General features: G+C 41.6%; 1 protein-coding gene across 7 annotated transcripts; it reads left to right on the top strand.

The window, feature by feature from the left end:
- LOC110396486 (opsin-5-like) lies at nucleotides 645-46,773 on the top strand. Of its 7 annotated transcripts, none has more exons than XM_021392128.1 (9): nucleotides 645-3,109; nucleotides 6,729-10,442; nucleotides 11,070-11,209; nucleotides 13,229-16,701; nucleotides 24,108-24,313; nucleotides 36,313-36,412; nucleotides 37,562-37,666; nucleotides 40,331-40,554; nucleotides 41,192-46,772. In XM_021392128.1, the coding sequence occupies exons 4-9, from the start codon at nucleotides 16,581-16,583 to the stop codon at nucleotides 41,627-41,629; spliced, it is 1,194 nt and encodes a 397-aa protein (XP_021247803.1). In that variant the 5' UTR covers nucleotides 645-3,109; nucleotides 6,729-10,442; nucleotides 11,070-11,209; nucleotides 13,229-16,580; the 3' UTR covers nucleotides 41,630-46,772. The 7 variants fall into 7 exon arrangements, with proteins under 7 accessions (XP_021247803.1, XP_021247802.1, XP_021247801.1 ...); XM_021392130.1 differs by lacking the exon at nucleotides 645-3,109 and having other exon boundaries at nucleotides 4,310-10,442; nucleotides 13,229-13,491; nucleotides 14,065-16,701; XM_021392127.1 differs by lacking the exons at nucleotides 6,729-10,442; nucleotides 11,070-11,209 and having other exon boundaries at nucleotides 645-2,027; nucleotides 2,989-3,109; nucleotides 16,593-16,701; nucleotides 41,192-46,773.

Below are 60,948 nucleotides of genomic sequence, written 5' to 3'. Positions count from 1 at the left end.
TTACCACTGGATATGAAGTCACTACAGAAACCATAAAAACTCTCATCAAGTAGAAATGAAATTTCAGTACAAAATGGATAACGTGGGTCTTGAATCACGTCAGGTGAATTTTGTTTCCTGCCTGTCTTGAGGGCACAGTGTTGTTTATTTTAAGCCAAATGAGAAAGTGTCATAAAGGAAATCTACCTATTGAAATACTAAGATACCGCGATTTATTTTTAAGATGTCTTCTGCAGATAGCAGTGACTTTTAGTAAGGTTACATAGGACGCATCTAGTGATGGAGAACTGTTAGATACTCTCAGAACGAGTTCAGAGGAGGGCCACCAAGATGATCAGAGGGCTGGAGCACCTCTCCTATGAGGAAAGGTTAAGGGAACTGGGCTTGTTTAGCTTGGAGAAGAGAAGGCTCCGGGGAGACCTCATTGTGGCCTTCCAATACTTGAAGGGAGCGTATAAACTGGAGGGGGAATGATTGTTTACGAGGGTGGATAGTGATAGAACAAGGGGGAATGGTTTTGAACTGAGACAGTGGAGATTTAGGTTAGATATTAGGAGGAAGTTTTTCACTCAGAGGGTGGTGATGCACTGGAACAGGTTGCCCAGGGGGGTTGTGGATGCCCTGTCCCTGGAGGCATTCCAGGCCAGGCTGGATGTGGCTCTGGGCAGCCTGGTCTAGTGGTCGGCGACCCTGCACTCAGCAGGGGGCTTGAAACTCAATGATCTTTGAGGTCCTTTTCAACCCAGGCCATTCTGTGGTTCTATGATACTTTCCTTGTGGACGGTTTCTTATCACTGAAGAATGAAAAGGAATTACTTTGTTCTGTTTTGTGGGTTTTTATGTTTGTTTGTTTGTTTTCAGTGCTCTGTCTTTGCTGATGAAATGAAGTGTAGAGAGTTACTTTGCTCATATTCCTTTGACCGGGATCTAACTCAGAACTTATTTTTGTTTTTATGTATTGATCAGTGATGATTCCCTGTTACCTGATCACTGTGCACCCCTAACAAGAGTTAGTGAAGAAGCTTTATGAACTGCAAGAACTAATTATTGAATTTTGTTACTGTTTTTTTCTCCCCCCTTTAATCTCTTCAGATGTTGAATACAATCCTCTCTTTGCTCTGAATGCTAATTCAAGCAGAGCTCATAGTTATTTCATTGTTAATTTTTAAACCAGTCTGGGGTTTATGTTAACTTTATAGAATAAAAAATTAATTCTGATTTTTCTCTAGTGTTGTATGCACATGTTTCTTGGAAACAGTATGCCATAGCTGACCGCAATAGGGTGAAAAGCTCTGCGAAGAAGATGAAATGTTTAGGTTTCCTTGACAAGAAAAACGTCTGGGAAATGCCCACGTATTTTCAAAAATAGGGAAAGTTATGATCCTATATACATTTCTCTTTATTAGTCATATATGCACAAGTGTATGGCTTGATAATGTTCAGAGCACTAACCAAGTCAAAAAAAAAAAAAACCCTAGATTTTCCTGGTGACTGCCTTTTTGGCCTTCAGAAATAGTCCATCGCACAGATCAAGCAGGAACAGTACAGGAAATCTTTTGGGTGGAACGATACTGTTATTAAAATATTTGCTCTTTTTTTTTCTTCCATAGACAAATCATTGACTGCTCTCAGGAGTGTTTCTCCTTCCGTTTATATTACAGTTGTAATATATTATAAATTTGTTGTGCAAAGTTAGCCCCACATACATTGTGCTGCTTGTCTGTTTATTTCAGAAACTGGGGTTGGAAGATTCCCAGATTATTATGGAATTCCTTCAGAACACCTTACAGCTGTCATCATTACAAAACATCTCCACAGCATTGCCTACATTCACTCCTTTATAACCCGAGGAATAAAAAATTGTTTGAGATAAATTTGAGGAATAAATAAATGCAGATACTGCCGCTTTCTGTTTCAGATGTTGGTATTGTCTGCCAGCAATGGCATGAAAACCATCGAGTACAGAGCTGCTTCCTTGTACGTGCATTGGTTGCTGCCATGGATGTGTGAAGTTCCACGAGACTGATGTAAGACTCGCTGTCACTAGAAGGTCCTAAAACTGCACAGTTGCTTCCTCTAATTTGCGTGTCTGAGACTGTAAAAGGTCTTGTACTAGTGAGGCTTCACTTTGTGTGTGGCACAGTGAGTGATTTTTTTTTCCCTGTGAAAATTCTGGGTATTGAAGCCCAAAGGAGCACGGCAGTTGCCTGTTGCGCATAATAGCTCAAGAGTCCTGCTGCACCAGCACTTGGTGTTGAAGGAGGCTCTTGCAGAACCACTGCACTCTTCAGTGTTGACAACTTTAGTAGTACAGGGCCCTTACCATGACGATTTCTATAGGGCATTTCAGCCATGAAGGATGGACAGGGTTTTTCCTGTTTCTGCAGTCATTGCTGTTCTGATGTCTGTTAAGTTTTTACGTTGCTCTGAACTGGCTTAAGAAGTTGAGGTTAAGTAAGAATTTACTGGCTTAGAACAGTAAGTGTCAAAATTTGGGGTAAAAAAATGAGTAAAATCCTATAGTGTCCGGTGTAATTGTAAAAGACCCATTACCTAAACCTGCATGCCTGGGTTAGCAAACTGTTAATGGTCATTCTTCGTCATGCACACATTGACACCAAAAAAAGTTATTGATAGTGACATTTTCTTTTGAAGTGTTGATCAAAAGCTCTGTTGGCTGCCCACAGACAGTTCTGCATTCTCTTAGAAATGGCTCCCAGAACAGTTTGCCTACCTGGACAGATTTGGGTGTTTTTTGGGTTTGTTTTCTTCAAAGGAATGCTCAGGTTTGAAAAACCTATTTGAAAACCATGTGCTTCAAGAACACAGGATGGATTTCAATGCACTTTCCATTAGTATTCTTCCTAAACAATTCACAACTGTAGTTCAATAGTAAGAGCAGTATCTAGAACATCAGATAAGAACACACCATGCTGGAATGGGCTCTCATTCTTTTGTAAAAGCTTGATTCTCTGCAATGCAAAACAGCCCCCTTCTCACAGATGTGAGTCTGGACATCACAGCACGTCAGAAGATGGTTGTTCTCTGCTGCTATGAAAGTGCTCAGTTGCGACCATGTGGAGTTCAACTGTGGCTGGATGAAAGAAAGGTAAGACTGGATCCTCAGTGCTACCCTCAGCAGTGACTTACTGTTTCAGCAGATGAAGTGGCAGCACCAATAAAAAGGTAATCATCTTTTTTTGTCTTGGCCTTGTACCTCTTTTCAGCTCCTGTTCCCTGGGCAGGGCCAAGCCCCACAGTAGTGCATGTTCACTGTTTCACTAATCTTCCCTTGCTACTCCAGACCAATGGCTTTTCTTTCCCCCTTTCCCTACCTGGATGGCTTTTCAAGCTGTAAGCCCCTTCTCCCTTTTAAATATCCCATAGAGTGTAAGTAGCTAAGATTCATGTCTTCAGAGGGAAATGTACAAGGGAGCTGGGTAAATTGTGTCTGAATAAGCAAGAGCTGTGGAGACTGATAGAGTATGTGTTGGGGTTGTTCCTGCTTAGAGCAAAGCAGGCCAGGGTGGGCTGCTAACACAGAGAAGCACTGGCAGAGCTGCAGGTGGGTGAGAGGCTGATGGGAAGAAGTGCAGCCTGCCTGGCTGCTGCAAGCTGTCACATACTGAGCACAGAAGGGAAGGGTCTGCTGAGAGAGATCTGTGTTAGAGAGGAGGTTGTGCGTGATTCAGAGAGTGCTGAGGGACTGAAATTCCCATTTGTCTGTGTTGGAGCAAGCTCGTTTGTTTGTGGAGGCTGTTATCTAGTTCTCAGCAGGGTATAGAGGGTCTCAGGTGTTTTTTTGCTTCTCTGTCATCATGTGCTAAGAGGAAAATAAGTCTGGGCTGCATTTATATCTGTGGGCACAGTCCTGCTGTGCATGGTGTACAGAATGGCTTCTCATCTTTTTTGCACAGACTTCACACTTCAGAGATGATGGAGGTTGTACTGACCTTCCTAGTGTTCACCTCTCCTATATGTTTAATGATCTGGCTGAATGACTCCTCCACTGCGGTTGTGGGCAGCACAGGTGAAGTTAGCAGCAGGTGATATTTACTCTGCTGTGAATTGGCACTTGGATTCCTACAGAGCCTGTTATCTTCGAGATACTTCTGTACAAGTCCTACCTTTGATGCCAGAGTTGGAATCACAGAATCACAGGATGACTTGTGTTGGAAGGGACCTCAAAGATCATCTAGTTTCAGCCCCACTTCCACAGACAGGGTTGCCATCTGCTAGATCAAGCACTAGATCAGGCTGCCCAGGGCCCCATCCAACCTGGCTTTAAATGCCTCCAGGGATGGGGCATCCACAGCCTCTCTGGGCAACCTGTTCCAGCACCTCACCAACCTCTCAGTGAAAAACTTACCCCTGACATATAATCTAAATCTTCCCTCCTTTAGTTTAAGACCATTCCCTCTTGTCCTATTGCTATCAGACCATGTAAAAAGTTAGTCTCTCTCCTGATCATAAGCTTCTTTTAAGTATCAGAAGGAGAAGGTTGCAGTGAGGTCTCCCTAGAGCCTTCTCCTCCAGACTAAACAAGCACAGCTGCCTCAGCCTGTCTTCACAGGAGAGGTGCTTCAGCCCTCTGACCATCTTTATGGCCCTCCTCTGGACCTGCTTCAAGATTTCCATGTCCTCTTCATGCCAGGGGCCCCAGGCCTGGACACAGTACTCCAGATGGGACCTCACGAGGGCAGAGTAGAGGGAAACAATCACCTCCATCACCCTGCCGGCCACCACTCTTGATGCAGCCCAGGATACTGTTGGCATTCTGGGCCACAAGCACCTACTGGCCCATGTCCACCTTTTTGTCCACCAGGACTCCCAAGTCCTTCTCACCAGGGCTTCTCTCCAGGAGCTCTCTCTGTCTGTACACATCTAGGACTGTCCCAACCCAGGTGCAACACCTTGCACCTGGCTTTGTTGAACCTCATTAATTTCATGTGGGCTCACTTCTCAAGGTTGTCCAAGTCTTGTTGAATGGTATCCCTTCCTATCACATTGTGTTTGGATTCAGCTGTCTGTTGGCTTTCCATCAGTAACAGGGGCCTGATTTTATTTATTATTATTTGATTTTATTTCCTATTTATTCTGGAGTTGGCAGTCTGATGTGGATAGGATTAGCATAGTGTTAACGTCCTTTCTGGAATTTAGACTACTGAATGCTGCAGTGCCTCTCAGTTTAAAAAAGCGACATGAGCTCCACGTTATCTGTTCTTTATTTTCTGCCTGGGAGGGTCAGTTCTGCTAAAATCACTGTAATCACAGAATTGTAGGGGTTAGAAGGAACCTCTGGAGATCATCAAGTCCAACTCCCTGCTAAGGCAGGTTCTCTGTAGCAGATTGCACAGGAAAGTGCCCAGATGGGATTTGAATATCTGTGGAGAATGAGACTTCACAATCCCTCTGGGTGATGGCTCGTGGCTTTCTAAGGTTTGAAAACTGCAACTAACAGATAACTGTCATTCTTTCTATGGCATTTAAAAGCATGAGTTGATACCAGATCTCTGTAAAACCACCGTCTCTAAAGCAGTGTTTTCCCTCTGCTATCGAACTGAAATACAAATACCTGCCACAGGATGGCAGCAATCGGCCAGGTTTGAAGCATCTTCTCACGGTTCTGGGATTGCATTTCAAGGGGAAAGATAAACTATTCAAGCTAGATCATTTGGTCGATGATATGACGAATACAGGCGAGGCTTTGCACGTTTTTATCCATTATTAATGCAAGCCATGCTTTACAAAATTTATTACAATATAATAACTTGCTTAGCTCCAAGAGCTTGCCCAGGGGTGAACTCTGAGTATCGTGTAGTTGTCCGTATGGGAGTTCATTTTGGGAGGGGTTAAATAGAGAGAGAGAGCTGCATAATCTCTTCTTAATGAGTACCTGTTTCATACTACCTTTAGACTTCAGTTTCCAGTGCCATAGGGTCATCTAAATCATCCTGTCACTGCAATGTGATGCCCTGCTGTGATACACTTTAATTTTCCTGGAATTCAGTGTCTATAACTGCCAGTCATTAGCTTATTATAAAATGTCTTTAAATTTTCTTAGAGCTAATTTGCTGTCGCCTCATCTGTAATAATGCTTGAAATTAATTTTTTACAACCAGAGTTCTTTTAAGTTGCTCATGCTGGTCCCTTGTTGGTTCTGCCATCAATGTAACCAACTAGCTGTGACCAAAGCAACTGCCCCAGCACAGAGTGGTAAAAGCACTGCATTCAATAAGACTATGTGGAAGCTGAAGGGGATTTACAGCCTTATTATACTTGTTATAGATTTCAGTAAAACAAAATTATTTCATGGAAGTTCTACTCTATGGAGGTTCAGCCTTTTTTATTGGAAAATACAACTTTAAAAATGAATTTAAAAAAAAAAAAAAGTGCAGAGATGTGATGATATCTAACTAACAAGCTCTCTGCCCTGCCCCAGGCAACATTTCCTGCTGGGATCTCCACCACCTCAGCTGCGTGCCTCACCTGTGCAGTGCAGTCTCTCTCTTCAGGCCTTTCAAGATTCACATGTGCAAGCTGTTCTTATCCGGACAGCCCTGCTGCAGGCACTGCACTTGGGTGGCTTGCAGAGCCACTGGTGAAAGGGTCAGAGTTCCATCCCTCTCTCCTGCTGCCAGCTAACGGCACTGGGAGGAACAGGTTCTTGGCCTCTTCTGTCTTTTGGTGGGTGTGTCTTTGTAAGTCTCTCTTTTTTTTTTCTTTAGCTTGGAATAATTGGCAGGTCTGTCCTGTAAATCCCTTCACGAATGGTCAGAAAGGCAGGAACCAGCACAGTGGGACAGAGTGCTCAGCAGCACATACAGTACCACTTGGATGAGCGAGCCACAGCTGGGAACCACAAAGTGTCCTCTGAAGCAAGGGAGGCAAACCAGGTACCTAGGGAGCACCAGAAGTGCTACCAGCAGAGCACAAAGACAGGGGTGAGTAAATGTGAATGGTGGCTGGTGTGAAAGGGGGGTGTGCATATGAAGGTCAAGACCCCTACAGCGATGGTGATGATGCACTGCTAAATTCAATCTTCTGCCCCCACTGGAAGAACCAATCTGGGACATCTATGAAACTGACCCGGGGCAGCTCCTTGTGGAGAACCTGACTGCCCAGCCCTGGTTAAGACCAGCTGTGGGAGGCAGAAGAGCCTCCTGCAGGAGCTGGGGTGCCAAGCTGGGGGACCAAGGAGAGCTGCGCACTGTCAGCAAGGAGGAACAGAAACGTCCAACCAAAGTGGCATCCTCTGTGCAGGGTTGCAAAGCCATTTCCTGGATGAAAACAAAACTAGCTTTGAATTGATGTTGAAAGTGAACTGGAGCTTACTCTTCCTTATGTGTCATACCTGGATATGTAGCTGACACATGGGGCCTTTTACCACATCCACAACTGGCCAAGATGGAGGAATACATACTGGTTTTCTGTGAGGCTGAGAATTTCTTCTATTTTTAGTTTTGAAGAGTGGAGTCACAGACCGGCATTTCATATCCTAGAAACCTTGCCAATGTTCTGATGCCTTAGTCAGGAGATGAAATGGGGGCTCTTAGCACTACTGCTGTTTCTCACTCTGTTTTTACAAGTACAGAACTGATAAGGCTTTTAGCTTCCCTTTGTTTCAGGACATTAGTGATAGTATTTTCCTTCAATTTCAACCTCAGAAGAAGCTCAGCTCCACTCGGCACAGTGAAGTACATAGACAGGGATGTAATCTGATTGGCTTGGCCTGTGTTTTTGCTCTATTACTTAGTGTCAATGCCCCAGACACTTTCTGTACCCAGCTTGCAAAAGACAGATTATACATACATGTCTGCATTCTCAAGCAGATAAAACAGCTGGGATTTCCGAGGTGAGATGGAACAGAGGTTTGACTGCGAAGTTCAGAGGTTTGGTGTTACTGTGTTCCCTGGACATCGCCTGTGAACTCTGTCAGAGGCAGTTTGCAACCAGATGGATTTCTGACTTGAACCTTTAGCAGCAACGATTCCCACAGCATTGCCTTTGATATCTTAGTGTCAGTACTGTTAGCTAGCTCCAGTGACCCTCTGTTCCTTGTCCATCAGAGTGTATAAATTTATATTCCCCAGCATTCTGCTCAGCTGCAGTTAGCAATGGTAGCACAGCACAATGAATGAGCCCATGGAAGATGCTCTGATTGGAACATGAAGGGTGAGGACAGAGCTGGGCCAAGAGTAATATAAAATCACCACTAAGGCAGCAAGCAGAAATGAATTTAGAGCAATAAAAAAAAGTAGAAGGGAAACAAGTTCAAACTCAGAAACTGAAGACTAGTATATGTTGACACTGGGAGCTAATCTGAAATGCAGTTATTCACTAGGAGAGTAACATGAAGGAAAACCTCAGCATCACAATGAGCAAAGAAGTGTGTTACAAATTTCAAGTACTTTGCTCATATAACCAGCCACTACAACTCAGTATGGCAGAGCCCAGCACCAGGCAAGGCACGAGGCTCTCAAAGCTGTTAACAGCTCTCCAACAGGAAGACTTCCCTGGCTTCCTCCACCAGCCCATATAACAATGTATTAATTGTTGTTCTGGAGCTACGGAAGGAGAGGGAACAACTGAACCACTGACATGGTCTGCATGGTCTTGTGTGGGACAGAAATTCAGGTGTCTACGGATGCCTACAGATCTATAGACTGAGGGGAATAACTCTGAATCAGACTTGTTTGATGACAGTTCTCCACTCCTCAGTCCCACTGTGCCCATGCAGACTCCGGAGCAGCCAGCTGCACTGTGGGGATCGGGTCATGAAAGCTCTGAAAGATGCCTCCCATCTGCTGTTCAGAGCACCAGAAGATCTTCATTCTTGACTGACAGTGTGGCTGTGGTCTTAGCATTCATACATGCTCAGTCTTCTGCTGGAAGTTATTTTTCTTCCTGGAAATCCCAAATAGAGTGAAAAATACAGTGTTTCTACAGAGAGTCATCTCAGCTGCTGTTATGAATGACATGAATGACTGTTTTGCTGTAGGGAGAGAAAGAAACAGAGAAAGGAACAACCTTCCATCTATGACAAATTGCTCTCTCTTTTTTTTTTACGTTTCTGTCATTTGGAATAACCTCAGCATCTTTCAGTGTGGCTCTGTCTTGCTCTAAGTGGAAGTGAATGTTGCTTTCTCAACAGTGTTTTCAAATCAAGAATTCTGCTTTGAGGAAAAGCATTTGGCCAACTCTTCTAAGGATTTCATGTGTTGGTGCATTTTCTTTTTATAACTCATCCAGCTAAAACCCAGGACATGCTCATGAGCAGCTGTAGTGGGGTGGCAAGAATGAAAGGCAAATCTTTGTATTGTATTTATGGGGAGGGAAGGCAAATTTGAGTATGAAATAAATTCCTCGGTCCTATCCTACAGATAGGTAGGATTTTGCCAGCATGAGACAGCTCTTATAGCCTTGAGTATCACCTTGGCCCCTCAAATTCAGGTGGGCTTTGAGGAGGTGTGGTGGCAGGACATAAGATGGAGAGGGGTGCATGCCTTGTATTTAAGGAATGAAAGCTTTCAGTTAGTGTTTGGGAGAAGAAAAGAAGTAGCACTGCCATGGTATGGATAGTATAACGGATTCCTCTTTCCTGCCAGGCTGTTAAAGGGTCATCTTTTTGGTAGGCATTTAGAGAAAACCCTCACCAGCCCTGAGCCTTACAGTTCTCTTTCTCAAATAACAGAATATGTTGGAAAACATTACGATGGAGCCAACGCGTTTGATCTCAGACCTGGTATGAGAAAGGATCTCTCAAGCTCACCGCAGGTGCAGAGGAGGCTCGGATCACTTCAGTGAGATGTGACCAGGCCATGAGCTTGGCAAGGGTCTGTTGGATTTGCCTGGGCAAACAAAACACCCTTTGTGGAACACCTTGACACCCTAATGGTGAAAAGTGCTGTTCAAATCTTAGGCTTTATTTTTCCAGTTTGCACCAGTGAAGTGACCTGAGGACTGGCTGACAGCATTTTGAAAGCTCATTTCTGTGTGTCTAAGAACAGTGATGGTCTCTGTTTTCCCCTCAGCAGACGCAGCCCCAGCTGACCTCTCCAGGATTATGAATGGGAGTGGCAGTGCGGTGCAGCGCCTGACTCCTCAGCTGCGTGTCAGCCGTGTAGCTCTGATGTCAGTAACTCCTCACCTCCTCTGACCCCGCTTGGCAGCGCGTGCTCTTGCCCAAATAAGCAGCTCGTTTGCTTACACGCCAAGCAAACAGCCCTGAAAAGCCGATACTGCTTCTTTTGAAGTACTGAAGAACTTTGCTGTTCATTTGCAAGACCAGAGAGGCTGTGTTTTTCAGGCAAGCCACTCTGAAATTCCTGTTGGAGCTGTTTACTCCTGTTTCTTCTCTGAGAAGCCAGTTGCTTCCATTTTTTTCCCTACAGTGCCCAAGCAGCACTGCAAACAGCATCGGTGTTCTAAAACTTCCCAGGGTAAGATGAGAGAATATTTTCTGCAGGGCTTGTCTTATCCTTCTAGTAATGCTAACTTCACTCAGACAGGACATCACATGGAAGAACTGTTTGTAACCCCTTTCAATATCTAAAGGGGAGCTACAAGAACGAAGGGACAGGCTTTTTGCAGGGTCTGCCATGTTAGGACGAGGGGACATCATTTCAAACAAAAGGAAGGGAGATTTAGATTGGATATAAGGAAGAAGTTTTTTTTTACAACAAGGGGAGTGAGGCACTGGCACAGGTTGCCCAGAGAAGTGGTGGATGCCTGGTCCCTGGAGACTCTCAAGGTCAGGCTGGACAGGGCTCTGAGTACCTGATGTAGCTGTAGGTGTCCCTGTTCATCACAGGGAAGTTGGACCAGATGGCCTTTAGGTTCCCTTCCAGCTCAAGTGATTCTGTAGTTCTTCAGCAGAAGCTGCTGAAACGTATTACTTATCTTACACAAAATCCTCGAAAAGCACTATGAGAAATTCTCAGGTAGCATCATAGTCATTCTTTTGGAGTTGCTGTGCAAGTATCATTTGGTTAAGTAGATCAACACAGAAATGTAAAATTCTTGAAAGTTAAAAAAAAAAAAAAAAAGACAAATGTTTTTCTCTTTAGATATGCCTTGCATCAGCATTTACCATGAGAAAGGCAGCATCTCCAGCTGTTCTGTGTACAGCAATGACACCTGGAAGACCACTGAGATGATGGCATCTGTCTTCCACTGATACCAGCATTATGAGGAAGGGCACAGCCAGGTACAGTTAGAGCCCTCCCTGTATGTATTGTTAATGAAAGAATAAAGAAGTTAAGAAAACATGTTAGTAACACTTGTTTATCACTATTAAATGCTGAGAAAGCTTCTTCTACAAAGCTGGGGGAAAAAATGACTTATTTTTAATGCTGACCTTTGGAATTGATAAATAATATCTTAATTTTTATCAGATTTTAATGAGTTATGACAGGAGTTATTACAAATTCCCAGTGATACTCTCATGTGTGCACTTGCAGCTCGGAAGGCCAAGAGTATCCTGGAATGCATCAAGAGGGGTGGTGTGATTGTCCCCCTCTTCTCTGCCCTTCTGAGACCCCATCTGGAGTATTATCTCCATGCCTGGGGCCCCCTGTACAGGAGGGATGTGGAGCTCTTGAAGTAGATTGAGAGGAGGGCCACAAAGGTGCTCAGAGGTCTGAAACATCTCTCCTATGAAGAAAGGTTGAGGGAGTTGAGCTTGTTCAGCTTGGAGAAGAGAAGGCTTGGGGGAGACCTCATTGTGGCCCTTCAGGGCCAGGTTGGATGGGGCCCTGGGCAGCCTGAGCTGGTGGTGGGGCAGCACTGTCCATGGCAGGGGTTGGAGTTGGACGATCTTTAAGGTCCCCTCCAACCTAAGCCATTCCATGATTCTGTGATAAAAAAAGTATTTTTTCAGTTTAATGTCTTCATATGAATTAAAAAAACTATTTTAAGAAAAAAAATGCATACTTGGCTGTGGCATTTTGTTAAACCTCCTGTGCAAATGTTAAAATATGTTAGTCATACTTACAGAAATTATCTTCTATTCTCATGCTTTATGAGCTGCAATGTCTAGAGAAAGAAGAATGGAATTATGAAAGACCATTGTGATCAGAGTTGCCACCATGGTGATTTCTCCAAAGTTCACCTTCCTCCTGCTAGAATGACTCCAGCTGCATTCTGCCTAGGTTCCCCCTTTCCCATGGTGAAAAACTGTAGGGTCTGTTGGCAGTCCTGCTTTGCTTCAATTATTCAGTCGTACATGAATTGGTAATTGTTCATATCTTAATTTCTGTAGTGGTAGACAGGACAGGTATTGGGCTTTTTGTCTCCCAGAGTAACCACCAGCACTTGGTGAACACCCAGCCTCACAGGAGGATTCCTCGCAGTCAGTGGCAGTGTGATGCTGTCAGCTGGGAAGTTAGTCCTTCATATTTTGCTTGCAGTGGCATCTCTGCCCACTGGTGTTTTACTGATTGCACTCTCAGGAGAACCATGGCTGTTGTTCCTTGTAGCACACTTTCAGCAGCCAAAGATGGAAATAGCCTACCTGTGGTAGCTTGCAGAAGTTAAAGGCTGCCTTATGATCTGAAGCACAAAGCTATGGGTGTCCTCTACTTGTTTTCTTGAAGCCCTGCTAATTGAATGCTGCCCACTGTCTGCAATCAGAGACGTGGCTGCGCTTTTCTGGTTTTTATCTTTGAGATAACAGTTTGTGGTCTTGCCTCCCTACACAACACGCAGTTATCCTGCCAGGCAAAAAGCAGGTCCTGCAAAACAGCACACAGGTGTGGTGGCTGAAATCATGTTTGTAATTAGCAGCAGTAATTTGAGGTTCTGGACAGTGCTCATTACTGTGGCCAGAGAGACAGATGCACTTAGTCTCAGTTTATTCAAAACTAATTTAATCAGCATTTACCCACCTGAATCACCATGAAGGGCAACTTTTAACCACTTTTAATGAGGGCAGCTGTGCCAGCTGGAAAGGAGAAGGAGCAGCCTGCAAGCCTGGAAAAGTGCTATCCTGAAGTAAACTAATTCATGTGATAGGAAGGAGTTTATGGTTTTCCTCTTTCTTGGGAGTTTAGACATTAAAATATCAGCAGTCACTGAACTTTCTGTAAGAGGTGAAACCTGGCATAAGAGAAAAGCAAATGGTTAATATACAATGGTAAGGAACAGCATAGAGCAATTAGGTGAAAGTGTCTGATTCTTCATTAGCAACTTTATACTTCTGACTTACATCTTGTTATATGGCTTACAGGTGATTTTCTGACCACTTATAGCTGTTTTCAGATGAGATCATCTGCAAGATGCTTTCCAACTTTTAGTCTCCTTGGAGGGAGTGACACTCTTGCTATCCTGGAAATCTGCATTAGACCAGTTGGTTCATGGTGGGGGCAGGCACATGAACTAGACGCCAGAAGAAAAAGCACATTTACTTTTCAGCATCCTGAGAGGACGTGTTATTTCAGGTTTCTGAATACAGAGAAATAAATAAGCTCTATTACAGGAAGTTCAGAAAAGGTAAGAGCATAAGAAACTACCTTGTCTAGGGCTTCCCTGCTAGTCTCCCAGGCTGATTATTGTTATAACAGGTTTCTATTATCTGCTCCCAAATCTACTCAAATACAGTATTAAAGACTTCACAGTAGTCTATGATATATAGTTTATAATAGCAACTGGCATCTGTAACAATTATGTGATATCGGCTGAAGGAAGCATAAATTAGGTTGAAGTTATTTAAATTTTCAGTGATTTCCTCTTCCTGCATGGTATTCTTTTAATCCAGGATTAAATTCTAATTGTGGCTAAGTACTCAGAAAGCTCATCAATTTGAATGGAAGTTTTAGGAACACAGCATTTCTGAGGTTTGAGCGGGAAGTTGTGGGGTGTGATTCTTACTAGGTTGTAACTTCTGGGGGTCTTGTGCCAAGCAAGCACAAAGTCAACAGAAGGAATGAAGAGAGAATCCTTTTCTCTGACATAATGGCAGACAACGAATGAAAGTACGGTGTCTTGGGGTCTGCTCTCATTTTTGCTACCTGAACATTATGTCACCTGAACACATTAAGATAAAAGTCTGTGTTTCTTTCATAGTTTGGATGTTGGAGCTGAACGAGAGAAGAAAAAGCACTGTTAAAAAGGAAACTCGCATCTTCCTCACCATGGTCAAAAAAAACCTGTGCGTAGTTTCACACTATGGAAGAGGCATACATGAAGGTTTGCTTTGTTCTGGTAATGGATGCTTGATGATATGAATGAATAAAACTTCACTGAAGCCAATGCAGCTCTATCATACTGCTGCCTGTAACCAGTAGCCTCATGAGTACAGTTATCACCACTGCTTGTTCACCTTGACCTACCCAGAACTGGCTTTTAGCTGGCTTAGCTGTGACAGAAGGTTTAGTTGCTTTTTTTTAGTTTTGTTTTTATGATTGGATGACTATTTCCTCATTTGTTTTACTTGCTTTTGCGATTGTGATATAACCATAACTTTTGTACAGGTAGCAAGTGACTCTTCTGCGTAGAATGCCAAATGAAATGCTTAAGTTGCAGTGTTGCAGCGTAGGAGAACATGGGCCTGGCATGGCAGTGTTGCCAGTGGTGGTACAGGAGGCAGCAGAGGGGAGTGCAGACATGGAGTGATGGGAAAAGGGAGCACAGGATGTCTGTGGAGGATTCAGGGATATGAGAAGCTCAGCATGAACAGTCAAATGCAAACCTGGCAGCAATATAAGCCTGCCATTAGGCATAGCAGAGAAAATATATAAAAGGTATACCATGTATGTAAGATGCATTTCATACAGTAAATTCAGATGTAACGTGGAGTTTCAGACCAAAGATGGAGTTTTGGACCAAAGCAAGGTGTAAAGCATTAAGAAAAATGTATAGAAATAGTCCCAAGTGGAGAGTAAAATGAGAAGGAGGAAATCAGCAGCTTGTTTGTAATGTCCATAAACTCTGCATGAAATTGCAGCACTGAGCCAGTTAAACTTCATTAAGTTCATGGCAGAAACATGTTATCTGCAAAACATTATTTATAGGATGTAATCACATTCTTAACTGAATTTGCCAAGTAACCTAGTATGGGAGCCGGAATGTGGCTTGGACATAAAAACTTAGGGAATGCATCAAGTGCAAAGTTATCATGGCAAGATGTCACACACAGGAAAGGAACATTCTAAGACTGAATGGGTATGTTTTGAAACATATATGGTCCAGCATGTGTTGCATTATGATCACTCTTCAGCTTAAAGATCCTGGATGTGTTTTTCAGCTATGCGGTCTAAGGTGGTTGCCACCAGTGGAACCTCAGGAATGAAAAAGATTCAAGTCTGCTTTCTTAGAAGTAGGTGTTCCAAGCAGAGTGCAACTAGCACAGTCATTCCCATTTATCTATTGATGAGTTTTAAGCACTACTGGCCTGATCCAATGTTTATAGGACATTAAGGTGACTGTTATATGAAACCCTGAATAAATAATTTCAACAAGTCTGTTTTCATGGAAGCAGTGTACAAACACATGATCTGATTTTTGGAAAATCATCTTTTACTGATATTGAATGTGTTTTCTTACTACATCAAGTCCATAGGCATAACCTATAGTCACAAGATAATTCTTTGCAAGGCTAAATTCTGTCTTGTTGGAGATGGTCTATTTTTTTAATTTGATAGGGATTATAATGAAAAACGTGTAGTGGAACAGGCTGCCCAGAGAAGCTGTGGGTGCCCCGTACCCGGAGGCCGGGTTGGACGGGGCCGTGGGCAGCCTGAGCTGGTGGGAGGCAGCCTTGCCCACAGCAGGGGTTGGGGCTGTGTGGGCTTTGAGTTCCCTTCCAACCCAAACCATTCTGTGATTAAAGTCTAAGCATACTCTGAGCTGATTTACTTAAAGCACATATAATGCGTCAAGAGGACAAGATCTCATTTTTCAACAGTGAGGGAAAATCCAGCTGTACTTGGAATGTATAGTATAAGGTTCATAATGGTATAAAAAGAGTCGTTGTTCTTAAGGTAGAGGTTGTAAACTGTTTTCCCTTTATTTGAAACTAGTAACTATGCAGCTGGTAAAGTAACTTCAGAGTTGATTTCTTCTGCTGTACTGAAATTACATTCTCAGGCTATGATTTTTTTCTTTTATTAAAAACTCTGGGAGATATTTTTCCTCCAAATGTCATTTGAACTAAAATTCTAAGGGGCTTCAGTGAAGACAAAAAGACAAAAGTAATGGCATTTCACTGATATATCAGTACGCACTGCACTTGTTGGTGTGTCTGTAAACCTGTAGGTTATGTGGTTGTCTTTTTGTCAGACACACTCTTCATTCAGGATTTCTGTAAGTAGGAATTATAAGGATGCGAGGAAATCTGCTGTCTTCACTGGTCACAGGCTCACAGCTTGTACTAAGAGACAGGATTAGTGAATAAGAACAGGTTGGAAGGCTACAAAGCTCCTGTCCCTTGCCATTTCCTTCTTTAGGTTATTAGTCTCATCGAAGAACTTCCCTGAATAGTCCGAGCAGGAACAGAAGAAAAGGCTGGATTTATTTTATGTTTCCTGGTGTTTGGGACATACTGGGGAAAAGGCAAGTTCTGGTCATAAGCTTTGCTGAAAATGTCTCTCCAGTTGTCTCCACAGGCGCCCTGGAGGAACAACAACATCAGTTTTCTGAGCAGGGAAGCTGCTGTCACAGAACAAGGAGAGACCATTATAGGTTTCTACCTACTGGCCTTAGGTACGTACTCTGTCTTGGCTTTGCTTATGAAATTACACTCCTAGTAGAGTTTGGTGTAAAGCTTGAAGTGATTCATTTGGTTTTTGTCTGTAACAGAACAGGATATTATAAAGTGCAGCTTTTTTCTTCAGCTAGTACAAGATCAAAGAGGTACAGTCTTATTTTGCTAAAAGATTAATAATCAATGCAAAATTTTTGAGAATAAAGAAACCAAGCTTGTAAACTTTTAACAATTGTTTGCTGAATTTAACATGTAGGAAGATTTAAATTAAGAAAAAGTACCTTCTCAGATGTATGTAGTACTTCTCTGTCTTCTCATGTCTCAGAAGCACTGAATTAATGTCCTTTGATTTCCAGAATTTTGACTGGTGCCAGTCAGTTGGCAACCTACAAGTACTTCCTGCAGAGGCAGAAAATACAGTTCTACAGGTCTTGAATTTTTATAATATTTGTACTGCTTTTACTTTAAATGTTTGGCGTATTAATTTGTAATAATTAACTCCCTCAAACAGGATCCCTGGGAGATCTAAGGACTGTAGAGCATTACCCCTTCTTAGCAGTTTCAGTACCATTTTGGTTCTCCTGCATGATGGCATTATAGGGGTATAGTAAGGATTTGAAAATGGAACCCAATATGAACTCACTTCGATCACAGCACAACTTTGCTTTTTGTTTTGTTTAAATGTTTTCTACTTGGGGCAGAGTCAATGCGGGATATAAGCAAACCTTAGGAAATATCAAAGAATGCAGGTTTGGTAGGTAATCAGAATTTCCAATTATACAACCTCACAGGAAAATACAAAAATAGTAACTTTTTATTACACCACTTGTTCTAAACAGCACATTCAAAAATGTTTCTCTTTTTGAATGACTGACCTAAGCAGATTTTTTTCTTTTTCTAAGCTTATCACACATTGCAAGAAGCTTATTAGCCCAGAGCTAATGCTTGAAAAAGATCTGTGGATGTTACAATGTAAAATGTTAAGTATTTTAATATGGTTTATATGAGACTTTGGTTTTTTATTTGTAGGAAGTAGAGGTGGAGGGATGCTGTGTCTAGAATAAAATAGAGGTCCTTAAAAAAAAATATGATTTCTAGCTTAATTAACAGTGTCTGTAAGGTAAAGCAGAGTTGTCCCAGTTTTATCCCCAATCTGTTCAGATGTGTGCACCCCCTCACAAACGGTTGCACCATCAGTTAATGAATTAATCAGCTGAATTTAAGACTAGAAAGAACCTGGCAGGTCAGCAAGGCCATTCCCCTGCTGTGACAACATATAATCTCATTTACAAAGCTATCATGCTTCCTCATATAATTGGCTAGGGGCTTTCTGTTCTTGTTGCTGTTGCTCTTCCAAATGGCAGTTTGCTCCTGACTTGGTTTCTCTGTTGCATAGGAGCCTTTTCTTAAATCATTTGCTATGATCACACCAACTTTATCCTTTTTGTCCCTCCTTTCAAATGAAATGTTTGTTGCCTGCAGGTATCGTCTACAGCCACTCTATATTCCTATATAGGTAATCTCATGGTCAAACTTGCATTCCTGTTCATCAGTAAGTAAATGATGGTTCTCTTTATCTCCTATCATTATAGTGTTTCCTCTATCATCCTAGCCCATCGCCCTAGGAGCTTTTTGCTGTTCCAATCTGGACTCATTCTTTGTTCACACACCAGGGCCCAAACCAGGTCTCACCATCGCCATTCATTACTATTAACACCTCTAGCTCCGCTAGTCCCTACTGGTGCTGGCTGTGCATCACGCTGATAGTGCACACTTCTTCCATCAATGGACAAACAGAGGTGTTTGCCTCTGCTGCTTCCTGACACTGTCCTCACATCTTCCAGCAAATACATTTTAAGTACCTAAGTGCCTGAACTTTTACACTGTTCAGTTAAATTTCATTAACTCCTTATTACTTCAGTCTTCAAAGTCCCCTGGTTACTTTTGTATGCTATCCAGTCATCCTCTATTGCTGATAGTTCTTGTCAGCTTTCACCAGCAATATCATGGCTGCTAGAGCTCCTTCTGGCTGTGCCAAACCTCTCGTGAACACAAACCTTGTTCTGAGGCTGATCATGGAGGAAACGCATTATTAACTTCCATGCACGTATCACGTATGCTCAGATCCATTTTCAGTATTTTTCTACTCCTCACCTATTTCAGTAAAAAAAAAATCCTATTTGATAACATAGAATTTTTATTGAAGATAGCTAGTACTTCTCCACCATTTGTTTGGAAAAATATTCGTAGGGCATAAGCTACTGTTCAGAAACCCTTATTATCAAATAGTCATTTTATAACCAACTCATTATCTTCCCTACAGAATTTGGCTTAAGGACCTGTAATAACTCTGTATGAAATATAAATAACTCTGTAATTAAAGACTCTGTAAATAAGATCTCAAGGTCAGTAAAGAGAAGCTTAGAAGTTTCCAATTGGGTGTGCTGTAAGAGCCACCACAGTGTCTTCCAAAGGACTCTTTAGCATTGCTGCCAAGGAAAATCTTTCTTTGAAGAGGGGCAGAGAAAATAACCCATAGCAGAAAAATACTGGGGAGGAATTTCCTTTGTAATCCTGTTAAAAGTTTGTTTTTCAGGATTTGACATTTGAAATGCACACAAATAAATAACTTTTGGCAGTAATGCTAATACGTACTGTAAATCCTGTCCTAGCTTATGATGTTGGAATTCAGTGTATTGTCTCTTCCTAGTCTTTCAAGAAATGTTCGGATACGTGTTTTATTTCCTTTTTTTAAAAGGGAGACAGAAGCCACAATTCCACTGTTGGCAGCTATGTTTTTAAAAAAAAAAACAAAAACACCTACATATGTTTTTACATTTCGTTATAATTTATGCTTTTTATATCATAGTGCCAATATGCTTGTCAAGGCATTACCTGGTTTTAAAAAAGGACAAATATATGAGTTATAAAAAACAACAGATTAATTCCAAAGTATTTCAAATTTTGTAAATAGTCTGAACTTCATCTAGATTACTTCTTAAAGCCCATAGTTCTTTGTAACCAACTTCATCCTCTATGTACTTCTGTCAGGCTGCAGTCCTGATGTCATAACCCAGTCAGCCTCCGTAAGTGTTATGGTATTGGTTCTTGACTGCTCCGGATCTTTCTGTCATACCTTTTGTCATTCTTTCCCATACTTGGAGGAGAAATAACAAAAGCTTTTTTTTTCCCCTTAATCATTAATTAGAATTCTAAAATTAATTGTTCTTTTCTACGTTTATATGCTATTTGTTCTGTGCTTATTTTCCCTAGTTTCATAATTAAGTGGGGCTGTTGGAATGAATGATCGACATAACAAGAAATGTCAAGTGAATATGACAATATTTTATAGAGAGCAAATTCTGACTTTCTGTGAGTACTCCTATCATGCAGGCATGCTGAGGGCATTATCAACCTGATCTGAAAACTGGAACAGACCACAAGGCCCAAACTTGCCTTTAAATGGCACATATTTCTGAATGGTGACAGTACACTGTTTGACAGGTGACAGAATGAGTGTTATTTTGGGACGTTATTTGACAGCTAAATCTGAGAAGGTGGGAAAGAAAACCAGCTATTCACAAAGCGTTCATCCACAAAATGATCACATTTATTGAACAAATAATCTCTCCATGCCTTGTCAAGTTTAAAACATGATGACTCTTCTTCCTGCCAAAATTGTCAGTGTGCCCTGGATAGGATATTAGGTATGTGTAATTAGTGGTGATGATTAAAAGCAGAGCAGGGTCACTTCACGGTTGCAGTAGTTAATGACAGCTTTGCAAACTCTGTACATTTTCCCACTGTTTTACTACAGCAAACCCCTCCAGACAGACATTTATGCTTGTGTACATGTTGTTGGATCAGTGTCAACTTCATTCAAGTCTGCTCCATACCTGGATGCTCAATCCAGTTCCCTTCCTACAGGTCAGGCTAAGGGAAAAGCACAGTTTGTCCTGTGACACTAAGCCTTTTGTTATTGTTTTCTTGACTCCTACCTCTTAAGGATTTGTATATTTTAAACTGCAGATGGGTGACGTGTAACCCTCTTTCTTTTTTTCCTTTTTTCCTCTTTTGTTTTTTTCTTTTTTAATTCTGTCATAATATTTTACAAGTAAAGGCCGCATAGCTATGCATGTCAAGTAAGAAAAAGCTTAAGGACAGAAACCTGTCTCAGCTGAGCATTGGTGCTGTCATCTACCGAAAATGTGGATGACCAGATCAGAGCTATCTGTTCCCTTATACCAGACTTAACTCTAATATGGACAGTGTTGTTCACAGCCCTTCTTGTGCACATTAGAAGGAAAAGAGGGTATGACTGCATGGTCAGGCTTGGGTGATTTGGCAGGAATTTTTGTAGAAATGCTGCATTCTCCCTTAGCTGTTCCCCCAGGTAAACACGTCACTGTTTTCTTTTTCTTTCAGCAGAGAAGTTTTCAGTGTCCTCAGTCATTCTTGTTGTCAGCTTTCTGGGTGCACTTCTTGCACTAGCTGGTGAACAGCAAGTTGATAAAGGGTTGCTGATAGGGTTTTGGTTCCTGACTTCCACCACTTGCTTGGCAGCCTTGCTGTTCCTCCCTTGCAAGTCATGGGAAACAGCACCAACCCCTTTGTGGAGCGTGTTGACATATCTGCCACTTCAGAATTGCCATCATTGAAGATCATTCATCATCCCTCATTGATGAGCCCGTATCAGACCACATTACATCCTACAGAGGAATCGCAGTGGCTCCACTCTCAACTTTGGATTGGGTGAAGTGTTCAGTTTCATCCTATCTGTTATATATCTCTCAGCCGCTTAGAGATCTCCACTGGAACCTGTCCTTTCTCACCATAATTGCCTGAGGATTCTGAGGCTGAGTTTTGGTGTTTCAATTTCTTTCTTTTTTTTTTTTCCATATCCTCTTGTGAGAGATTATTGCTGGTATCCTGTAGAAGACAGAGTGGGTTCTCTCAGCTGAGTCTCTTCCATCCTCCGTGTTACTGAGAGGCCACCTGGTTGGCAGAACAGCCGAGGAAACTCCTGCTCTCATCCAGAGTGCATTGCCCAGCATTGCATCTTTAAACCATCAGTGTCTGAACATAGTTTCAGAAGTGATTGCAACTACCTTATCTCTGACATCTGTCATAGCTGTACTGTTGTTTTACATCACTTTTTGCTCAGTCTCTTCCTCAAGATACTTGAACTGAAAGCTCCCATGCTCTCCAGGCTAGGGGGAATTTCGAGGACAGCCTTCCTATCCATTATATCGTATTGACAAAATAGTACTGTTTATGAAGGAAGTGAATTTTTTTGTCTGCCATTTCAGTGCTATGCCTTAATAGTGACGGAACCCTACCTACTGTCTTGAAAACCATCTTACATTAGAGGAGGTAGAGCTGACACATGCGAACAGCACAGCTATCATGGTTGCCTTGCAAACTGTGTTCCCAAAGCAGTCGGTCCTCCCCTGCCTTTCTACGCCTGTTTATGATACCAAGACTCAGCAAGAAGTTTGAATCAGTTCCCAACTTGAGGTGCACACTGATGTTGGAAATGAGACTCCATTAAGGAACATTGTCACCTAGTGGCCAGACTAAGATGTACTTACTATTGTTGATCCTACAACAATATATATCTGTATATACACATATGTATATATTTGTGTGTGTGTGTATATATACATACATACGCACGCAGAAGGGTCTCCATGTATCATTGCATCAGTGTCTACTTCTGATTAATGCCCTATGCTGATACATCACCTCTTCCCAACTCAAAAGCTCTTTAGTGAACCAGATGTGTTTGCTAAGCAAGCGGCTTTTTGGCAATTCTGCAAAGAGGAGTTATTAGGAAGGAAATTAGTCTGCAGAAAAGCTGTTCACAGTGCAGTACCAAGTCCGTCCCTCCCACTCCAGACTCAGGAGTACCTCAATGGGATCCGTGGAAGTAGCCTCTCTGTCTTTGCGCTTTGTTCTCTGATCTTTCAGCTCGTGATGCTCCCAGGTGGCCTGGACATATGGAGCCCCGCAGAGGAACGCTGTGTTCCCATCATGCACGCTTATTATGTTTCTTAAAGGAATTCTGGGTGTTCCCTGAATACCCAGAGATGTTATGCAATGCCATCAAGTTACATCCTTCTTCAATATGTGTATTTGCATCTTGCTGTGTCAACATACAGTACCAGTGCTCTGGGATAGCTGCTGCTTGTGTCTAGGTGGAGGAACAACACTTTTCTCCTTGACTTGGTTGCTACTTCAGGTTGCATCCCGGCACCAGCTGTGGGAAACAAGACCGACCACAAGCTCCTGGGTTCCTAAACTGCAGATGCTCAAAAGAGGTTATGTTTTGCTCTGTATTAACAATATGAGGAGCATCTACATATGTTGCAGTCATAGAGCAGGTTTTGGGGTAGAAGTGAGGACTGATCAGAGCCAGGTGCTGCTTGACCTGCTGCTTATCCCCATTCCTGCAGCTGCTCTGGAGATGTCCCCTTTCCCAGCTAAGTGCCATTCTCAAACATTGAGCCTGATGCTTATGAGTAAACATCTTGTTAAACATAAATTCTTTCTGCATGTCTACATCTTTACAGAAAGCCAAATGCAAACTACCCATGGAAACTCTAGGTCTCTCCAACTGAGTTGGTGACCGATTTTCACCAGATTCAGAATCATCTCCCTTCCCTTTCTTTCTGTAACAAGACTTATACAAGCCAGGCATTTCTGTACTTGGACCATGAGAGATTACAACTTTCTTTAAATATTTAGTTTAAAAAAAAAAAAAAAGTAAAGAGGCAAGACCTTAATGCTTCTGTAAAGGGCCTATTGTTATTTTTCTTTTCATACAGATTAACAGGTTTATTACTGAAAAGTCATTCCCAGAGAGGACGGGCTCTGCTGCAATGATCCTAGACTGTTCTAAGAGAAGAACCTTAATCGTATTACCTGAAAAGAGCAGTATTTCTGCAGAGAGGGCTGCTGCAGTGACTCCGTGATTGTGTGCAAGCACTGACTATCCATTATTGTATACTGTGCACCTAAACAGCTGCAGCTTCTGGCAGATTTTAGGTATTCTCTGCTTCACTCTACCAACCTTTCCTTTTTTCCCTAGAAGTTGTTTCATGAGTTTCATCTGTCCACTTAGACAAAAAAAAAACTTCTCCAGGCCTTAAAGTGGTGGCTCTCCAATAAACACAGCAACAGCATTTTGTGTTTATTCTATTTTATTGCCAGTTATTCACTCATTCTTACTTCCAAAATACACCTAGCTACTTAAAAATGCTTCACGTATAAGTCTTCCAATCGCTGAAATAAACGGTTTCAATTCATTTCTAATTGAACGAAAAGATATTTAGAAGTGAGATCACACCTTGAACTGATGCTTGTTTTGTTCACATTTGACTTCAAAGTGTTGTTTGTTTTTCAGGTTGGATGTCTTGGTTTGGAAACAGTGTTGTGATTTTTGTCCTGTATAAACAAAGACATGTTCTGCAGCCCACTGACTACCTTACGTTTAACTTGGCTGTATCAGATGCCAGTATTTCTGTGTTTGGTTATTCACGAGGGATCATTGAAATATTCAATGTCTTCAGAGATGACGGATTCATTATCACATCGATATGGACTTGCCAGGTAAAATTAGATTATACTTAATTAGACAAAATAAGCGTAACTATTTCCATGTACGTGCTGTATATAAGCAACAAGAAAAAAAAAGCTGACTCACCTTCCAAAAGGAAAGTGTTCTTTTTTGTTACATCCATAAATCTGTGTTTGATCAGGTTTTGACAAACTCTCAATGATTTTTCCTACCACAAAGATCAACATTCCCAATCTGCTGGCTGATGCTATGGCTGATGCTATTGTTAAATGCTGCCCTTCACCTTACACGAGGATTATGTATATTTGTAATTCATTATTTGCCTTGTAGAAGTGGGTCAAGAAATCTTAGACAAGGCTTGTATAATGTAAGTTTCACAGTTATTGCACAAAAGCTGTCCTTCTTTTGCTGTTTTATTCCGTGTTCTCACGGGCACTTGAGGAGACCAACATTGACCAGTTCAATCCACAAATATGGTAGAGAAGATATATTAGTGACTAGAAACCACTCTGTTGTTTTCTTATTTTGGTTAAATTTTTCCATAGTGAGAAAAGAATACTTAAATTCTTTTTTCTTATTTATATCCTTTTATATTTGTTTCTTTACTATTATCTGTGCTTTATATCGTTCTTTTCTTATCTGCATCTCCAGAGGGTTTCACTAGGGGACTTGAGCTGCTTGTATTTTACCAGGTATTTTAGACATTTAAATTAAAAGAAAACTTGAAAAGTGCTATTAAACTAACTCTGAAATATTCACACCTATGTAGATGGAATATAAACACATCCCATAGATAAATAAGCGCAAGCCTGGCTCCCTGGTGCTGTCGGAAATATCTGTGAGAAAGATTATATTTAGTGTGAGTGTCTGTTTCATGAGGGAATCAAAAAGCTGAAATTGACAGGATAGCCTACGGCAAGGTATAAAGAAGATCATGATGAAGGAAAAGAGAGAAAGAAATAATGCTGTTCTCTTATCTTATGTATTTATTATTTTTATTTAAAGAGGTGGTTGAACTATGGTGCACCACAACTGAGAATACTTTTAGAGCTTGTGTCTCCTTACCCATGGAGTGAGACTTCCTGCAGAAGGCTCTGGTTAACCTAGAAGCTGTAACTTCATTGAAAAAAAAATACTTAATTTCTCACTATAAATGTATGTCTAAACCAATTTGGCAGAAAAGATTTTATTAAAATGAAGCTCATTATTTCCTCAGCAAAACCTATTATTTCTCTAATCAGAAAATCTACAATTTCAATTCAAAGTCTGTTGAGGATAAACTTCCAGGAAACTTTTTAATTTTCTTGATTAATGGAAGAAGTTAAATCAGACAAACAAGATGTACAAATTGTAAAATTCGCACAGAAACTTAGAATTAAAGAGATTCCCATTTTGTCATGTGTTTTGAAGAAGGTTGTTGCTATAGTTAGGGAATGAAGTGTGAAGTCTGGGTCTCTGGGTCCAGTTCTAGTTTTGCTGCAGACTTCCTCTGTAAGACAGGGTAAGCCATTTAGGCTGAAATCCTGAACAGAGATCTGTGGCATACAGAAAATTTGCAATCCAGCAGGCTGAAAGAAGTAAATTTAAATGAGCCTTCTGCTTTCCCCCAACCCAAGCACTTCCACAGGCTGACAAGTCCCTGATGTATTTTGTATAGTTTAGAGCACGGTCTATGCTATGGCTGTTTTGGGCATGTAAAACGTAGTAAACAGGAATCAGAACTGTGTCCATACTCATTGATTTGCAAGGGAGTACTCCTGACAGCACATTAACCACTTTCCTAAATAATCTGATCTGCAAAATGTTACAGTTGCCTCTTTCAGAGCTTACAGAGGATTATCAAAGTTTAAATGTATCATTTCAAATAGGAAATGATATCATATTAATGCTAATTAAAAATTCATGGCAACTTGGAAAAGTCTATTTTTACCCCTAATGAATAGTTGTGACTGGTCATGAGTTGCTGAGTGAAGATCAGGATATATTCAGCAACTAGTAGGGTTTGTGTTGAAAAAGTATTTGTTCAGATATTTCTTACTTTCTGAAAGTATTGTGGCTATCTTTAGGTGTTTAGGAAGAGTATTGTACAGAAATAGCAAGAAGATTCTGCATAGTTAAAAAAAGTGTACATTTCTGCGCATATGTGGACAGCCAGCACAGAGCTCATTCTAAAAATGTTCAGTGCTGAACAGCAGTAGGGTTTTGTTGCATTTTTTTCTATTTATAAAATCTGATATATTCATAGTCAGGCCAGAATGAGTCTCACATCTGGAACACAGGGGAACAAGGTTCCAGGCAGCTGGAGCCCGTCTTTCCATCACAGCTCTCTCACAAGTGTGTATCTCTTGGTCCCCTTTTCTCACTCGGGCTCCTTGGCCAGTAGCTGGGATCACAGTGTGGGCTGTTACACACACCAGTGCAGTGTTAGCAAGGCCCATATGTTTCCTTCCCCACCTTGGTTCATGTTGCTGGGGTTCATGTCGCCCAAGGGCAGCCTCACTTTGGCTTTCTGTTGCTGTCCATTCCATTGAACGTTTGCCCCTGTTTGATCGCTCAGCCTCTGCTGTCAGGTATACTTAGTGAAACTTTACTTTTCTATGCTAGCCTGTCATTTCTGTTTATGAAGAAAATTCATGAGCTCACCTCACTTAATCCACATAACTATTTTCCTTTCCTCTGCCTTGGGCTCTCTTCAGTAGCCTCAGGTGACATTTTTCAAACTGCAGGGTTCACTGTTCTTGGCCATCTCGGATAGAGGGAGTGGGGAGAAGGCAGACAGATACCTCTTCTCTTCACAAACAATCTAGTCTGTGAAAACTGCAACAGAAGATGTATCTCATGATAAAATTGCTGTGTTGTTTCGTTCTTGCTGAATGGACAAGATGTGTGTGCTCCTGTTCTCCCCCTCTGTACAGAAGAACCACTACTACTCTTCCTCACATCAAGTGTTGTTTTTCTTTTTGGAGGCTTGAAAGAGCTCTGCTTTCAAGAATGAGGCTTCATGGTAGGTCTGTACCCAAACACTGCTCAGCTGCATGCTCTGTACAGACATGGTTTTCTAAGGGCGGCCTTCTCTCACTGCTTGTTTATCCCTTCTCTGATGTAGCCCTGCATTTTAGTCCTGACTGGGACAGAGGAAGGAAAGTCTGACACACTCATTGTTTGCCTCTAGGCAAATTGCTGGTAAGCAAACCAGTTCATCTAGTAAAGTTCAGGTCAGTGAATATAAGCCAGTGACCAAGAGACATCTGTTCCCCTGTTGACCATGTTTATAGTTAGAAGCTACCTCAAGACATATTTTTTGTCCGTTCTACATGGTTTTTATTTATATGTTCTGCTGAATTAGAAGTTGCTATGAAACCTGTAAATAACATTGCATCACTTACATGTAGGGAGTAAAGGAATGTTAACTCTCTGAATGTAAACACCAGTTTCTTCTAAACCTTATTAATCCACCAACAGAAATCTTTTCTTGTATGTTATTTTTTGGTGAACATAAAAGATGGAGACTTTAGGGAGCCCCATATGCATTGCAGTCATGTCAGAAGCTGAAGATGGGCTGTGGGGTGCCCTAGAGTTTGAAATGCTTCATAATCCTCATACTTTGATTTAAACATGCTTCCACTATTTGACTCTTCCCATTTCTTATTTTTTTGTATGAGAATACAGTGTAGTTATTCTGACATTAATTTTATAAATACAGAAGAATTGTATGAGGATCAAGAATACTGACCGCTCTTACAAGTGCTCGCTTTGTCATTATAGGTTTCTTAATTATTATTTTTTACTTATTTATGACTGTTAGTGGAGAGCTTGAGTATCTTTTCTCATCCACAAGATAAACCTTAAGTGCGCACAAAGAAGCCAAGGGCTTGTTCAGACTGGAGTAGAGAAGGCTCTGGAGAGACCTCATTGTGGCCTTCCAGTACTTGAAGGGAGGTTATAAACAGGAGGGAGACTGATGTTTTACATGGGTAAATAGCGATAGGACAAGGGGGAATGGTTTTAAACTAAAAGTGGAGGTGGCTGTCTTGCTCTCTGGTTTGGTTTGCCATGTAGCACTGAGGAGATTCATTTTGAATCCTGCACTGCTTTATGTTTTGATGCTTTATACAGTGCTTTTGTATTTATGTGTGGCACACCTTGGACAGAAATAACCAGCAGCCTAGTGAGCTGCAGTGGACCGCACATGGCGTGCACATATTGTTTGACTGCGCGTAGTGTCATCCTTAATCCATTCGTGCACTGTTTGCCTGACAGCATCAGCCCTGTGGCATATGTGCATCTTGAAAGGACGCTGCCTGGCCCAAAGTCCATCATTTTCTAAACTTAGTGTGTTGAGAAGTGCACGACCAAGAGAAATGTCTAGAAAACCCCCTTAACAGGGTTTTTCAGTTGGGATGTTGTAGCTGATGAAGTCTCCAGCTGAAATCCCAGACAAACATGGACCTCTAAGGAAAACTGGATGTTTGGCAGCCCTGCATTATTAGCAGTGCTGCTCTTGGACAAGGACAGTTCTCCTCTTCATAGTGGATGCCCTGACCACTCATACATGATGTCCTTCTCCTGCTATAGTTTCTCTTCTCTAGCCCTAGTATTTGTTTGTTCCAAGGACCAGGAAGCATCCCATTCAGCTTCCAGTCGCTGCTTCCAGCGGACACTTAACACATCCAGTATTTCTGGTGTGATTAAACCCTCAGAGGTCTAATCTGATAGTTCTGAGAAGGAATAATGCTCATCTTTTGTAAACATTCGAGGTGAGAATCTTAAACTCTGAAAGGAAAATTGAAACAGTAGGAAATGCTGAGATCAATAGCATGAACATTTATAGGCTCTTTTCAAGTGTTTTGAGGCAAGGGTCTTTTAATCTTGAATAAATTCTTTTATATTTTATTGATAGCATTTGCTTCCTCAGAACATGCATTTATCTTTTTTCCTGTACCATAATTGTAAAACAAAAGACTAATACCTTTTCAACAAAAAGTTCTTCAAATGGTCCCATAAATCATAAACCCTGAAGACATTTATGTTCTTTTGTGGAGTGCATTTGAAGGACATAGATTTCTGTCCATTTAATATAACCAGTATAACCAACCAATCTACTGACTTAGCTGGACCAGTGACTCTGTTGACTTAGTCTGTGATTTTTGTGTGTCTGTAAAAGCTGAGTCAGTGTTTATGTATTAGTGCATGTGCTATGGTATTCCTCCACATACTGAGTGGGATGACTGACCAGCAGTAGAGTACCTCAGCAGTCAGTGCAACCATGTGGTAAAGGCAATGGCAAAGGAAGAGGATCAAAGCGAAATGTCACAGACTTCCTTTCAAGTCCCGGTAGTTGGGAGAAGAAAATAATAGGGAACTGTCTTCACAGACACATCCTGAGTTCACTGCTGCTCATGCACAGTGGGACCAGAATGCACACTGCAGGAGTACATCCATCCTCAGCACAGCTCTCTGCAGCTGGCTGGCTTGGGCAGAGCTTTCCCAGCCAAAGGCTGAGCTAGCTCAACCCTGTTTGGTGTAAAAAATCTGTACCTCAGTATCCAAAAGTGTAGCTCTAGGACAGAAGAAACCTGAATTTTTCTCTTAAATCGTAATGATGCAGGAATGGGACCCAATGTCTGTTTAGTTTATAAGTGCTCAGCTATCCACCTATAAGATGTAGAAGAAATCAAACCAACTGTAAAAACTGAGTGGAAAAAATACCTATTGAATATCCTAGTGCAGTGCTGTAGTGTGATATTGCTGGGATTTTATTTGTATATAGCTTATCATTCCTGACATTTCAGTAAGATGAAAATAACCTGCAGTCAAATCATGGAACTGGCACTAAGAGCATTAAGAGATAAAATAGATGTTGCAGGTGCTGAAGGAAAGCTGTGTAGTTTTAGCTCTGTATTCAGCTCACCCTAACACACTGGTCCACTGTGAAAGGTGGGATGTGGAGACTGAACTACAAAGCAAATTCAAAAAGTGATGTCTGTACTATGCTACACAATGCTTTTTCTGCACCCATTTATGTTCTTCTGCACAAGTTTTATATTTAAAGTACTGTGAATACTAGACTGTTACCTCATTCTCTGAGCCTTTCCCTGCATTACTGAGATTTGAATACGGAGAAAAAATTGCAGACATATTAGTCTTCCCTGCTTATTTATTTCTGATCTGCCTTCATGTCATCTGAAGAGTGTGTACATTGCAGTCAAAGAGGTAAAAGCAACTCATGTAGACATCTGTGAACGAAATTTTAATGAGAAAAATACTTCATCTGTAGGGAAGAGGGGAAAAAATGCCTTTGCACAAACAGAATCATTAGCAACATAGAAGATCATTTCAGTGTAACTAATGTGACTGCAGGGAAGTTATGCCAGTTTTCATTAGCTATGAAATATCCCTTGTTTTTGCTGTAAATGATTATTTCCGCAGCCAGTTGCAACAAATTAAGGAAGAAATATAGTAGGTACTTGAAAAACGGTGATTGCTCAGACTATCAGTTTTGGTTTTTAACAAGACAGGCGCAGCCACTCCAGTGTCACCCGAGCACTGTGCTGCCTGGAAAGGGCACTCATTGTCTGACAGTAAGTTGGGAATTCCCAACACCTGAATTCCTGTTCCTGAACCAGCCTCTCCTCTCACAGGTCCTCAAAACATCCTGTTCTTGTTTCCACTTCCTCACGTGGCAGTTAGCAGCCTTCGTCATTCTTCTGTGCTGATATGCATTTCTAAGAGACTGAATGTCTTATTTCAAAAGCTGCTGCCCATCACTTATCTTCATCATTCAAGATCTACTCACCACAGGATGAAGCAATTAATGTTTGTCAGTTTCCTGCTTGTGTGCCAAATCTTCTCGCTGACTTTTAAGCAAAATTTCGTGTGAAATTTAAAAATAACTGATTATTTCTGAATGTCGTAAATACCCTTACCTCATATTTACTCATCATTTATTTCATAAATATGCTTTACATAAAGTCAGTACACTGTTCCTGAGTAGAAAGCAAGCAATTCCTGCTTGGATCCTGACTGTGATCCCATACTGATTGCATTAGTGACCAGAGGATAGTTGCTCATCATGAGCTTTATATGATATGGCATCCAATACTCTCACATCTCTAAACGAGCAGAAAGGATGAAGTTGCACCTGCTGGCTTTCCACATAGCTCTTCAAGATCAAGAATAATCTGTATCTTTTGCATTTGCTTTCAGGTTCTCCCAGTGCTACTAAGACTTTGTGTGTGACCTTCCTGGTAGGAGATATCGGGTCAACCATACACAGTTGTCATGCGAAGACCTTAACAGCCCTTACCTATTTTAGGATTAGAAGTATTTTCTTGGGATGAATCAGTTCTCTTTGTTTTCTCTTGTTATTTGAGTACAGGATCGAAGAGTATCAATGTAAGAAATCTCCAAGTGTCATTCTGCTTTTTCCTACTGTCAGGGACATAGCAAATTCTTGTCTCAGCCACTTCTATGTGAATTGGCACCAATACTAGCCTGCCCTGCCTTGTGCCTAGGAGCTTTATGAGAGTAAGAATAGCTTCACTGGTAGGCATTCAGCCAGCAATCAGAGGTGACCTTGTATTAACCTGGTGATGGCTACGCAAGCAGATTCCTTCTTACTGGGAAACAGGACAGGCAATTGTCCATTAGAGAACTTGGAGGGTCACTTGCAATTTCTGGGCTGTGCTGGTGGAGCCTGTGAACAGTCTGCAGGACCTCCTCCCTTGAGAAACATGTAAGCCTAAAAAAACACTTACCACAACCTTTTGAAAAGGTGAAGCTAGTACTATTTTACTTTGAAAAAGAGAGTCTGGCTTAATCTGATTTTAAATGATCTCAGTTATTAGGGCAGAATTATTGTAGGCCATAAAGCTAAGCTTTGCTTCCACGGAAATATAAAGATGACAGAGGTGACTCATGAGGCTGTTTTCTTCCATCTGTCTGCATATGGTTGGATCTTTGTGTTTATAATATTGGTGCTGCTAACAATAACCAAGCAGCCTCTTACTTCACACCACCAAAGTGGAGAAGAGTTTGGGCTCAGGCCCACTGAAAAGAGTTTTATGCAGCATAGCATGGACATTCCCTGAGGACAGTGCAGGAGTTTCTCATCTAGTACTAAATTTCCCTGTACAGTAATTCACAGAAAGACAATGGTAATGCAACATTTAACCTGAAGATGGGAATCTTTCCACTATATTTGGATCTGGGTGGCATGAGCTATGTGCTTTGTTGCTTCCTCCTCATTCATTCTTCATGTATGGATTGGAGAGGCATGAAACCTGTCATGGTTCCACAGCATCAACCCAGAGCTAGGAAGCTGCTCACAAGCATGTGTGGATGTGATTCTTGCGTCTGGTGAGGTTCTGTAAGGAAATTCTGAAAGAAATTTGACTTTGTTAAATTCTATGCACTTGGTGAAGTTGTTATGTTCAGAACCATGCACATTGTTATGGGCATGTACTACTGTGAGTATAAACTGTGACCAGAGAGGGCTACAACTCTAATAACTGAAACTCACCCAAAAGTAAGTATAAATTGAATCTCATTAAGCCACTATAAAAACCTAAAATGACTACAAACAAGCAAGTAGACTTATTCTGAATTCTCTAATATTACTACAGACAAAACATAATCTGCACATATTAATAGCTAGCATCAACTGTACATTTTTCTATCTAGTATAATTAATAAAATTATGTATCTATACCTGTAACTGTGTAGTCTAACATGCATTCATATTTTTCCTATCTTTAAAATATATGCCTCCAATAGAAAGATTTAATCACTTGGTGAATGCAGAATACTGGGCATCTGATGTTCTTACTTAATGTCTTAAACTGTCTAATCCTGTTACATATTAGTTCTCATTGCCGATCAGAAAATTACCTGCCGTTTGTGTCAGAGACACGTAATGGATTGGATTAATGTAATCGCCTCTAAATAGGGCTACCCTTGAATCCTGCTGAGACATTTTGAAAGGTGGAATGCAACCATAGCACAGCAGTGGATGTGAACAGAAGGCTCTGTGGAAATTGTGGTGGATTATAAATTGTTGCTACTCCCCGTGTTTGACTAAATCTCAAAGAATCAATATCTGAGCACTGGGAGTTTTAAGCAGTCTACTGTGGAGAGTAATTTTTACCATGAACCTTGGCTGTTCTTCAGAAAAGAAGTTACTATAAGAAAAAACAGTCCCATTGACATATGATGTCAATTGACTGATGTACTGGAAGGATGGGAGAATATCACTGTCACTGGCTGTGAGAGGGTGTTTTCTCACAGCAAACTCTAAGAATTTTTTGAAACTTTAAAACGTTCTCTATTATAAATTCCTCGCTTCTTTTTTCAAGAGGTATAGCTTAGAGATTTAGTAGGTGCTTTTTTGTCTTTTGACACTGAAGGAGATTTTTTTTTGAATATCTATTTACCTTTGTATTTATAAAATTATTTTGAGAGTGTAAACATAATCCCTTTTAAAAGCTCAACTTTTTCTTTACGTATTAATTATCTCAAACAGAAGGGAGAGTCTGTGGCTCTGAAGGCAAGCTGACATACTAGTGAAATTGCGGTAGATTCCCCAGTTGGCCAGAAGAGGGAGAGAGGCAGCTGCTCTGGCTACCGCGATCACTGTCCCAGCCTAAATTGAAACGTAAAAGCTACTTTGTGCTACCAAATCTTGATTAATACAATAACAGGCTGTATTTTACTCCGTCTGCTGTAAAGGAAAACAACCCTTATGAAGTAACTAGGGATACAAAAGTCTTAAAGGCAGTAAAATTTTGGCACACCCAATCTCATATCTAAAAATTTGATTGATAATGCACTGGGGGATTCCTGGCTTCCCCTATGTTGAAAGGAAGTTTTAAAAATGAATTTGCATGCAGAGTGATCTTTCTGTATTTTGGGTTGTAAACAGTATACCAAGAATATTATTATGATTGGCCTTTTCTTCAGTTGTGCCTTGGCTTCCAGGCAACATAATGAGGCAGTTCTGTGAATATCCACACAAGGAGCAGTGTTGGTAAAGTACTGAGAGAAAACCTTTTAAAACTGCTAATTTACTCCTATTTCATAATGGGTATAAAGGCTGATGGATCAAAATTACTGCATGATCAACTTTGTGAAAAAAAAAATACAAGAATGACACCTAGTTCTGACAGTGGCTATGAACTGTAGTGAATTAAGGAAAACTGCATTTCAGCAATGCAGCAAAGAAAACATTTTGGCTTGTTCTTTCTTGCGGTGATAAACTTTATCTTAAATGGTAAAGGGCAAGACTGTGTTTCTAAGGTCACTTTCCTCCCTTGTAAGTAAGTGTGCCCAAGGGCTATTGGAAGTGGTGACTGAATGTAATTGTCTTGCTTTGCTCTGACATCAGGGAATGTGGAATAGAAGAAGAGAGGTAGTCACATCTGCAGGTGACAAAACATACCTTGATGTATTTCAAGAAAAAAACAACCAGTTTCAGTATGGAAAGACTAATGGATACGTTATGTTTGTCTTCCTACTGTATTAACTCTCATAGCTTTTTAGATTTAATTTCAAAGTGCTACTTTGAATCATCACTGAAATACTGCTTCCTTTCTAATCTAAAAAAACTAATGTGATCAGTTAAGCTTACTCGGTGTGATTTTTTTTTTTTTTTTCAGTAGCTTTTGGCCATGCTTTATTCTTCTGCTTTTATGATGCATTGTTAGAGCACATGGAACAGCGACAGCTGTTTTCATTAGTAAGTCAAATTAAAGGCAGAGCTCATTTTTTTTGTATCCAGGTGTTTCACTAACCTCCACAACACCTAGTGGGTAAAATTCAGCCAAGTGCAGCCTGTACGATGTAGCTGAACCACCCAAGGAAGTCTATTTTCTGTTGTTTGCATTTATACACCAAGTATGAGTCAATTCTAAGTGGAGCATAGGTATATTTGGCTTGTTGCAGTAGCAAGACTTTTGCGCACTCCTTAAAATGTAAAAGGTAGCTTTATAAAGTATATATGGTTGACATAAGGAGGTTGATGGTAAGAAAAACCAGCAGTGAAAGAAATAATGAACTAGTCCTTTCTTAACCCTTCACCCCATTTAATTTATACAATCTGCCATGGTTTCAGCTTTGAGCCTGGATTAAAGCCCTAGATTCAGCTCTAGGGTAAATTAAATTCCATGGGAGTTGTGCCTGTTCACACAAAGACAGTTTGTTCCTTTGGAATAATGATGTGCCCCCCCTCCGATATTTCTACCGCTTGAATGCCAAGTCAGCCCGGTGACACTTGCTCTCTGTTCCCACCTCCCTTGGTGTACAACCGGCACCTCCAAGAGCTCTTCTGCTCTGGCTGGTTTGGTACATTACTGCAAGCTTTCAGAAAGAGGACTACCCTCAGCATTTTGCCTCATCTCTTAGTTCAGATCGTGTTCTCTAGCAGATGGCTACAGCCACCTTCACCAGTCAGCAGCCACTCCATTCCTATACCTAGTTCTTGGTAAATAGCATGTAGTCAGTAACGCTGAGTCTCAATCTATTTGGATGATATAGCTTTAAATGTTTTTTATTTAATATTTTATTTTGAAAAGCTTTTCTCACTCAGCCAAGCCCATTATCACCTGTCTTCTTCTCTCTTTGACCTTAAGTTCCTGGGTTCAGTTTGTATTTTTTGCTTTACCTCAGTGCAGTGGTTGCATCCAGTGTCTTGTCTTTTTTTTTTTTTTTTTGCACATTTGGAGTTTTAATTCATTTCAGTTCAAACTTCTTTCTCTTTCACTTGGCAAGTCATTTCATGGAAGCATGCATGTGAGGGTGTGTTAGCATGTTTATTTGATGCACATTACAGAGCATTTTCTAATTTTTGACCATTTACTTGCTCACTGATCCTATAGGAGGTGACTGCTCCTGACATCCTGCATTTCCCTGCTGGTTGGGTTGCTGGATAAACTTCTTTGAGAGCATTAACATGAAAATGACAGGAGCAATCCCTGTGGTTATTTTCCCCCTAGGCACTCTGCAGTAAGAGAACACTCTGTACTGCTTTGTTTTTCAGGTTGATGGTTTCCTCACTCTTCTCTTTGGCCTGGCTAGCATTAACACCCTCACAGTGATCAGTGTGACCCGCTACATAAAAGGCTGCCAGCCTGAGAGAGGTAAGGAATAAAGGCAGATCCAGTTGTACTTTCATTGAATTTGTTTTAAATCTGTTCTTCTTTCAGTTACAGAGTTTACCAGATATAAATTAGCTGTACTGGAAACCATAACCTAATGTAATCAGGTAGCTGTTCTAGTTAGTTTCCATGGAAATAAACAGAAAGCATTACTTTCAGAGTGACCTACGCCCATATTCTATAAATGTTCCCTTGTCTTGCTACAACCATCCTTAGATAATACATTATCAACTTTCACACCCTTATTATGACAGGCTTGTATCATCTTTCAAGCAAGAACCTATTAGTATATGCATTTAAAGCTTGCATAAACAATGGATACATCATATGAGTTTTCTTTCCGGTAACATGAGCAGTGGTAGCTGTGACGAGATTCTTTATGGAGGTCTTTTTCTTCTACAGGAGGTTATTTTGCAGTTTTCTGTAGCGATAAATTTGTTCATTTCAGTGTTAGAATTGGGCTATGATTTCTTCTCTGTCCTCTAGTCCTTGCATCTTATGAAGCCATGGTCAGAATGCACGCTTCTCTTTTGCTCTACTGTATCACACATTCTTCGCCTGTAATTTATGTTTGCCTATTGAGAAAATCTGACCAAGTACTCAGTACAACGTTACATAAGTGTTAAGGAACAGAGATTGGTGGCTGCATATATATTTTATGGGTAGACAAAGAAATAACCCAACATATGGCAACAGTGGAACAGACTGAATCATTTGTACTGAGTGGCTTATGTAGTGCGACCAGATACTTTTTGCTCTTTTTTAACAGTAAAAACTTCAAAATGATGAAGAAAATCCCATAAATTTAGACAAATCTTGATTGTTTCTGCATGAAACATATAATTGTTTCCTAATTTTTACAAAACTGCAAAACAGAAGTCCAATAAGAACTTGGTATTTTCAGCAAACATTGTCTCTGGTAAACACCCATCCACTCCCACTGCTCCAAGTGATCTCGAACCCAAGCATTTTCAAACTTAAGCTTTTCTTAAAAATACTTAGTTTTGTCTAAACTTTTTCTCAGATAGCTGTGTTTTCTTTATTATTTGCTGTTCTACTAGAGACTTCTGATTTCAGAGTTACGATCACCTTCTTAAATTATTATCTTCTGGTTAAACCATGTCATTGCAGCTCACTGCATCAGCAACAGCAGTATGACTGTGGCTATGGCCCTCATCTGGATAGCAGCCTTTTTCTGGTCAGCAGCTCCACTGCTTGGCTGGGGCAGTTATACAGGTAACAGGTATCTTTCAGTTGTACATATTTGGTACCTCTCCACTGAACTGAACTGAGATACTTACCTTTCTTTCTCCTGTTTGGATAAACCTGATTATCAGCAGAACAAAAAAAAAATCATTCATCATGCAAGACAGATGCGCAGTGTTACCTGCTTTGGTGTCAGCTATAAAGAGATTTCTCAAAGATATCACAGGAAATACTTGGATCAAATGTGTATTACATCTGGGGAAAAAAAAATGGGGCCAGAAATATTTGGCATGGTTAAGCAATGAGATAAAGGAAATTATCAAAACACATCCTTCAAAAACTGTCAAGATTAGGAAGCTAGACTATAACTCAAGTTCCAGCATGTTAAATTTGAAACTGCAGAAGGCAAGCCAGAAAGATCTGGTGAAATAGTTTAATGAAAGTACGAAAACTAACACAGCAGAGGAAGAAAATGATGCCAGAAGTGATGAGGGTGCAAGATAAGGCCATAGCAAAAAAAAAAAAAGTGGAAAAAAAAATTGATTAGTGAACACCAAGGTAATTCAATAGCTAAGGGCTATTCACACTCTTAAAAAATTCATTATGGGGAATAGTTGATAAATTGTCTCAAATTAAGTCTCTAAGCAAACCAATAAAATAATTTCAGAGCTAAGCTAAACCAAATTGTTATCAGAGTACTAGGCTCAGTGAATCTTCTGTTTGAGATGGGACAACCATTTTAATTTTGTCTTTTTTTTTTGCATTCTAGATATATCTTAGAACTTGGGGGGGGGGGGGCTTCTATCATTTGTTCTGCATTTTCTAGCAACCTGGGCTTTTGTATTCACAAGAATCCAACTAGCTCTTCATCTGCAAAAGGTTTTCTTATATCCATTTTTGGCCCTAACATGGATCGAGGGACCTCCTGTAAGGGCATCCATGTGCCCCCCTGGATCCTGACTGTAATTTGGATTCAACTCTCTAACAACAGTCTTCAAGACAGCTTCTTTGAGTGCTTCTTCCTGCTGAGAATCACAGCTGTTTCAAAGTCCTGGTTTATCTGACTCCGAACACATTTTCCATAGGGGTACCCACAAAGACCTGTGAGCCCAGCAATGGCAGGTCCTGCAGCTGAGCACGACAGTGACAGCAAACCACAGCACAAGACACAGTGCTGCCTCTGACCTGTCACTTCTGCACAGCAGCTGCAGAGGTCCCCAGGCCCCCACTGACTTTCAGAAATGCCACACACTGGTACCTTTGCAGAGAAAGGGCAACACAGCTCTGAATTCTGACTCAGAAAATCTGCAGGATTTTCTTTCCATTTCATTTGGAAGATGCTTTTTTTTTTTTTCCAGTCAAAAGTTTTCACAAACCAGAAATCAAGAATTAAGTCAGAAGTTATGGTTATCTTTTTGAATAATATCTTGGGATCTATTGATGAAAAAGCCAAAGAATACAAAAAAAATTGTTTCTATTACTGAGAACATCCAGAGAGCACTGCCTAAAGGTTCTGGTGTTAGAAATATCAAGCTCTTTTTGATAAGACTAAAAAGAGATTTTAATCTTTTGCTCCTTTAATTTATTCCTATCTAAACCTCCTATCACCCATGAGGAATTAAGAGATTTTTTTTCTTCAGAATTATCACTAGATGTCAGTGAGAAAGCTGTTGTTAAATCATGCAGGCTTCACCTGTACCACATTTCCAGGACTCGTTAATACCTGACTTATGTAGTTTTTGTTCATACTTCAATTATTTATAATTCAGTTTATTTCCATGGCTGTCAGGGAAAGAAAAAAAAAAACAGACATCCCTCTGTAAACAAAGATCCACAGTTCAGGAACTACAGACAATCCTTAATGCTGTCAAACTCAGGCTTTCTGTCAGCACACATTTACAAACACAAAGAGACTAGATAAGCCAGCTGCTGTTCGTAAAGGCATTTAAGCAGAGACCACTCTTTATTCCCAATTGCCTTTTCCTTAGCTATCTGATCAGCTACCGTCCTTTTGTAAATCCCACTAGTTGCAGATCCTGCCATCTGCATGACATTGTTTTCAAGAGCTTGCAGCTCCTTCGTAGTTGCTTTCCATTTAGAAAGACATCAAACATTTTGTTAATGTATTTATATGCTTCACTTTCCCATAATCTCTATCAGCTCCATTAATGCGCTTTCATTTCTCCCATTGCATTAAAATTCACAGCCTTTTTACTTCCATTTAAAAAAAACCACAACCACTCAATGTTTTTCTTTCTTACCTACTTTGCTATGTAAGTAGTGGCTTCTTACATGTGGCCTATTGTATCTTTACTATTGCTTGTTATGCTGCTACAGCGCTCACCTTAGAAAGTTACCTCATAGATTATGTCAAATAACAGAAGATAAAATTCTGTAGAATCAAACATACTAAATTAATACCCATTTTTCTAATAAAATGTCACCATTTCCTGTCCTGAAACAGTTTGTACATTACAGATTTACAATGGAAATTAAAATACGACAGAACGATAATATACATTAAAACTTGTTATGGCCTAGCAGGTCTTGAAAAATTGTTTGTCACAGCTCGTTAAATCAGAAAGATGCCTACTGCTTAAAAGATGAAAAATACTGCATTGAAAGTGATAAATTAATCATACGAAGCCAGAGAAGCGTTCTAAACTTGCTAACCAACTTAGCTTTGCTTTCCAGATCGCATGTATGGAACTTGTGAGATAGACTGGGCAAAGGCCAACTTCTCTACGATCTACAAGTCCTACATAGTCTCCATTTTTATCTGCTGTTTCTTCCTACCTGTAACAGTCATGGTCTTCTCATATGTGTCAATTATCAATACCGTCAAATTAAGCCATGCATTAACAGGACTCGGTGATCCCACAGATAGACAGAGGAGAATGGAGCGTGATGTCACCAGGGTAAGTCTGGGTTTCATATTGTGGGATTTATCTCAGTGAAATCTGTCTGACCAGAAATTGGTCTCAACTAGGACAGAAGTGAACAAAACCTATAACCGGTATTAAATTTCTTTGTAATCCCTAGTGAGCCTGAACTCAGTGAACATAAGGATTGTTTAGAACTCCCTTGGTTGCCTAATAATTGTTGCTACATCACAAGAGAAAAATAATTTAAATATAATTGGAATAGGCCACACAAGAAATTTGGTTTGGCATATTCTCTTTCAGAAGAGATATTACTTCTGAGAATACACAGACGCTACAAGGGAGCTTTCAAATTACTTACCCTTGATTGAAATCTACACTAAACCTCCTAAATTCATATAAACCTACAGGGGATTGTAGCTGTTTTTGTTCCGTTAGATGAGGCATTGCTCATGCACACCTCATGCCAAAATGAGATACATAGCTTCTAGGCATGCCTGGCTCCATCAAAGAAGAAGTTTGCTTGTCTGTACAGTCCTGTAAGCCATACCTTTAGGAGAACCTGAATGTTTCCCTTCCACTTCAGTTTCTAAGCTCTTTTTCCCCAGTGTATTTCATCCCTGATTAAGTCTTCCAGAATAGATTTAAGGCTATTTTTCCTTCTGTCTTTTAGGTCTCTATTGTTATTTGCACAGCCTTCATTATTGCATGGTCACCATATGCTGTTATCTCTATATGGTCTGCTTACGGTCACCCTGTGCCCAACCTTACCAGCATCCTTGCCAGCTTGTTCGCTAAGTCTGCCAGCTTCTACAATCCTATTATCTACTTTGGAATGAGCTCCAAATTTCGGAGGGACATTTTTATCTTGTTTCATTGTGCCAAGGAAGTCAAGGACCCTGTGAAGCTCAAACGTTTCAAAAACCTCAAGCAAAAGCAAGAACCTTCTCAGAAAGAAGAGAAGTATGCAGCAGAAATGCACCCTGCACCAAGCCCCGATTCCGGTGTAGGAAGTCCAACCAACACGCCACCTCCAGCAAACAGGGAAGAGTATTTTGGTATTCTTGACACACCATCTAATAACCCTGACATTGAATGTGATAGACTGTAAGTTTTGTGGCCACTTCACACATGCACCCACCTTGTGTTTGGGAAGACCCTCTTCCGATCACTGAGTGATACCCCAACACCCAATCCATCTGTTTCTTGCTATAGCACTGACAATTACACAACTCAAGCAAATCAGATAACAAAGATATTCCTTTGGTGTAGGTGCAAAATGCTACAAAACACACTACAACAAGGGCAGCACACCCAGTGACCAAAACATTCAATTTTCACACATACAAAAGGAAGGCTCGCTTGTGAAGAACAGGCATTAACCAACCAAAAAATATTATTATGTTCCTATCCCAATTTTATTAATCATGAGATTATACATTTCCAAATGTATTTTTTTACTCTTCTACAGTCCCAGCCGTAGAGGATCTCTTTAGCTCCATGGTGCAGCACAGTCCCCTGCCATAGGAGAAGATGGGCCCCCTGAGATCACAGCAGAGCTGCTGCTCCAGTACTGCAAGCTGGCAGGCAAAGCTGCTGCTCCCTGGGATAGGGAAGTAAGGGTGGAATTGCCGTGCCCACATGGGTATGCATCTGACTGCCTGTGCATGCCCAATTCCACACGTCTACACAAGTGCTAGGAGATGTAGGTCTGGGTATTTTGTAGTCACTGTAGGCTTAACAGAGACTTTACACTTTTCCTTGTTTGTTTCCAGAATTATTTCCATCTTCCCTGACTTTTCCAGTGAGCAGCACCTGGCTGTAGCATGCACATGCCCAAAAGCTGGCTTTAACCTTCCTGACGCGTCTCTCTCTCAACTGCTTTTCTAGATGACTGTTAAGGTGGAGCACGAGATGTTTGCAGTCAATGAAACTAATGACTGTAAGCTTGCAAGAGTACTGAAAAATTATGACATCAGAGCTATTTACAAAATATAATTGAACACTCTACTGCTGCTTTTAAATAAAGTTTTTATACCCATCTATGGGTAAAGAAAAGGACTTCTAGACAAATGCAAATAAGCAGCAACAAAGGATAGTGATTTAAATAGCAGAACTGTAAGATTAAACCAGCAGTGAGAATGTCTGATACAATAATACCCAATTATTCCATCAATTTTATTTTACAGAATGAAAGCAAGGAGGCACATATTCATAATTCCCCATCTTAGTAATTAACTGAGTGCTCAGATTTCCATCACAACGTCTTTGTATTAACCCTGGAAATTCTGTGGGTTCATCCAGTGCCATTTGTATGCTACACAAGGGTGGGGAAAAAAAACAACAAAATGATTTGTTGCTAACCTCAGTGATATTTATGACCTTGTGGAATCTTTTACCCTCAGGGTACGCTAAGATTTAATTGTTTTCCAACAGTTTGTAACTTCCCCCAAGAAACACATTTGGAAAATCAAAGCCAGCCCACCTTCATTCCCTCCATTACTCTATTTGTTTTGAGAAAATCATCTGTGTTTTGAAGTTAAAAAGAAATAAACACTATAAGCAACAGTCAGAAACTGTTTCCTTTCACAGCCAAAGGATCTGAACTACAAGAATATTCATCTGCATGGAAAATTTTGAGATATGGGTGCTATTTCATTACCATAAATAATTAAAAGCAAATAAGTAAACTGTTGATAAAAGCGCATGCCACAACTGCAGAAACAGATGAAGCCATTTAAGGCAAACCCCATCACAGCTGGATGAAGGCAGGCTAGGCCAGCCAAAGCTGGCACAAAGTTTTAAAAGCTTCTATGTCTAACCCCAAATCCTCCTTGGCAGCCCCACCAGACTGAGCTTAGCCACTGCTGCACACACACCCAGAGGTCACTTGGGGAGGAGTGCCACACATCCCATTGGGTGCAGCTCACAGACGTACCTGCAGTGACTGGCACTCTGGGCACTGGCAATAGCCATGGATGTCTGGTTAACATGTAATCTACATTTCTGCTTATTTACGGATGTTGAGGGAAAGCACATGTGCCACTGCACACATACACAGCCGTGAGGGAGAGACAGGGGAGCTAAATGAACCAGAGTAGGAGCAGAGCAGAGGAGCAACATAAGAGGGGAAGAAGCAGATAATGCAGGGAAGCGAGGCATCAACAGCCGAAGGGGACATACCTGCCCAAAGACAACTAGAAACTGGCAATGCAGCAAAAGCCTTGACTGGACAGTACCATGCCTAAGGCTACAGTCCTTGTGGATACAGGGTAGTATCATGAACCTGCATGACTGTAGAGCGGAACATCTGGTTTTGCAGGTTACTTGGGGGGGAAAGAGAATGGATGCCTTTGCAGGCACCTACCTGTGCTCCAGGCCCCATAACAGCACATTTGTCACAGGAGTTACTTAGGTTGTTAGGCTTCCAGCCCTGAAGCATCAGTGTTCTGTAGCTGCACGCAAGATACCTGCAAGTGCCTGAAGACAGGAAAAAACATCCAGAACCAGTTAGTGCTCAAGTGAAGGTAAGGGGATACCCTTCAGGGTTTCAACTGTGCAAATCCACACACATCAACCTGTAAAACAGTTCGGCTCCATCCCGCTTTCCTGTTTTGTATTTCTTCCCCTTGTCTCTGGTCTCACACTTGCCTGGAGGAGGCTGGGCCCTGCTCCTCTGCTTGCTGAGCCCACGTCACTGGCCTCAGAGAGCCTAAAAGAGTGCAGGGGTTAAGAGCACCAGCAAGGGGAAACACAATATGAGTGTACTGAATGGGCACAACAGAGTCCCAGGCTCTCTTCCCTATGCTTTTTTGTGCCTTTTACTCAGCAACAAGGAAGTACAGTGTAAGGGCATACAGAAGTCTTGAGTCAAGTTGCTCCTCCTCCACCAACTCTGCTGCTCCCCATACCTCGGATTTTCTTTTACAATGGATAAGTTTTGCTAGGAGAGATGTAAGAGGGCTGTTGTCATGGCTGATGCTCTGGTGATGAGGATGCTCACTCAGAAAACTGCAGCTTTGAATGCTCCCAGTCTAAGATGGTCTCAGAAGGGAGGTCCCAAGCCCCTCACCGAAGCAAAGGCCTAGACAGCTCAGAAGCAGGTAGAAGTACTGTGTTTGTTTTTAATATGGTAGGACAAGCACTTCTATCATTTCCAGGGATGCTCTCAGCATTTACTGGCTTGTTCCAGCAGGATTTGAGACATCCATTAGCTCTCCCTCACTCCTAGATGTAAGGAACCCAGCCAGCAAACCTGGCAATGCTGCTAGCTATTTGTTATCTATCTCTGCACTCTCATCCCTGTTGGCATTGCTGAAACACAGCAAAAATGACATACCTCAGCATAGCAGAAGTCACTCTGCAAAAAGCTTGAAACACTAAAGCCACCCTTTAAATATGCCTTTAACTACTCTATATTTTCATTTCCAAACGTTGCCTAACATTTCTGATTAGATTTTCATTAATACACTCAAGCAGTTAAATTTGTAATAGCTACACAATTAATTAGTGTATTTACACATGTATCAAAATCTCATCAACTCTTATTTCTTATTATATTATTCATAATATTCAGCATACCAGTGTTACACCACAATCACTGCAGTTGTCAATACTTGCACTGGCATAGTGGCCTAGCAGGTGGATTACAGTATCCCTGTTATCAACACAACCATTCTACTTGGGCTACATAGCTCAAGCAATGAAGTTGAGTCAGGATTACTTGTGTTCAAGTTCCACACATAAAAATAGTTGCTTCTAGTTTGAGGGGGAAAAAAAATAAATAAAGCTATCATTTGCTTATTTATGCCAAGAAAACCTTTAGGGCTCACATTTTCCCTGCTGATATAGTTGCCGAGCTGAAAATCCCTCTGGGGGATTTGTGAGCGTGTAGTTGGAGGGACAGCACACTGCAGGCCAGTCCCTGTTCTCAGTGCTATTTATGCCTTTTTATCTAATGACTCATGTAAAGCATTTCTTGTAGCAGAGACAAGAAAACAGGAAATCACCTTCACCCCTGTGAAGACAATGACTTTACAACAGCATGAACTACTAAGTATTGCACTCTTGCAGGGTCTTTTTCCACCCCAATAAATCCTTCTTTCTTTGCCGCATGGACTGACAAGATAAGGGGGATACAGACTGCGCCCGTCAGAGTAAGTCCTACAGTTGCCACTACCCAAAGGAGTGATAGATGGAGACAAGATTCTTTCCCAAGGTTAGGGCTAGACTAGAACTCCATTCTTCTACCCCATGAATGTGCTCATCCTTGGGCAATAATGAAAAAGGTGTGTGATACAACTACACCCGTATTTTCAACTATCTGGATAACCAAACACTATTTATAAACTAGATTAGCAGGTCAGATTCTCTTGCAATGCTGTGTCTGGTCTTCTGCCTCCCTCTCAGATTGCTGAAGGCTTGGATTCTGAAACTTTTCAATACATCAACAAACGCAAAGGACTTCCGCAAGTCCTTTGGGAACTCTGAGGACCAAAGCAAAGGTGCCTGCAGGGACAAATGGGTCTGTGTCTACTATGCCTAATTTCTGCATAATGTGAAGACCCTACAGTAGTCATTCCCCCATTCCTTCATATATTGATGATCGAAGCAATATGGAAGAGCCATAATTAGGGTGGCTCTAAGGGTGGTTAGCATATATTCCTGCTTTCTTGGAGAAGGCAATTCAGGCAATTCCAGAGAAAGATGGAAACACAATCTCTTCCAGAAGAGCAGTGTACAGATACTACTGGACACAAAGACACATACATCCTGTGAGACCTGGATGCCTCTTGTAAAGCTTGATAAATTAGGTGCAGTCTAATATAACTCTCACAGTCTGAGTGTGGGGATCTAAACAAATTGCTCTGACTGCAGTAGAGGACGGTAGTTTACCATCTGGCCTACACTTTTATCTACAGTTTTGAATATACAAGTATGTATTTAATACATTTCTGAAACTCTGTTTTCTGGATTAGATTTTTTTCATATTTGTAATCTATATAACAATAGCTTATTATAAAAGGGTGGCAAGAATACATTCTGCTTGAGCAGCAGGAGAAGAACAAGAATAAATACAAGACTCAAAGGATGTCCAAATAGTACTACAATAAAAACAAATCAGATATTTACTAAATGGAAAATAATAAAAAAAATAGAGTCACACTGGAATAATAAAAATAGAAAGAACCATCTACCAGCTGTCTGTGCCAATAATCATCAACTTTAATGCTCAATGAATTAGATCATAAGCCCTCTGGGGACAACGAACACATAGCATTTAATTATGTAATAAGACATATTATAAAAACAGAAATAGAAAGACTCAGAGATGACTTCAATAGCCCCTTCCACCTCAATGATATATGACAGCTTCCAGTAGCCTTTTACACCGCACCACCCAGCCTGACCACTGCCATGAGCTGCTGCTTGAGCAAAGTTCAGATGATCAAAAAGGGTGCATGTGTAGCTGAAGGCACATCCACTGGATCCAGAGCAAGGTCAGTGCGAGCTGCTTATGCAGTAGGTGGCTGTGGCCTATATTCACCACAATATTTTCAAGGGGAAGTATAAAATCAAGAATAATGTTTGACTGTACTAATGAGAGTGCAAGCAGGTCTTGGTAATGTGACTTGGCAAATCCTTACCACACACCAGAGATACATTTCAAAGGGATTTGTATCTGTAACGCTATAATATGATGGACAGTACAGCAATAATGGTGGAGTGGCAAAGCCTTTGACTGCAGCAAACGATGACAAGCCCAAATGCAGCAGCCGTGGACACAGAAATGAAGGAAGAAAAGTTCCTTACCTTTGGAAGATCACACATAGGTAGAGATCTCCAGTGAGATACCCCTGCCTCCACTGCCAACCCCTAAATGAGGTCTGGGAAGGGGTGGATCTTCTCTCCACCCCTTCCAGTCACTCAGGGACACTGCATGCACCTGAGCTCCCCTGGGTTGGCCCTGCCTTCCCACCAGGTGCTCAATCACTGGTTCAAGCCATGACTTAGCATTTCCACTACAGTATCATACTATGTTCATGCAGGAAAGTGAAGGAAACTTAGTGGATTTGCAGCATGCTTTACACTGTGAGAAAACTGCTGCATGAAATGAACAAATCTAACTTACCCATGAGCAAGCTAGACAATTCCTGAGGCAGCATGCTGCCTACGTGCAGATTTAAAGGGAGTGGAAAATGGATTTTTGCTAGTACTGGATCATCATCATGTTACATGACAATCTAGTGCTCAACTTCGCTTGCTGAAAGGCACTCACATACAGAAGCAACCCCAAATATTATTTCAGGCAAAATTATTCCAGATTAATGACCAGTTCAGTAGTTTTCAAGTTTAAGTTTCAGATCCAGAGATGAGACCTATATCACCCTACAACTTGAGGGTGCTACTGCCAAACCACCAGGAGTCAGGGCAACGGAAAGCATTTACTTCTATGGTCTCTCAGATCGAGGATCCCACAGGCTTTTAAATGAAGATGATATGCCTCAGTCACCTCTAACCCCGATGAATCTGATCACTTGTTGCAAAAAGAGGCTGGGAGAACAGACTCACAGTAATGACAAGCAAACACTGGGTGGGTATCCTGTGCCACCTGGATAAAGCCAGCAAGGACTCTTGACAGGGTCAAGAGGGAAAACAGCCCAGGCCACACCCAGCCTCCTGCTTCAGCATGGCTTCCACTTGGCCACAGCTATACGAGGCCTTGAATACCAGGCATGGGCTGACTGGATTTGCTTGGCAATAAGCTTAAAAAACAAATAATGCAGTTAGTGAAAGAAAGTACAAGAGTGCTTGGAAAAGCTTGGGAAAGCCAAGAGGAGCAAGCTGGCACGTCCCTTGTGGGATGTCTCACCCAGACAACCATGTATAGAGAGCCCCTGTGAACACTGCAGGGACAGCAGCATGGCTGCTCTTTGTGCCCCTACTCCTCTGTACTGTGACATTTCACTAGGACTCAGTGAAATGGCCCCCGGTAGGGGGGACAAGGTCCCCTGAACCATGCTGGCATTTAGTCTTGTAATTAAAAGAAACTCCAGAGACAAATGCTAACATTTGCCACTGCTGCCCACTTCTGATCCTACAATAAAGGCTCAGCAAATGCTTATATAACCCTTCTATATAGCCCACCAACCAGTCTTCATTAGGCAGCAACAAAGAAATGTCAGAAGTGATTGAAGAGTGTATCTTTGGCTCTGAAATGAGTGTTTGTACTTACACTGAGGGGGATGGGAAGAGAGAGATTGAGGAGCGTTCGTGATTATTCACGTTGCAGCAGTGCACTATCTGTGTAGGTCTATTCATCTGAAATGTTGTAGTCAGTAATGGCATTCAGCTCAAGAAATCCCTAAATGTCATTGAAAGTGAGAGAGCTAATTCCTCTGCCCCCGTGCAGTGATGAAAATTCAGGGCTTCAGCCCACATTCCTTACACCACTACCATAGTACTGACCCTTACTGTGTAAAACCTTGTGATTAAGCCATGTGACTGCAGCAAACCCCACCACCCCTGCTTTTGTTCAGAAAGAGACATCACAAACATTATCCCTTGCAAATCCAGGGGAAAATCCCCCTATCCCTGCATAACAGCACTGATGCAATGTTCACAGTCATGACAGCTTTAAAACATGACCAGGTTCAACAAGTGCTGGGTTCTGTACTTCAGCCACAAGAACAGGCTTGGGGCAGAATAGCAGGAAAGCTGTACAGCAGAAAAGGATCTGGGGCATTAGCTGACAGCTAGCTGAGCACAAGCCAGCAGCGTGTCCAGGTGGCCAAGAAGACCTATGGCATCCTGGCTTGTATCAGAAATAGTGTAGTGCCAGGGAGGTGATCTTCCCCCTGTACTCAACCCTGCTGAGGTCATACCTCAAGTACTGTGTTCAGTTTTGGGCCCCTCACTACAAAAAAAGACACTGAGGCCCTGGAATGTGTCCAGAGAAGGGCAACGAAGCTGTGAAGGGTCTGCAGCACAAGTCTTATGGGGAACAGCTGAGAGAACTGGGATTGTTTACTCTGGAGAAGAGGAGGCCTTATCACTCTTTACAACTGACTGAAAAGAAGCTGTAGTGAGAGGAGAGTCAGTCTCTTCTCCCTGGTAACAGCAGAAGGATGGGAGGTAATGGCCTCAGATTGCACCACAGGAGGTTCAGGTTGGATACTAGGAAGAATTTCTTCTCCAAAGGAGTGGTAAGGCATTGGAACAGGCTACCATGGAGGTGGTGGAGTCATCATCCCTGGAGCTGTACGGAAAATGTGTAGACATGGCACTGAGGGACATGGTTATTGGGCATGGTGAGGGTGTGGATTGATGGTCAGACTAGATGATCTTAGTGGTCTTTTCCAACCTTAGTGATTCTATGATACTTTCCAGCAGTGTGGCACAGAAGCTCATGAAACACAAATACACCATGTCTACCAACCCACTGATGTGGTCTCTGGAAGCCCTCTTGATCAAACCCATTTATTTCCATTCTATGTTAGTTGATGGTAGAGATTATGATGTTGAAAATCTCATCTGAAATACTAGCCCAAGAATCACTAGTTTCTAGGAACTATCTTCTTCGTAGCAACTGACTACATGAAGATTCACTTGCACTATCACAGTTTCCTACAGATAAAACACCAAAGATACCACTTCAAAACCTTAAAAAAAAAAAGAAAGAAAAAGATAGAGAGATGAAAACTAGCACCACTGACCTCAGTTCCAGGTGCTACTAATTTCATGGACCTCTTGACCACACATTTTCTGCTGAACAGAGCACATTTACATGTTGTGTACGTGTACCATCCTTGTAGAAAAGCTGATGTGATAACACAAAAAGCATGCATGCAGAGGGCAGTACTCGGTTTTCCTTTGAAGTGTATTTGTCTGTTGACTTTCACTTCTTGCATCTCTCAAACACCAACCTAATTTTATGCCCTTGACTTTATCACCTTTAGGAAGCCTAGCCTCAGATGTGTGAAACTAAGTCATCAGAGAGTTAACTCAAAACTTCCCATAACTAGAAAGCAGTTTGCCAAACAGCTCTGCCCGCACAATAACACCCTTTTCCACCTTACATGTGAAAAGAAATAGAACAACGGACTAAAAGCAAGTACATCTAATTTATTATATGAAATCAGTACCTATTCTAATTTTTTTACCCGTTCTTATAAGGTGGCTTTTTACTAGAGGATTAAATGTGTTCACATACTGAAAGAAAGAGAACAAAAAGTCAGTACTGTTGAGGTTCCCTGCAGAGAAGTGAAAAAATGCGCTTTCAAGAGCAAAAGAAAAGCAATGAATTAAGACAGACAAAAATTTTAAGTCTTTTTTTTTTTTAATTGGAAATTGGTCTACTTATCTCATAGTGCTGCTTCTCTGGAAAAGAATGAATAAAATGTTGTCATCAGATGACATTGCATTGTTGTTTGAGAACAGCATATATTCTCAAATTGCCAGTGCAAGCTCTGTTTGTTGCCAGGCATGCTCTGGCAAAGTACCCAGAAAGAGATCTCACGCCAGAGTTCTACCAGTGGGGCCAGGAACTCTCCATTAAATTTCCTGAATTTTATAAACGATTCGATTTTCTATTTTACCTGAGTCTAGACTGGGCTATGAAGCATTCATTTTATGAAGGCAAAGGAAATTCACTTTGGAGCAGCAGAAGCTTTAAGATGTAATAGTCACCCCCTAAAATCAATGTCTGCTTAAACGGACAAAAGTGGCTGGATGGAAATTGTCAGCACTTACAGGTTTCTTTACAGGTTTTCCCATACAGTGGGACAAAGGAGACAAACAGAGATGTGAGCATCTGAATTCCTTTAAGTATCAACACAAAGTATACATAGATTATCCCAATCCATAGCAAAGATGGCTCAATGGTATAAATCCCCACATATAGAGGAGGCACTGAAAGGGGCATTCAGCAAACACAGCTGGGGCTGAATACAGACCCACTGCATGATGCACCAGTGGCCTCAGCAGTGAGTATTTACAACTCATTTGGGCTGTTAGCACACCGTCAGCAGCAGCTCTACCACCCCACCCAAACAAAGCAAGCAGCCAAAGCGCTCAGTGAGCTGTAACACAGGAGAGCACATAATATTTAACATCACAGCTGACACAGCTTGGTTTTGTCCTTTATTAGCTCACTGAGGAGGGGAACACAACGTTTGACAGAGCTCCACAGGCCACGTGCCTCCTTCTCTTACACTGGTCCAAATCAGGATTGTCTCTTCTGCTCCCTCCACAACTACATTACACGAGCACAACACACGATCCACATTTCTCACTGATCATAAATACCTTTTTGCTTGATGGTAAGGGACTCACAGAAACCATTATCACAACTTAACAGCCTACAGTAAGTTCACAGTGGAGATTTTAAACCAGCTTTGTACTGCTCTGCTTCTGTAAGGAAAGGCAGAAACCGAAGTGGGATCTAGACACACTCAGCAAAATTAACACAGCAGAGGCCTCATCCACCCTCCCTCTGAGCTTAATTACCCCCTGACCCTCTCTCTAGCACTCCCAGCTTCCTACTGGGATGCAGCAGAAACCACCAGCTCTTTGCAAGCTGCACTCCAAGCACAGATCTGAGTACACAGGGTGGTATTAAAGAGCTGTGGGTGCAGCAACATGAATCATTCCCCTTTTTCTGTCTCCTGAACACCTTCCTTCCCCTCATACTTGCCCTTGCAGCACTTATTTGAAATACCTCAATTCTCACAGGGTGACATGAGAATCACATGCACCTCTCATGGGGCTGTGAAACCCTATGAATCTGTCTATGCTTCTTTTTTATTCATAGATTTAAAATAACGTTAAGAAAAGACAATTTCCACACAGATTCCTATTTCTTCATACAGAAGTCACCATGTTTCAACATCACCTTCTGAATTCTCTTCGTGCAGAAGAGCCCCCATCAGTGAAAACAACCCAAAACCCTACTCCACAACCTCTATCTAGGGCTAGCCCTATTATGGTAGGGCTGGGTCAGGCCAGCTGGGGCTGGCAGGTGGGGCTCACAGCAAACAGCTGTGGGCAATAACCTTTTACATGCCTTTGGCGTGTTCTATGGTTTTCTGTGGGTAGTTGCCCTCACCTCCATCTTCAGTAATCAAAACACCTTTCCCAGCTTTGTTCTTTGAGCGCTGTGCTTCTCAGATTTCTCTCTGTAGAAGCTGCTTGCCTTTCTTTTCTTCTGGTATTTTGTAAGAACATGAGTGTAATTTAATTTTCTCTCTCCCAAAAGCATTTTTCACATTCTTTCATTGTTTGCCTTTCTTTGCAAAGGGCCTTGAGAACCTAAGGTGGGAAATGTCAGTTATTGAAGTTTGAAGGAGCCAACAGTATTTTTCATAATACAAAAAACACTAAAAAATTAGAAAGCTCAAAATGTGGAGGTTTTCCTCTAGCAGTTCTCATGGAGATTTGATGCTGGCAATTATAAGAACATACGTATTATTGCCAGCTTAACTGTGTTTGTGACAAAGCAATATGTTAGAAATCATTTACTTAATTTGGAGATCGAAGCACAGAGCTTACCGTATAAATATACAGTTGTGGTAATGGAGGCAGGGAACAGGATATAGCTTATTCAGAAAGATTTCTTTTTCTAATAAGATTTTAAAGTTCACTTTTTTCTATAAAATACAACAAGACAGCATCCTTTCTTCTCAGGCTTGATTTCAAAGGATTTAAAATTGCACCAAATCCTTCTGCAGCCTTTTAGGCATCATCGAAGAAAGAGACACGACTCTTCCTTGCCATACTATTTCCACATCACCGAGTTTATAATTAACTGAATTGCTACAGCATGGAGTGATATTTATGCATACTGTCTGTTTTCTGCTTTTTGAAGTTGAAAAGAATCATGAGAAATTACTGACTTACAGAAAGTATAGATGCAGGCTGGCATACCGTGGAAATTTGTGTTTATATCTCTTGTCCATTGCGGCACGCCCCGTTCCTCTGTGGGGCTGGAAATGCCCCAAGCAACTTGGTGCTTAGATAAAATGGTAGAAAAAGGGAGGTTGTTCACGAACACTGTGCTAATGTACTGAGCAGCTGACTGAGACCGTGTGCTGAAAGAGACCAGCTGTTGGGAGATGAACAGTGCTCACTTTGCGTTCACGGGGGGTAGCAAATAGTTTTATCACCTTCCCATGGTCTTGGTCTTTAGGAAGCAATAAATAAGGAATTATGTCTGTACAGGCAGAAAAAAAATCAACGGTGTGTATTTATAGAAGGGCAGCAAAAAGGGTCACAGGTTCTTCCTCCATGTAGAGCCTCCACTCCCCAGACTTGACCTGTTTGCACATGTACTGGAATAAACTCTTAGTAGCAAATATCCAGAGCACAGGGAAGGAGTCTGAGTTTCCTGCCTTCAGCCCCGCCCTGGATGGACAACGAACAGCATTTCCAGTGTCAGGCTCATTCAAACACACCAAAAAATTCTTGGAATGTATTTTAGCGAGCAACAGTAGTCCAGATCTACAATACTTTCCAAGGTAATGAGAACCTCAGCAGAATCACAGGAACACCATCTCTCCTACCCTGCTTCAGCTGAGAAGGGTGGAACAGGGAGGGGAAGAAGCGTAGGCAAATGCAAGTGTTTCTGCCAGTCCATAGGAGTCTGCAGGCTGAGGGTAGCCCTTTCATCCCTCCAAACCCTCCTTGTATCCATTTCACAGGGACCCCTTGGGGCTCTGATCCCACAGAACCCTCCTCCTGCTCTGTCCCTCCAGCAGGATTCCATTTTCCCCTCCTGCTTCCCCACTGCCTTCGCCCTCTCCCCCAGCCCCCAGGACCGCATAAGCTGCCTCCTTCCCAACTGAGTTCCACCTTGCTGAAACACAGGATAGTCTGTCTCCATACTGCATACCATTCCTCAAGGAAGGTGTTGCCAGCACCTGGATCCACACAGTAAGGGGTTTATATGGATGCAGTACCACACAAAAGGTGAGGGGATTCTCCAGACTGATACATCTCCACCTTCCCACCCAGGAACATGGGTTTACAAACCAATGCCCCCATCCACCGGCTGAGTCCATTCTGGAAATTCTGCCTTCTTGAAGCCAAATGGACCTCCACAAGCCTAGCAGGCTTCAGAGGCAGGGAGACCTTGGAGGTAACTGAGCTGCCACAAGACTGGTAAGAGTGATTTCAGCCCTTACATGCTGAGCCTTTGCACAGGGGCTGCATGCAGAGGGACTTTTCATGAACTCTGGCAAATACCCGTTTTGAAAGATGCATACAAGCAAAGCAAATACATTAATCTACCCATTAAACACACTGGCAGTTCTGGCCCTTCTGCATGTTTGAACACTCCTGTGTGCCAGAGCAGCACTATGATTTCTGCATGCTGCCTCCAGAAAAAACCTGCATTTTGAATAGTCTTCAGTACCAAGAGCCAAAGCTGGAGAAGACAAGGATAAGGGCACCACAGAGGGGATGCATTCAGGTTCTGGGAGGCAGCCACCAGCTCTCTACTGTGAAGTGGCTTTTACTGGCACCACCTACTTGCTCTGACACCTGATGCCCTACAGAGCGTAAACAGAAAACACATCAGGAAAACAGTCAGAAAGAACAGATAGAAGGCTGTTACTGGGTTTACATTTTCCAGGCCCAATTTGCAGTGAATGGTAGAGCTTTACTGCCAAGGTAAGGGGCACCAGCATCCAGAGTGAGACTTGGTATTCTTGGCAAACTGAATTAACAGTGGCAGTGATAGCACATGGCTCACACTGAAAGCGCTTAGATAGGGAAAGCACACTGAAAAAGCCATTTGTATTTAGAGAGCTGTCACATTCACCTGCAGGCTCCAGCACTGAATTCAGCAGTGCTGAAATCTCTCGTCAACAAAGAGCGCTCTCCTAAACAAGATGACTCTACTCTTCATACAAGCATCTTTATGCCAACGAATCAGTTTTTATATGAGATTGTACTGCTATAGAATACATCCCACTTACTCTGGGAAGACTCAATCTCCACCTACACTGGGTTCGAGATGAACAAAATCCATATGGTAGGCTTCCTACAGACCTGGTTCTGTTCAGTTACTACACATTTTTGTTTGCAATAACTGGAAGCGCTGCCAAAAAAACTGATTCCATTGTAGTGACTGCTTGCTTTTTGATAGCAGGCTGGTGAGATGCAAACATTACAGTAACCCTCTACACTGTAACAACTTTTAAAGCTGGCTGCACCCCTTCAGATTCAAAGGCTATCATCAGTGCAAAATCCTCTTGCACAGCAGCCCAGGGAATTTCCTGACCCCAGATGTGTTGGGTGCTGTTCCACCCCTAGCATTCACTGGTCACTGTAGCTAAGTTTCAGTACAGCATTTATGGCAGCCTCTGGTCTAAATCTGGCAATATAGGGGATAGAAGGTAAGGGTAGGGATAGATTCAAGCAGCATGGTGAAACAGTGAAGATTTCTTGATGCCCTGATAACTCTCTATTGTATCTAAATTACAAGTGGATCTTCTGGCTCTTTTCCTTTTTTACTTACAGAGAAATATCTTGAGATAATTAAAGGAAAAGAATATATGAACATTGGTTTTTTTCTGCTACAGCCCAAGGTCTACAAGCAAACCCAGCTGACATCTTGGTCCTGTTATTACCTTCTTGCCAATAGCTAATGCACTACACATCAAATCTTTCTCAAGGTATACAAACTCTCTTTAAAGATAATACTAATTTCTGAGTTTGCTCAAACACCTTATCATACTCTCTGTCCAGGCCTGAGTTCACTTTTTCTTCTTCTTATTATTATTATAGAGGCAGATGAGATCAAAATCTTTCACAGGGTCTGCCTGGAACTTAAAAAAATGATTCAACACTGTGACAGCAAAAATGGTCAGTAGTCCTAGAATCACAGAATGATTTGGATTGGAAGCGACCTTAAAGACTATCTGGTTCCAGCTCTCTGCCGTGGACAGGGACACCTTCCCCTATGCCAGGCTGCCCAAAGCCACATCCAACTTGGTCTTGAACACCTCCAGAGATGGGAAGTCCACCTTTCCTCTGGGTAATCTCAAGAGATGCTCAAGCAGGTCCCATTTCCACTCTGCATGCTGCAGGGGACCCAGAGTAGAGAACTTGACAGCTCTCATGTTAATATAACTCCTGACACACCTGAAAAGGCTAATTTGAGCAACTCCTGACTGCAGCTTCTTTGTGGAGTATGCAAATGCACCTGGAGCTTGGGGCTTACTGATGGAGCCCGGTTTCTTTGTAGTCTCAGGACAGATGATCATTGCCATCTTCACTGAGAAACACGCAGAGACAAATTTACACCGTGTGAGTTTGGTACCCATCCATTTAAACCAGGTAAGCCAACATTATGCATTCATTTGGCCCATGATGTCTCCCCATTCATAAAAAGGAAAAACAGATGCTTGGCTACCCAGTTGCCTTAATTATTTAAAGAAGTTTCTGATGCTGGCAACAGCTCCAGCATACATAATTCAGCCTTCGTACCTTTCTCAAGTACAAGACAAACACATCAGTGTATTTTATATAAGCCTTCCAGGACATCGGTTATTTTATTTACCTGAGGTCAATTTAGATGTAAGTGCTTTAAGCAGCTAAAACCAAACAATGTTAACCCTCTGGTAGCCCTGCTATCTCAATTACACTTTTAATTTTCTACTACATACTTATGCCTTATTTTCTTCATGTAGAAATGGTCTTTAAGCACACCTACCTTAAGCGGAGGAGTGCAGAAATTAATATTTTATTTCACAGAGTATCAGGAACACAGCAGTGCTACAGAAGTTGAATCCCGTGTTGTTTTTTGGGAGCTTAGCACTGACATGTGCTGCTGTGCCAGCAGGTCTGCCAGGCTCTGTGCGGGACACCTAGGGGGCCTGTAACATGGAGAACAGTCTGCTCTGTGGCTCCTGCAGTAGTATTTGGTGGAAAAGACTTGTGGGAGATTGTTTGAGAGCAGAAAACGTGTTCCTTACTGCTTAAGTACTTGGATGGGATTAGATGTGACATCGCTATGTGTGATCTTGCAGAAATCATTTTGTTTGCCTATGCTTTCTGTCCTTTCATGCAGAGTCAGGACTCCTATAGTGCTTTCTTAGCTTGCCATCAGTCACCCAGAAGGTTCCTACAACAGTTTCTGCACAATGATCACAGTCCAATGAGCCCAGCCATGGAGCACTGTGATTCCTTACACATCTCCTAACCACAGCCTTGTGAGTAAATGATTCTCTGGTTTCAGAAGGTAGCCACAGCCCCATACCAGAAGAGCGGCATGTGCCCTGGGCCTGCAGGTGGGACAGAGACATAGCGGACTCTCAGCCTTTCCCTAAAAATTACCCATCTGAGTTTAGGTATCCCCAGGACTGTAGAGCTACCTTTTAAAAGGTTTCCTATGACAAACCATCCATGCTGAGCCAACGACTTTGCAGTTTGAGGAGAGATGGAAAAGGGAGAGTCCGTTTTTGGGAGGTATCCCCAGGCAGCTCCAGACACAGGGCTAGGGCCAGCCTGCCTGCAGGCCAACACAGTGCTTGCTGGACAGAGAGAAAACCCCATGCAATCCAACAGAGAGGAAAAAACAGGGTGTGACGTATGGAACAGCACCACCTGCCTCGGCCCAGGGACATACTACTTGGTGAGCATCAGACCGGGAAGAGGTGAATTTATTTACTACTTCCAAATAGGTGAGGTTTTTCCTCTTTCATTTAGCAGTACATCTCTGCAGAGAGAGGGAGACACAAGGGACCTTACGTTTCTGTGTTGGCTGAAATATGTAAACCATCAAACTGTATTATAAAGAAAAGCTTCAGGAAAAAATGTCAAAGTTAGTTATACTTGTAGTGAGGCTTAGATTAGGTGAAGTGAAGTGAGCTTCACTTCAGGGGAGTTAGATTTTCAGTTATTCCAGCAATGGTTTTTAAACAAGAATTGTATACTTCAAAAGTTCCACGTGACCAATGATCTCAAAATGAAGACTTATTTAAGGGTCTCTGATAGAGATCCATCAGTAAATTCCTGGCCTTCCAACTCTTCTGGAACATACCTCCCTCCAGAGCCTTGGCTGACTTGTCTTCTTCCACACCAGCATTGCCTGCACATATCATAAAATTTCTATCTGTTTCCTCTTTATCTTCCAGTGTGTTGGTAATCTCTGAGTGGATCATAATTCAGTGTGGTCACTACATTTTCCCCAAAAATGAAGAATATTCTCAAACTCTTTTTGAAACCAAAGTATTTAGGCTCACTGCATCATTCAGGCTTTGAGAGGATGGGTCAGAGATCTGACATCCTTGGCTTTCAGGCTTCATATTACAGAGGAAACAAAGCCACACCATGTACCAGTGCTACCTGCTTGAAAAGGAATAAAGCAGTGCTTCTGGTAAAATGTTTTACTGAAGGGAGAAGATGAGCTGCTGCTGTGAGGGAGTGAGGCTGTGATATGCCTCAGCCTTACTTTCTAGGTATATATGCATATATGTATGCATGTATCTGTATGTGTTATGCAGTAAGAAAGATTACATCACCTGAAATCTTTCTTTAATTGAACAAACAAATAAAAACACAATATAGCAAAACTTTATAGCTACCACCGCAAACAGTACTACCAGTTAACAGAAAACTCAAATGAAGTCCTCTGATTAGAACTGATGGTGGGAGGCATGAACACACAGACACCAAGCATTTTTCCAGCCCCTAGACAATAGTGTTCAGCAGCTATTGTCTTCAAACTAGTGGCTTTCTGACTGCACACTCACCTCTTTCATGAGCAGATCCTTTCCCGTGCAAATCCCCACGCCAAAGTGGGACCACACAACAGAGTTCACCTCTTGCTCCTGCATTTTGTGTTGCCAGCTCTTGGGTGGCTGGGAGTTTCTGTCAGGAAAGAGCACAGCCGGAAGCACTAGGAAATGTTGTGATAAAGAGAGACAGCCAGTGGCCTCTGCAGCATTTTTTTTTGTTACTCTTCAGCTCTCCATTACACACGACAATGAGAGGGTGAATAATGACGATCTTAGGGAGTTTTTACTTCTTCTGCCCACTCAGTCTTTCTGCTCCACAGTTCCCGAGATGCTCATTTCCAAGATGCATGGTTAGCTCTTAGGCAGCAACACAGAAAAGCGCCAGCTCAACGGTGGCATGCTTGACTCCAAGCCTTAAGCATAGCTCAGGTGGGTGCAGCACAGATGGATTTCACCAGTGCTGGCTTTCTGGAAGCAGCAGAACTATGTTCACACAACACTGTATTTGAGCTACATCCTGCCAGATCCAGTCTGGCTTTTTGCACTGGGTACCAGTTATCCATAAATTAGGTAATCTAGCCATGGAAAATGAAAAATGGATCAACTGTTCCTTTTGTAAAACTACAACCCCATAAGAGCAGCAGAGATGGAACATGTAGACACAGTAACTGTTGCTTTAACACCTTATCAATCATGTTCAGCATGCCTATGCCCACAGCCCTGAACAAGCTAATACAAGTACCAGAAAGAGAACCTCAGGAGAACTTTTTGCATGTACATCCCACTCATTCACTTCTTCTCATGCCTCCATAGTACAGCACCAGTCTGACTATTTCTGTGCTCTGCCAGCACAACCGGAGCCTTTTGCTGCCTGAATAGGTCTTGGTTTGCCAGGGCCTTGCTCATCAGCACTCTCATCATCATATTTCTTCTCATTCCTTGATATACAGCTCTTTTTCGAAGTCGGTTTAGAATTTAATAGATTTGACCTCAAGAAACTTCTTAGATAACTACTGACCTACTTCTATGAAGCTATATAGACTATAGATGCTTATGGATTTCTGAAAATAGTCTTCTTAAGTGGAAAATAAGTGGCTAAATACCAGTGAAGTTATGTGTACAAACATTTGAGAGTATTTCTAGCAGCTTCTGTAGGTAAGAGATTATCACTTCATCCAGAAGTGCTGGAAAATAACACAGCCTCATAGCTGTAAAACTCTAGCATTTGGATGTCTGGCCTTCAGACCTCTAAAATTCCTAAGGTCTCAATCTTGTTGCCTAGTATTATTTGAATAAATGAACCCCACAACACATTATGAAAAGGCTGTGGTGATATTCTGAAAGTCTTAACTTGAATTAGCAAGACTGGATGTTTTTTTTTTTTTTTTAGTAGGTATGCTGGGTAGGTCTGCTAGTAGATTTGCTATCAGAACAATCTTTTTGTCAGTACACTTCTTTCTGCCTCACAAGGAATTACCATGGCAAGCCTAGATTTCTATTTTAAGAGCATAATTGAGAGAATCAAATGATTATGGATGATTATAATTTAGTAAAACAGTTGGAACTTCTAGATAAACCTCTGTTGCTGTACTGTTTATTGGTATGCTGAGCTATCTTACAGTTTCCATAAGTACTGGACAGGAGAATCACAAAAAAATGTTAATTGCTTTCACTGAAGCCAAATGTATAT

Source organism: Numida meleagris, chromosome 3 (assembly GCF_002078875.1).
Source record: "Numida meleagris isolate 19003 breed g44 Domestic line chromosome 3, NumMel1.0, whole genome shotgun sequence".
Lineage (NCBI taxonomy): Eukaryota > Metazoa > Chordata > Aves > Galliformes > Numididae > Numida > Numida meleagris.
This window is presented reverse-complemented; position numbering and strand designations above follow the sequence as displayed.

What these genes read in the sequence shown, in the direction of transcription:
- LOC110396486 (XM_021392126.1), top strand. Translation starts at nt 2,978, where the DNA reads ATGCAAAACAGCCCCCTTCTCACAGATGTGAGTCTGGACATCACAGCA. An exon ending in TGGCTGGGGCAGTTATACAG is followed by an intron (nt 37,667 to 40,330) that starts GTAACAGGTATC and finishes TTTGCTTTCCAG; the next exon opens with ATCGCATGTATGGAACTTGT. An exon ending in TGGAGCGTGATGTCACCAGG is followed by an intron (nt 40,555 to 41,191) that starts GTAAGTCTGGGT and finishes TCTGTCTTTTAG; the next exon opens with GTCTCTATTGTTATTTGCAC.